General features: G+C 52.6%; 3 long non-coding RNA genes and 1 other non-coding gene across 6 annotated transcripts; 1 reads left to right on the forward strand and 3 right to left on the reverse strand.

Moving 5' to 3' along the window:
- Positions 1-19490: 19490 nt before the first annotated feature.
- On the reverse strand, positions 19491-23357 carry LOC144370853 (uncharacterized). The gene is made up of 2 exons (XR_013430874.1): positions 22814-23357; positions 19491-22102 (listed from the first exon to the last, which is right to left on the reverse strand). It is a non-coding gene; the product is annotated as an uncharacterized LOC144370853 (long non-coding RNA).
- A 7338-nt stretch (positions 23358-30695) lies between these two features.
- LOC144370854 (uncharacterized) lies at positions 30696-52477 on the reverse strand. 2 transcript variants are annotated; one of them, XR_013430877.1, is made up of 4 exons: positions 52208-52477; positions 47730-48409; positions 37300-37382; positions 30696-32947 (listed from the first exon to the last, which is right to left on the reverse strand). It is a non-coding gene; the product is annotated as an uncharacterized LOC144370854 (long non-coding RNA). The 2 variants fall into 2 exon arrangements; XR_013430876.1 differs by having other exon boundaries at positions 33980-37382.
- On the forward strand, positions 32859-36562 carry LOC120887991 (uncharacterized). 2 transcript variants are annotated; one of them, XR_013430875.1, is made up of 4 exons: positions 32859-33164; positions 33443-33557; positions 33787-33981; positions 35303-36562. It is a non-coding gene; the product is annotated as an uncharacterized LOC120887991 (long non-coding RNA). The 2 variants fall into 2 exon arrangements; XR_005731431.2 differs by having other exon boundaries at positions 32910-33164; positions 33443-33981.
- Positions 36895-36967, reverse strand: Trnav-cac (transfer RNA valine (anticodon CAC)). The gene has a single exon. It is a non-coding gene; the product is annotated as a tRNA-Val (tRNA).
- Positions 52478-70618: the final 18141 nt, after the last annotated feature.

Here is a 70618-nt window from a genome sequence, read left to right on the forward strand (position 1 = left end):
CCCCTTGCTTGGTCCTCAGACCCAGGGCTGGACTTCCTGCTGTCTGGCTCTTCTCAGCCGTAAAACAGGAGGAACCTCAGGAGCCACTCTTGGGGATGAAATGCGTGGGAAGCACTCAGCAGGCTGCATACCCTAGGCACTTAATCAATGCCAGCTGAGCTGCCATTACTGTCTTATGACTAACAAGGAAGGACTTGCCTCAAGGCTGGTCCAGGCCCTGTGACGGCAGAGCACATCCCCATGCCCCCTGCGGTCTGAGGAGTCGGGAGTCACTCCCTCCTTAGGTAGTGACTGCTGTTGCCGTGGGCGACAGTGGCAGCGGCCTTGCCCACCCAGCCCTGGGTTCTCTTACCGTCCAGCTGCCACAGGCTAGTGGAGTGTCTTTCCCCATCACAGCTCATCACCTAGTCACCCAGAGTTCTTATGCCATTGAGAAAGGCTGTGCCCTGCGGTTAGGCAGTGTGGCTTGCCCTGGATCAAAGTCTCTCTCTGGAGGACCTGGGCTGGGGGGTGCTGCTCCTCACCCCAGGAATGCTGCCAGCTAGCTTTCGTCTTCACGCTGGGACTGGCTTCCTTTTGTTGAGAGCCTGTTGAGAGGAAGGTGGCAGGACCTGCTAATGAAGGAGGAGGGGGAGGAGGAGAGAGGAGGGGGAGGAGGAGGGGGGAGGAGAGGAAGGAGGGGGGGAGGAGGAGGTAGGAAGGGAAAGGTGGGGGAGGAGGATGGGGAGGAGGGGGAAGATGGGGGAGGAGGAGGAAGGAAGGGGAGGAGGAGGAAGGTGGGGGAGGGGGAGGAGGGGGAAGGTGAGGGAGGAGGAGGAAGGTGGGGGAGGGGGAGGAGGAGGAGGAGGAGGGGGGAGGAAGAGGAAGGAGGGGGAGGAGGAGGGGGTAGGAAGGGAAAGGTGAGGGAGGAGCATGGGGAGGAGGGGAAGTGGGGGAGGAGGAGGGGGAGGAGGAGGAAGGAGGGGGAGGAGGAGGGGAAAGATGGGGAGGAGGAAGAAAGGGGGGGAGGAGGAGGAGGGGGGAGGAGGAGGGGGGAGGAGGAGGAAGGAGGGGGAGGAGGAGGGGGGGAGAATGGGGAGGAGGGGGAAGTGGGGGAGGAGGAAGGGGAGGAGGGGAAAGATGGGGAGGAGGAGGAAGGAGGGGGAGGAGGAGGAAGGTGGGGGAGGAGGAGGAGGGGGAGGAGGGGGAAGATGGGGGGAGGAGAGGAAGGTGGGGAGGAGGAGGAAGGGGGAGGAGGAGGAAGATGGAGAAGGAGGAGAGGGAGGAGGGGAAGAGGAGGAGAGGGAAGAGAAAGGAGAGGTCCTGAAAACAGCCACCGTCACTCCTGTCCCTTCTACCTTTCCTGAACACTCAGCAATGGCAGTCCGTGGCCCAGGCGCATTATCCCGCTCGTCCTGACCGCAGCCCTAGGAGGGGGTGCTGCCATCTGCGTCTTTTACTCGAGTAACGAGGTTCCTAGAGTAGAAGCTCCAGCTCAAGGCTGCAACCATCAGGGGGCAGGGCCAGAATAGAACAGAATAGGACAGGACCCCCTGGTGCTGGGCGTCCACGCCACTGCCCGGTACAGCTACCCCGACGGGCAGGGAGGGCGACCCCTTAGGGAAGAAGGACCAGCGTGGCCCATGCTGGGTGCCAACGGAGCTAGACCGGGTGTGGGGCGTGCAGGACCGAGGGGCGTGAAGGGCAGACTTCCTGGCCTCTGCACGCCGCGCCAGGCCCCGGCCACCCTCGGCATCTCAGGCCCTTGGGATTGCGAGGCCAGGCGGCGGTACCCTCTCCATTTCAGCGGGAACCACTCGTTTTTCCCCCTTCCCAACCGGGCTCTCCCCCGGGACCCAGGTGTTAATGAAATCAAACAAAATGAAAATGGGTAAATTATTGCAAAGCTGTGGGCGCCCCGCAGGGCCACGCCTCGCTAGTTTCCAATAGCGCCTCATCCGGGAGGCTGCGGGGAAAGCGCAGCCATCTCGTCCCAGGGGCGAGCTGGTGGAAGGAAGGGACAAAAGAGACAAGATATTGCAATCAGGAGGTCACTGACCCAGGCTTTTGTATAATTATAGAATTTCATTTCGGGCCAACTGGACGGACGGCTGAGCTTGTTGGCAAATTAGTGGTGAAAAATAAAGCAATTTTTAGCAACCTTGAAAGGGTGGCCACCCCGATGGGGTATCAGGGGTCCAGAGTGGGGGGTGGTGGTGGGAGGGATGGAGGAGGAAGAGGGGCCCGGGTCAGAAGCAGCCGATCATTTGGACCAACAAGGCACAGCTATTTTAATCTGGGGCTTGGGAGAAGGTGCTTGGCGGGGCCCTGAGGTGATAAGTCGGCTACCCTTGGGGTGTCCCTTCAGAGGAGAAGGTGCAGAGACAAGAATATGGTCCATCTGCCTTCTTCCTAGAATGATCTCCAAAAATCAGGGGTTGGGAGTCCGCCCCCCCCCCCCAAGCATAGGGTCCAGACCAGTCTGATTTATAACCATGACTTTGCCAGGACATGACCAAAAGGCCTGCCCCAATTCTCTCTGGGCCTCATCCCCCGACCCCATTATAAATAAGGACGAGAACATTCACCTCATAAGACTACCAATAGCCCAGTCCATCACCGATGACCAAGGAGCGCTGCATATTGCCATACTCTACGATGTTGCTTGCTATTATTCTTCTCTAGCTATTTTATGAAATGGCTTTTGGTTTTTAGCAAATCGATTTGTCTCCTCACCCTCATCCCATACGACCTTTATTCTTTCATGGTTTATTTTCTCTCTGTCTGCCCATGCACCAACTGTACGATGACTTTTTGTGGACATTTCTCTTCAGATTGTTTTACCTTGAAAAATTTCACTTAATACACCTCTTCTCACTTTACGCTAGGTCAAAACTTCCACCGACTGTAGATTTCATGGGCCCATTCAGTATTTTCTAAAACCGGTCAAAAAATCAATATCTATTTTCATTTAAAATGCTCGCTATTAAAATTTTCTAAAGTCTCACTTAAATCCATGGAGAGTGAGTCTCCCATTATCTGGGCTGGAGGAAGCTCCAGTTTTTCTGTCTATTCCCGGTCTATCCTGGGAGGATGCATGATCTAGGCGGGATTACTACACAGCTTCTAGAACATGGGACTTGCTACAGGAAGGGGGGATTCTATACCTGATCCTGCTCTCGGGTATTGTGGGAGTTCCATAGTGTGACAACATTTTCTAAACGTTTATCCTCAACTATTGAAGTTATTTTGACACAAGTCGATAAGAAGTGATCCATAGACCAGTACTATCGGCAGGCCTCACTGTAAGCAGCCTGGGTGTGAAAATACCAGTAAATACTGATGTGACAAGAAGCAGCAGGTCCTGGGGTCCTTACAATTCCTTAGGCTTGGTCCGTCTACCTGTAAAATGGACCAAAGCGATGCCCTCATGACACTTCCAGGCTGCTGACACTCCCTTCTCTTATCCCAAAGGAGCTCATCCATCCTCATATCATCCTGTTTCTGAGCCCACTTTTGGGGAAGAGTTGAAACTTTACATGAAGCCCCACATATTACAGAGATGGAGTGAGACTAAAGAGGAGCTCCTCCGGCTGCTCCAAGAAGCAGTGGTCAGCCCGGGGCCATCTCAGGGAGCCTCTGCCAAGTCTCCGGGCTCCTTGGAACAGCTGGGCAGGCAGAGACAAATTCCAAGGCCTGTCGCTCTCCGACATGTGACAAGACCGGATAGAAATGGAGAGTTCATCAGGATCCGCACTGTACTCGTTCATTTTGGAAATAGGGGGTCATTGCCCCCAAATCATTCCCTGTGGGTAGCTGAGTCTGGGGAGTTCTTGGAATGGGGTACTGCTCCCTCTTTTTAACCTGAGTCCCGGGTGACAGATCCCTGGACCTCTGACCGTAGCCCTTCAGGGGGTGGTGAGTGGAGGCAGGGCTGGCCTGACTCTTCGGGAGCTGGGTGGGCGGGCAAGGCTGGAGGAGGCTGTTAGACTCTAACCGTAACCTCTCTGCTGACCCCCCAAGGAGACTTGGTACTTCTGAAAAGGTGCCGATGTCAGCAGCACAGGCACGGACATCCTGGACTACAAAGCCCACCCCACGTAACACCGTGTGGGTTCCCAATCCTCCCATCGTGGAGCAGAAGTCCCTAAGGATTGGAGAGGGGATAAGATTTGCCTAAAGAGATAATACCCAGGTGATGTGAGAGCCGGGCCGTGAACCCAGAACCACGTGACTCCAAAGTGCCATGTCCCCGGCGACTAAAAAGTGGTACCTTTACTCTCCTCCCCTCCCCCTCCGTAACCTGCTTGAACATGGGGAGTGGAGGGTCGAAGCTGGTCTAGGCCCTGCACGGGTGTCTGCCAGCCACTGCACCGGCAGGCCTCTCCACCGGTATCAGAGACTGGTGGGCTGGTCACCCAGGGCAGGTGATCCCTGAGAAGGACTGTGGTTCTGGATGTTTCTGGGGAAGGCTAGAGAGGAGGAGTGATGTCTTTAAATTTTAGGATAGGGGAAAAGCTTGCAGCCGGTTCTGTAGGATCTCTGGAGGGGCTATGTGTGGACATCCGGGAAAGGGGTGGGAATGGGGATTCCACTTACATGATGCTCAAAAGCAGATAAAGCTCATCTGTGGTGTAGAAGTCAGGCTTGTGCAGGGGAATCTCTGGAAAGTGCCATGAGGGGGCTTCTGGGGAGTTGGCCATGCCCTATTTCCTGCTCTGGATGCAGATGGACAGGGCATGTCCAGTTTTTGGAATTCATCTGTCCATCAAATTATTTGGGGAATTATTATTTGGAATTCATTTGTGCACCTTTATGACATTACTGATATGGCTTCATTTCTGTAGAGGCACCTTCACACCATCCTGGTATCAACTTGCTGAGGATGTATGCGGTGGGCTAAGAGAGGAAACAGGTGACGCTCTGAGGCTGCTGCCTGACTGAGCAGGTGCGAGCAGGAGTCAGGAGAGCAGCCTGGGACGGGATTTCTGGAATGTTTGACGCCTTAATCATGAATGCATTGACTGGAGGGCACTTTCTTGGAACGCAGACAAAGGCCCCGGGAGATGGGACAAGGTCATCGTTAAGAAGACTTTTAGGAGATTGGAGAGAGCCATGGCCCATGCCAAGGAGAGACAGAAACACACCCACACGTGGCGGAGGCAGGGAAAGACGGAGGGAAGGAGACGTGCAGGATTATTTGGGGCCAGAAGAGGATGAGACCCAGGGGACACACCACTGAGAGTAGGACATCAGGGACGCCTCAGGGAGAGGGGCACCGGCTTCCTGGGGGTTCCAGTGCCGGTGGGACTCCGAGGATGGAGGGTGGCAGATGGCCGCAGAAGTGGGCTCCATCAGAGCCTGTCGGGATGGTACCTCTGAATGCACCAGAAGCCAGGGCTGCAATGATTGGAAGGAAGGGCAACCAGGACAGCAGCTATGGCCGCTGGACCTACAGAGACGAGAAGATGAATAGCAGCCGAGTCCCTGGAGCAGATCAGCCAGGCAACTAATAGGGTGGTGGCTTAACAGCTACCCACAGAAGGCAAGTGTGGGGGAAGCGACTGGAGCCTCTGCTGTCAGCCAAGGTGCAGCAGCAAGTTGTGCATGGTCTTTTGTGCCTGGAGCAGCTGGAAATGGACAAAATCTATGAAATGCTGGTGACGCCTGAGAAATAGGGATGGTGACGGCAGCCTCAGGCAGGCTCCAGCTTACTATGTTGAGAGCTTTTCCAGGTCATGACACAGGAAGGGGAAACTCACGTAGACCCCCGAGTTGGGAGGACCGAGTGAGAGTCTGGGGAGATAAAAGGCAGCGAGAGATGGTATGACAGCAGATTGGAGAGGAGACAGTGGGACAGAGGGAGGACTCTAGAGCCCTGTGGAAGAGCGCCCTTCAGCACCCAGCAGAGAGCTGTCCTCAGCAGAGTCCTGGATGGGAGGAACCTGCCCAGAGCTGGGGATGGAACCTTCTGGAAGGATTGTAGGGGAAGCACTGTCTACTCACATAGGCTGGGAACAGTGCTTGTTCCCACTTCCCCAGTGGAAAACCTCAAGATTCAGGGGGCATTAGAATATGTAGGAGGGTCTAGACTCAGTGATGAGGAATAACTAGTCTAGGCTGAGCGTTGAGCTGGTCCTGCTTAGCCACTCTTAAAAGCATGACCTTAGAGAATCATACTATAGACAGGTGGGGTGGCACACCACACACTGTGATCCAGCAGCTTGGGAGGCTGAGACAGGAGGATGGCGAGTTCAAAGCCAGCTTCAGCAAAAGTGAGGCCCTAAGCCACTCAGTGAGACCCTGTCTCTAAAGAAAATACAAAATAGGGCTGGGGGTGTGGCTCAGTGGTCGAGGGCTCCTGGGTTCAATCCCTGGTAACCACTCCTCCACCAAAAAAAGAATCGTATTGTATTCAGGAAACTTAACTGTATCTAAAACAAAACTCAGGAATATTTTTAGGAGTCAAATATATTAATGCTATAAAGTTGAACTAACACTGTTTGGCATTCAGTAAGAAATTACTAGGCATGGGGAAAAAGCATGAAAATAATCCTCATGATGAGACAAATCAATCAAATGAAACTGACTAGAACTGACACAGGAGTTATACTTAGTAGACAAGGACCTTAAAGTCATTACTCTATTTGAATTTTATTTATTTAAAAAGTTAAGCAGTGATAAAGGATATATTAAAAATGACCCAATTTCACTTCTAGATCTCAAGAAACAATGCTCGAGATAAAAAAAAAATTGCATGAGATGAATGGTAGGTTAGATATTGCAGAAGAAAATATTAAAGTTAGTCTACCCTCACCCATATTTCATTATTTTTGCAGTTTCAGTTACCTGTGGTCAACCCAGATCCAAAAATATTAAACAAAAAGTTCAAGAAATACGTAATTTACAAGTTTTAAATAACTTTCATTAAGGTGTATCATCATAATATTTTTATCTTATTATTAGTAGAATTGTTAACCTATTACTATGCCTACTCTATAAATCAACCTTTATCATAGGAATACATCATAGAAAAAACACAGGGCACCTAAGGTTTGGTACTATGCAGTGTGAGGCCTGCCCTGGGGTCTTGGAACGTGTTCTTCATGGATTTTGGAAGAATGTTGAGTGAACCTGGAGACACAGCAATAGAAACTCTAAGCTGAGACCCAGAAACGGCATCTACAACAACAAAAAAAAGAGCATCATTGAGCTGGGGGACTTCGTGCTACTTAATATACGTAGGCCCTTGAAGGAGAGAGCGCGTGGGAAGGGAAGGGTTTCTTTTGGAAGAAATAAGGGCTACAATGTCTCCCAAATCCATGACCCTACAGAGTCAAGCAACTCAACAAAATTGAAGCACAAGAAACAAGTAGAAATCTATACGGCAGCACGTCATAATCAAGCTCCTCAAAGCTCGTTGTAAAGATAAAACCTTTAAAAAATTTTATTTATTCATTTAATTTAAATATAAGATCTTAAGAGCAGAGGGGGTGGGTGGGGAGCAAAAGCTATGTCATTTGAAAGGATAAGAGTGACAAAAGGTTCCTTGTTCTTAGCAATACAAGTTGGAAGAGAGTGGAATGTCATTTTTAAAGGATCCAAATTGGAGAAAACCCTGTCAACGTAAAATTCTATACTTAGAAAAATGATCTCTGGAAGGGAGGAGGCGTGGCCTGGCTTGCTGGTCAGGGCCCGGGAAGGAAGGGACTAGCGGATCGGAGACAGGAGCTCTGGGGACGAGCCCGTAGGTGGCTGGGCCTCCATGTGGGAGGGGGCATGCGCTCTGAGGATTTCTGATTCACACCCATTTATAACTCCCACCAGTAACTGTCCCCCACAGAACAGGCGCCAGGCCACTAAGTCGACAAAATGACTCCACATTCTTCATCCTTGGCCAAAGCCGAGCTGGCAGGGTGAGGCATGAACGTCAAGGCCATTACTACAGAGACGGACGGGGGTTAGTACGGGCCCAGCACCGTGGAGACCCACTTAGTAAAGACTCTAGAGTTCCTGCCGCCTCTGACTGCCTCACGTGCCCGCGCTTTAGACCCACACTGAGCCCCTTGGTGTGGCGCTCTTGCTGGGTCATTCCGATGGGCGACGTGGTGGCAAGCTGACTGCACCGGGCCCCTTTCATTCTGGAAGGGCCACTGGTTCAACCTTGCAGGAGCAGACACCAGCTGTGCGTGTCCCCGGCTGCCTGTAGAGCACCAACTGGCACAAATCTCCAGGGACTTACGGGAGGCGGGATCCACAAGCATGGAATCCCGCGGGAGGTCACGTTGGTCCAGGGGACCCACTTTGGAGTGGTGCAGGGGTAAGAAAGAGCCTGTGACCTCGAGGAGCCCCGGGTTCGTCACTCCTCTGCCATCCTGAGACAGCTGGCCTCGCAGAGGGCTAGAGTGGCCTTCTGAAGGCGTGACTGAAATGTCAGTTTGGAGGCAAAGGTTGGGTGTCATCCTTCAGGATATAATACGTGAATTATCTCAGAGATTTCTATATGGCCCTGGATCTCTGATAGGAAAACTAGATGGCCCAGGGGCAGGGGTGGCGGCTCCCGTACCTCACTCCTGACCACCCAGCAGGGTATTCTGTGCTCCCGGGGATTAGAGGTTCCCGTTTCTAAAGGGGAAATACTGTCACTAAGGGGCACAGTGAGAGTTCCTTTGATTCTCAGGCCATGCTGCCACCAGGGTGCCTTAGACACCTAATGTCCAGGGACCAGCAGGTAAGAGGGGTAGCGCCAGGGTGGCGGGGATGGTTGACCGGCTCTTCAGGAAGGGCGAGGGCTGCCGTTACTGAGAGAGATGAAGAGGGCCATGCGTGGAACCCAGGTGACCCACTCAAGGGCTTCTTTGTACTCCCTTGTCCCGATGTCACTGAGCAGGGACACACCTAGAGACCCCCACTGCAGACGTGCCTGACTACCAGGGGTCCAGCCTCAGCCAGAGAGGGTGGATCCACACCACCACGTCAGCCACCGAGCACCGCCCGGGGCAGAGGACACGGATGAAGGGCCCTGGAGGAAGGAGAGGCTGAGCACTGTTTGGGGCCCTGAGACCCGTGCAGCGGGGAGAGCTGGTCACCCCAGCTCCCTTCCTCTGGGAACCCCGGAGGGAAGAGAGGCTCCCGGTAACCCCGGGGGAGCTGCGCTTGGGCACGCACAGGGGCTCCTGGTTGGGCTCTCCCTTCAGGAGCACCTGGTGTGGGCAGCGTGGTGGGAGGACCTTAGGACCTGCCAGGACAGAGTGGAGCCTCCGCTTCTGCGGGGTTGCTCCCGCCAGCCGCCAGCCGCCGAGCCCTCCTGTGGTGCTGGAGCTGCCCGTTCTGCACGATGCGCGTCTGCTTTGCGTGGGTCCCACCCAGGAGCCTGACTGAGACTTCCCCAGTCTCCAAGCCTCCCCTTCCCACCCACCGTCCTTTTCTTTCTCCTCTCAGGCATCAGACAGGCCGTGGGGGCTGTCAGTCCTTCCACCTCCTCCTGCTCTTTCCCCCTTTCTTCTTTATGAGCCTCTCTCCTCCCTCCCTCCCTCCCTTCCTCCCTCTCTCTGTGTCTCTCTTTCTTTTCTTTCTTTCAACCAAGGATTGAACTCCGGGGCACTCAAACACAGAGCCCCAGCCCCAGCCCTATTTTGTATTTTATTAGAGACAGGGTCTCACTGAGTGGCTTCGGGCCTCGCCTTTGCTGGGGCTGGCTTTGAACTCGCCATCCTCCTGCCTCAGCCTCCTGAGCCTCTGGGATGACAGGCGTGTGCTACCGCACCTGGCAATTAGCATTTTTTTCCTAATAAATGTCCTGCACGTCCCTCCCTGTCCTGCTGGTCCCTCCCTGTCCTGCTGTCTGTCTCCCGGAAGACGGACATGGGTGCACGTTTCCTGCCGGCCCCTCCTCAGCACCATGCCTTCTCCCCTTCTGTCCCTCAGGTTCTCCAGCTCCCTGTCATGACTGCTTCAGATTTGGGCTTTGTGGTGAGGGTCGGCCTCTTGCTTTGTGAAACGGGTCCAGGTGCGGGGCTATGGGGGATTGCTGGTGTCCACTGCTGTCCCCCACCACCCGGCCCACAACAGACATCCCCCAGATACCTGTTCAAGGAATGTTCAGTGGACGGTGGGAGAATCGGGGAAGGACGAAGCCTGCGGAGGTGCTTTGGAGACTCTCCGACCCTCCCTTTCTCAGAAGTGCCCGCTCAGGACCCGGGGTCATTTCCAGGGCAGCTTCATCACCGCGGCTCCCTGGGTGGCTGTTTGGGACCAGCGCGGGGAGGCTGAGCAGCTGGGGCGCGGACGCACGTGCCAGCCTGGGGCGTGGGCCACCCCTCCCTGCCGGGGGCACTTGAGGAACACTGCCCCTTGAAAAGCGTCTCCCTGGCATCGCCCGCCACCCGCGGGTGCTGCTCTGGGATGCGGAGCGTGCGGAGCGCTGTGATTCCACAGCAGGGTGGGGACGGAGCGCGGGCTCAAACGGTTTCTTTGAAGATGAAAGTCATTAGATTTCAATGAGAATCTAGGATGTCTCATCCCAACGACACGCGGATATTTAACCTGCATCTTAGAGTGGGGCAAGCAATTGATGGTATGATTGATAATAACTTGATTGCGGTAATTGCAAAGGGGAATTTGAAAAAAGTTAGATTAGCAGCAGCAGGAAGTGAGTCAATGGGTGTCTTTGTTGAGCAAAATTTCTTAAAATGTTGCAGGTTCTCTGTTCATTTTTCCCTTCCCTTCCCTCCCCTTCCTTTCCTCTTCTTTCCATAAAGTCTCATCCAAGAAAACTTTGCAGGGAAAACACATCCAGAGTGTCCTTTTGATAAGTCCCCATGCCGGTGTGTGTGGGGGGGCGGTCCCCAATCACCTAGGAAACAGCCTTGCCTGCTGAGCAAAGCACTGCTGATCTTCATGGTTGCAGCAGATCAACAGCACCTGCCTGGCCCCATAGTTAATTGCTCAGTGCACAACACTAGCCTCCTGCTCTGAGCACTCCTGCTCCTCTACCTGCTCAGCAGTCTTTCTCAGCTGAACCCAGGGCAGGCCAGAAACACCAAGGACAAATAGAAGATGGAGAATGAATTCTCAGCATTCTCCCTTCGAAGATGGAATAGCACTGAGATGTTCCCTAGTCTCTGGAATCCTCCGCAAGCCTGAACTCCTGTTGCCCCAGGGGTTACCTGTTCATGGACACCTGCGTCTCCTTCCTTCCCCTCCTGGACTGCTCCCTGAGGTCACGCCCAACGTAGACAACCTGTGCCCAGGTCCTTGTCTCAGAGCCTGCTCCTGGGGGACGAGACACCTGTTGAGTGTTTTCTGGGAGATGGAAACATATTGACAAATCACTCGGGTGGGGTCCTGCCTCTGAAGCAGGGCGACCCCAGTGCCAGGCCTGACCCCTGTCCTGCCGCATCCCGAAGGGAGGGTGCGGGGAGTGGCGGTCACCCGCGGCTGGCATCGCCCTGAGCACTGGAAGCCCCGGACAGGATGGCCGGCCCAGGGCAGTGGTCAGGCTGGGGTGGGGAAATGTCCAGTGCTTTGAGCATTGTATTTGAGGAGCTGCGCTGTTGACTACGGGCTGGGCGTCCCCTCTGAATATACCTGAAACTAATAAAATCCATCCCAAGGCCCTGGGAGTCCGGGAGTCACCGTGAGCGAGCCGAGCAGGCCAAACCCGTGCGGGCAGCGGGAGGTGGAGGGGCGTCCTTGTCCTCTCTCGGGGACACGGAGGAGCAAGCTGGAGGACACACGGCAGCCAGGCAGGGTGTTGGGGCTCATGCAGTGACTGACAGGCTCATCAAGGACCCCAGGAGGGTGGGGACAGGACTGCCAACACCGGTCACTCCAACCAGCCGCGACTCTGCAGGATGTGGGCCTGGTGGTGCCAGCTCTGAGTGGAGACTCGGAAGGTTCTGGATCCTTCTGCGGTGGTCTCCAGTTCCAATAGCTCCAAGCCACTGTGATGGTACCCATATGAGGGGTCCCCCCAAAGCCGGGTGGGAGACAGTGCAAGAAAGTCCAGAGGTGCCACGTGAGTGACGAGAACCCCGTCTCATCAGTGCATGCGTCCCCTGTGGTCACCGCAGGCGGGGAGGTGTGGCTGGAGGAGGGGGACCCTGCGGGCGTGCCTTTGGGGTTTGTACCTTGTCCCTGGTGAGCGAGGGCTCTCTCTGCTTCCGGATTGTTCTATCCTGAGCAACTCTCTTCCGCCGTCATGTTCTGCCTCCCCTCGGCCCAGAGCCACGGAATCAGCCGCAGGTGGACTGAGACCCCTGAAACCACGAGCAGCAGATGACCTTTCCTCCTCTAGAATTGCCCTGGTCAGGTCTGTTGGTGGGAGCAGGACAAGGCTGGCTGACAGCCACCGGATGGCCAACAGGACGCACGTGTGGGAGGGTCCCATGGGCTGGCAGCTCATTCATTTCCTGAAGATCAAGATTTTACTCAAAGTCACCTCCTATGGACCGGCCGCCCTGGGGTAGCGCTGCTAGACCTTAACGCAGCTTCCTCTTCTGTGTCCCTGCATCCGATCCCTTGCGCCTGTTTTATGTGGACCACATCGAATGCAAAGGGTGGACCTGCGGGGACCTGCCTTCCCTCGTTGTCTGCTTCTGTCCCGGCTGCTGCAGGAAGGCCCTGACCATTGAAGGAGTGTGTCCAGAAGGCCTGAGGCAGAAACTTCCAGAAAAAGACGTGGCCGAGAGCACCGAGGCTGGACCCCCGGCTGCAGGAACCTCAGAGGTTAACTTGGAGAAGGCGCCTGCGCACGCACGTGTTCATACGGTGTGGAGGTGGAGGGGTAGCAGGAAAAGGCGGGTGAGGGTCTGAGAGTTACCCTCAAACGCCCGAAAGGTGGAGGATGCTTTGTTCCTAGAACTCAAAGCTCAGGTCAGCACTGGAAGGGAGGATGCAGGACTTGCCATTTTGGTTTTTCAAATTTCCCCACTGAATTGTCAAGACTCAGTGGCAAGGGACAGATGGGCCACCCAAGCTGACGGCAGCAGTCAAGGGAGTTTATTTAAATTCTGGGGAAGACAGCCCTCAGGAAGGGCTGGATCTAGGTGCTCCATGACAGTAACATTTTTTTTTTCTCTCTTTCTCTCTCTTTTCAGAGTCCCTTCATCTTTCTGCTCTGTTTCCCCCTGGGTGTCTGGTAGCCCAGGATACGTATCCCCACAATTTTTATCTCTTCTCTAATGGCTGGGGCAGAAGTCTCACCCGTAAGTCCATTCCCGGAGTGGGATGGGAGACAGGGACAGGGGGTGGAGTGGGCTAATTGGGCAGACTTGGGGCCACCTCTGGAGCTAGTGGACGTGAGTTTAGTCCTCCCGTACTCTGGATTGAGAAGAGGGAGGGTGGAAAGGAAACCTGGGATGTCTTCCCGGGAAGAAGGAGGCCTGGCTCACACCTTGGAGGAAACCATAGGAATCCACTACACCCACCAGGCGCTCAGAGAGCCCAAACAGAGGACTCAGAAGAGATGTCGGCCTCTGTCTCTCTCTTCATCCCTGAATTCCTAGGGGTAAGACTTTAAATCAAATCTTTCTCCCGCACTGTCTACTCCTTACAATGCATTTTAGATCTCTCTATAAAGGCAGGGACATACATCTGATATCTTGCCTTTTAAAAAAATTAAAAATTTAACTTCATTTTTTTTTAAGATAGAGTGAGAGAGGAGAGAGAGAGAGAGAGAGAGAGAGAGAGAGAGAGAGAGAGAGAGAGAGAGAGAGAATTTTTAATATTTATTTGTTAGTTCTCGGCGGACACAACATCTTTGTTGGTATGTGGTGCTGAGGATCGAACCCGGGTCGCACACATGCCAGGCGAGCGCACTACCGCTTGAGCCACATCCCCAGCCCCAAAAAATTCAACTTCATATGGACAGTTTTTGAGGTTGCTGACGACTCCTCATTGATATTCTTTGTGTTTATTTGGGGGGTCCTGGGCATGAAGGGGGCCAGCACTCTACCACTGAGCTGCGTCTGTGCCCTGACATTATTCCTCATGACGGACGTTAGTGACCTTCCAGGCGTGGGAGGGACACAGCTGGACCTGCGTGGCCCCTGGTCAGGGATGCTGTGGGAGGGAATCCTGTCCTGGATGGAGGAGGAGCCCAGGCCTCTGAGGCCTTGGCCCTGACTGTGGCTTCCTGGGGTCGCTGTGGTGGGGGGCTTTGGAGGATGGCTTTGGGCAAACCAGGCCACTCCTGCTCTTGTCCTTGTCCTCTCTCTGGGTCTGCTTCCAGAGGCCTGGTAGCTGCCAGGTGTTTGCAGGACCTCAGACCACGGAGCACTTTAGGGATCGCCACCTCTGAGGACGTCACAGAGGAGAGACCCCCAGACCACCTCCCCACCCTTTTGACCAAACAGGGACTCAAGCTTGTGGGACGGTCTTGCTCATTGGGAAAACTGGACACCCAGCTCCATGAGGAGCTCCCACTAGAAAGTGGAATTTTAGCCGAAACCCAGGGGTAGCTGTTTGACAGCTTGATGACGTGAGAAGTGACATCTCAAGCTTTGTGGGCCAGGTATCTCACGAAACCTTGCAACGTTGGTGTGTGGGGGGGCACTGGGGGGGTGCTCGAATGACCCTCAAAGAAGATCCAACCCAGGTGGACAAATAGAGTTCGACTGGGTGCCTGGGATGTGGTGTTCAGAAGGATTCTGAGGCTACATTTTGCTTCAGGTGACATTAGAAGCATGACTGATTCATAGTAATGGCTATAAATAGCCCGGGGGTCCGTAAGTGACAGTGCGCCTGCCAAGAACTTGGGCATTTCTGGTCTAGTTCCAATTCTCTTACCGCTCGCCCCTGCCCCCAGCGCTGCTCTTGTCATCTCTCGATCCCCGCTCACCCGTTCCTCCAGTGAGGCTTCGCCTGCGTCTTCCCAGAGGGCGCCGGGGGCAGAGCCACCCAGGAGACACAGCACCAGCTCTCCAGCAGCTCCCGGGCCTGGGAATCTGCACTTCAGAGCTCCTCTCTCTGGATCGAGCTGCCCTGTCGCGTACCGTCGCCGCCTCTGGCCCACCCCAGCACCTTCCCTGCACCGAGGCTTCATGGTTTTCTTTGACTCCCATTTTCACTTGAGTGATTTATTTCGAAAAGGAACTTTCTATGATCGCTGTTTAAAAAAGAAAAAGACCTTGGTCTCTTGAATCACATGTAAGTCTCTAGAAAAGACCATGCGAGTTGAGAAGACCTGGGCCAGATGCAGAATTTAAAAATCAGACTTTCCCTGTAGAAGAACCGCAGCCCTGGCGGGAAGGAGCAGGCACTGAGCAGCTTCCTCACGTCAACCCCGGAAGCCTCCGGCCCTGGCAGTTGAGCAGAACAGTGCTCGAGGCCAGCAGCTTGGGGAAGGGGACCCGCAGCCCTTGAGTGGCAGAGACGAGGTCTCGCGAAGCTCAGCCTTGCAGACAGCTTGGGTCACTCTGCTGTTTGAGCAGGACAGGAAGCCAACTTCCAAAAAGTCTCTTGGGAGGGGGGTGCCGATGGCAGACATTGAGGGGTCCCAGGAGCACGCAAGGGTTCGACTGGAACTTTCTCTGAGTGCTGACGTGGGGCGGTGCCGAGTTAGGGAGGAGCGTGATTCCCTCTCTCCTCTGGGCATCCGCGTCCCCAGAGGAGCTGAGATGTCAATGGTATAGACCAGGAGCTAAACATGACCCCAGTCTACACAGAGGTCACTGAGCCTGGGCTAGATGGACTACCTGCCCGCCTTCTGCAAGGTCCCTGTCCTGCAAGACGTCACGGATCTCTCAGCCGCAGCTTTCTTCGTGCCACAAGGAGGTTGGGGGCCTCCCTCCGGAGGCAGGTGCGGGCCTGCAGGAAGACCCCTGCAAGTCCAGCCCGGCCCTCCCCTGGACCCTGGCTCTCCTCCCCAGAGTTTCTCGCCCTGGCCTGTGGTTTCCGTTCGGTGCATTACCAGAGGAGCCAGGTCTCAAAGTTAATTCTCTTAATGAATTGTAAATATCCAGGCCGGTATGGAACATGCTAAGGATCTCCTTTGAAATTCTATGCGTGTCTGGTTCCAGTTTATAGGCAGTGCTCCGACGGGGCTGGGGTGGAGCCGTCACTGTCTCATGCCAGGGTGTGTGTGTGTGTGTGTGTGTGTGTGTGTGTGTGTGTGTGTGGTACTCTCAACCGGCTGGCCGGCGGGGTCCCGGGGTGCCAGATGGTGCCCAGTTTTGGAGAGCTGTGCTCGGTGCCTGGCTGGAACCACCTGCATGGCCCAGCCCTCTCTGCCTCTCTCCCTTCCTCACATGCCCTCCCTAGATTTCAGAACCCCCGTCTTTCCCATAAGCCCACGAAGCCCGTCACAGGACTGACTTGCGTCTTGTGGCTTTCATGAATTGGCCTGTGGCTTTGGGCAGGTCCTTTTCTGTCTCTGGGACTTGGATCCCCCATTTGTACAATGAATTTGGACACAAGTCGCAAACCCAGGAGCTTAGGGCTGGGCGGGTGATGGAAAGGGATGAGCACAGGGTGGGGCTGGGCAGCCAGAAGCCACCAGCTCTGTCTGCAGGGCCAGCTGCCACCCCGCCAGCGCTGACTGCTGTCGTGTGGGAATGCCAACCCCTGTGTGTGTCTTCCGATGTGCTCAAGAGAAATGGTGACTTAGGCAAAATCTCCCCATTTAAAACACTGCCAGAGGACCTCCGGCTTGAGTCCCTGGCCCGGGGACTCCGCCTGTCCAAGGTCTCAGGAGTTATTTCCAGGACTAGGGCCTTCACGCAGTCCTCGACCCCAGCTCTCTGCTTCCTGTTCCTCCTGCCCTAGAGTGCCGTGCTTGTCATCGGTGATGGTCTGGGATATCTGGTCTTTCCTCTTGAACTTGTGATGTCACGTGACTTCCTTTGGCCAATAAAATGGAAGAGACGAAATGTGCTGCACACAGACAGGAACATCAAGAGATCACAGAAGTGTCCCGGGCTCCATTTTTCTCTGCCACAGGACTCGTACTGTCCCCGATGCCGGCTGCTCCATCCGCCTGGCTCCTGGGGTACCACAATGCAGATAGAGCCTCCTGCTGCCTGCCGTGGCCACCTGGAATAAGTGAGAGTTCAGGTGTGTTTGTTAAGGCAGCATCACCTAGCTGATCCTGACTGCTACGTCACCCTTTCATCCACAGTTATTGGGGTCACAGCTAGCCTTCCAGAGCCCAGAGAAATTGCTCAACAATAGGAGTGAGTGGGAAAGGCCACCCCTTGATTTGATTTGTTTTATTCTCTACTGTGTCTTTAGTGTGTAGTACAAGCTTGAGGCCTGGTAGGTGCTCAGTAAATACTTGTTAAATGAATGAATGTATTGGTACCTAGGAGGGGTTTGGCATATGGGTAGGTGGCCATAAGGTTCAAGGGAGGCTGCAATTAACTGTAGGGTTTGGGTGCAGCTTGGCTGAGTTCCTAGAGAGTCTTTCCTTGGTTAAAGATCTCTTCCAAAGTTCTGGGCAAAGAAGCCCCGACTCCAAAGTCCATGCTTTGAACCCACAGGCTGCAGTGAACCAGGGGAGAGCTCTGAATGTGATTCTGGTGCAAACTCTGCTCTTGGAATGCTGCAAGGCCCCGGGCGGGACCTTTGTGCCTCCCGGTCCAAGCTCTATCTCCAGGACTGTTGTTCCACGACACCTTCATGATAGGCACTCGGTGCTTTTTCTTTCTTTCTTCACATCCTTTCTCTTCATCCCAAGCAACATTTATAGTCCTTTGACAATGACTCTCGCTGGGAAGCACTGGGCGTCTTTCTCCAACCTTCTGCTTTCCCCTTATGCCATTTGATTTCAGTTCTGTCAACATAGCTTCAAAACCATGTCCCTATCCCAGCGGCTGGGGAGGCTGAGGCAGGAGGATGGCGAGTTCAAAGCCAGCCTCAGCAACTTAGTGAGGCCCTGAGCAACACAGTGAGACCCTGTCTCTAAATAAAATATGCTGGAAGGGCTGGGGATGTGGCTCAGTGGTTAAGTGCCCCTGGGGTCCAATCCCTGGTACCAAACCCAACAACAGCAAACCAACCAACCAAAACCCAAACCACGTCCCTGGGGTCCATCTGCCACCGTCCTCCACCCTGGCCGCTGCAGCTTCTCTCAGTTTCCCGCGCTCTCCAGCCCTTGCCTGCTGTGCAGGATTTGCACGAGCTCCAGCCTGTGCCCTTTCCTCAAGGTCTCGCCCTGCCGGGTCCTTGTCCTTACGTAGGTCTCAGGGGACACGTCACCTCACGTGAGGGGCCCTCCCTGACTTCGCTGTCTCAAGCTGCTCGTCCTGATCCGCTCGCGGCCTCATCGCCGCCTGCTGTTTTCTTGCCCATTTACAAGGTTAATCACCTCTTCCCACGAGAACACGGTTTCTCAGCATCAGCTCTACCGATATTGGGGGCCAGAGAATTCTGTGTTGTGGGGACTGCCCTGGGCCTGGAGGCAGCCTCCCGGGATGGACCTCTACTTTTTAGAGGCCAGTAGCCCCCCTTCTTAGTTGTGATGACCAGACTTGTCCCCCCGTGGGTGGTTTTGGGCAAAAATCGCCCCGGGTGGTTCAAGAGTCTCTGTTCTGGAATCTGAGGGTCCCAAAGCCAGGACAACAGTCTCCCTTGTTCAGCTCTGTCCTCCCGGTGCCAGGACACGGCTCCATAAGTAATAGTTGCATTGAATGCATCGGTGACAAAAGAAATCATTAAAACAGGGGGAAATCTTGCACAGCACCCGCAATCACCTCCACGTCCTCGGGGTCCCGAGGCCACCATTTTGGGAAATGCACACACACACACGTGTCATGTCCGAGGTCACGTCCAGGGATCGTCCCACAGTGAGCTTCTCCATGGGGACCGCGAGGAGACTGCAGAGGGAGCCCCCTAAGCATCCTGATGGGCTGTCAGCTTTTAATGCAAAACTGAAAGAAAAGTTTGCAGCCACAACTCGGCACAATCTGAAGAAGATAAATCACAGTTACTTGCAGCCGGCTGACAGCAGTTTAAGCCGCTGCAATCATCCGGCTCCAAGGGGAAGCTTCTTTTATCTTACTAAATGCAAAAAGTAGAGCTGAAATTGGCAATATCGCAGCCCTCTCAGCGGCCCGGCTTTTTACATAAATATCAGCAAGCAGTAAGTAAATTCTGTTGACGAAATGTAATAAAACAAAGACTGTTTCAAATATGACCATTCCCCAATGCATTCAGGAGCCTCGTCCCACTCACTTATTTCTCGCTGCTGAGATTATAAGGTTTGCTTTTATCTGTCAGAAATCAATATTTCAAACATCGGATAAAAGAGGAAATTGAACTGGGAATAGGCTGAAGTGCTGTAAAAACTACAAAGCACAATTATCAAAAAGCACTTAAAGTGCTTAATAGGACATACATATAAAAATGCTCAAATTAATGTCAGGGAGCCATAATGAGAACTTTTCCTATGCTTTTCATCCTCTCCCCGTGTAATTTGAAGGCTGGCCGGTCCATCAATATGGTTTTCAATTTCTACGATGCCCCGAGGACCCCGAGCTCGGCATTGGTTAGAAATGAACCATTACATATGATTGGTTAATATTTCAGTTTATTGAAGATACATTATTTTGTATGGAGTGTTTAAATTGTTGAGGTTTAACCATTACAAACAGTTATGACAAAAATAGATCTTGGGGTAAACAGCCTCCACAGTCGTGCTTTTAATAAGCGCAGCCATAACCGGGAAATTGGATTTCCAGGAGCTGGGAGATGGAGGGGAAAATGCTGTGGGGAGACGTAGGAAGGGGTCCCCCATTCTGCTCTGCACCCCTAACCCATATTGAAAGATGGACAAGGGTGTCTCCTTCCTCTTCCTCTTCCTCTTCTTCTCCCCACCTGCTCTGTTTTAGATGTGTCTTTACTATGTTGCCTAGGCTGGCCTCAACTCCTAGGCTCCAGCGATCCTCCTGCCTCAGCCTCCTGCGTACCCGGAGCCGCCAGGGCGCCCCACCACCTCTGGAACACGGAGGGTTTCTTTTTTTCTTTTAACCTACTCTTCTTTGGTTATTTTGCTGTTTTCCTCCTAGGTCAGGTGTTATTTCCCCCTGGCGATCGTGAACCTAGTAGCCCCTTTCTGGGCAGGAAAGGCTTATGTGACATCATCCTGGGCTGGTCACCAGCCAGCTTTTTCTGTGAAGAGTAAACACTACAGGACTCGCAGGTCAAGAGGCGAAAATCAAGGGTATTAAGTCAGGCGCGGACGTAAGAGCTGCTGAAAATGGAAGAGCCGTTCTCGGCAGGGGGGCTGCAGGGAGGGACGAGGCCACCCCGTTTGTTTGCCCACCACTGGGCGGGGCGGAAGCGTGTGCTCACATAACTTCATGTCAAGGCTGAGGCCCAGGATAAAACCCAGGACCCTGGACCCTGACCTGCGCCCCCTCCCCGGCCCACCGCCCTCCCCTCCACCGCGTGAGTCCTCACACCAGCCTCTGTCTGCGCCTTGAACTTGGCTCTTTTCCCTCCCTGCACACCCCTCGGGGCTCTGGCTCCTTGGGGAGTTCCAGGCCTGATTCACGGTCCCCTCCCTGGGGAGGTCGCCCTGGCCCCCCAGCGCAGGCTCCCCACATCCCATCTGGTCTGGGTTTTCGGGGTTCCCTGGCTACCCCTCCCCTCTTCCAGGGCAGGGACTGCGTTTGACACCCCTGTGTCCTCCCCAGGAGGAACAAACAGTTCTGAAGGTGGCTGGCTTTCCGTTTCCACCTCCATGGCGTCAAGGTCAATCTTGGGAGGGTCCAGGTAAGCTCAGGAGGAGCGAAGAAGGAGTCAAACTGAGGGACGGCTCCACGGCGCTTCTGGGCCCATTTTGTTGACAAGGAATACAGCAGTCAGGAGACTTCCTCTGCGTCTCCCTTTGAAAAATAATCTCCTTCATTTCGTCCACGCTGTTCCTTTGCCTGGTGTGTTGTTCCCCTCGCATCCCCAACCCGACCTCGTCCACGAAGATCCCAGTCCTCCGCTGAATCTCTGGCTAAATGACCCCTCCTCCAGGAAGCCCTCCCTGACCCTCGGGTCGTGCCAATGCTGGGCCTGCTTGGGGCCCTGATGTGTCTGTGCCCTTCAGATGGCAGATTCAGCTGGGGGCAGGGTCCTCTTCCACTTTCATCTTTTGAGGACCTTTGCGTGCATGGCACAGTCGGCATTAGTGGTGGCACGACCAGCGAGTGACGGCAATGACCTCCAAAGTCAGAACTTGAACGCTGACCAGGGACCCAGACCAACCGCGCTGGGTGGGATGCAGAGAGCAGAGCGGGTCCTGGGCGCAGACCACACTCAACAGTTAGCTGCCGGCGGACACTCTCCAGGTCCTGCGGTCACGCGTGAGACGGTGAGTAGATCTGCAGGAGGCAGGGGCTCATGGCACAGGGGACTCGTGCGGGACGTGTCTGGAGGGGACCCAGGAGGAGGGGTGTCTGTCTGTGGTGGGTTCCTGGCCTCCGGACCCCGGGACCTTCTCTCTGAAAACATGACTATTTCATTCTCTGTCCTGGGATTCCAAGGCAGTCCTCAAATACGTCTGCGCCTAAGGACTGAGGGATTGGGTTCTGTGTCCCATTGTGTCAACAAGGCAGCCAGCACGTGCTGGGCACCTCCTCCATGCAGGGCAGGCACCCTGCTGAGATCTGAACACATGTAAGTGAACAAAACCTGTGTGTGTGTGTGTGTGTGTGTGTGTGTGTGTGTGTATGAGCATTTTTCTGCACCTGGTGAAAACATGGCTGAGGCGTCTCACAGTTGCACGATTCCTTCTTGTGCAATGTCCACTCATCCAGGGGAAAGGCGCCACATGCCCATGGTTGGACCCATCCCCGTGGGGTGGAGCCTCAGGGTATGCCTCGCTCTGCAGGATGGGTCAAACCCCCTTTCCAGAGTTGGAGGTCTGGGGGTGAAGGGGATTGACTTGTCAAAGACTCTCCCAGGAGAGTGAAGATGGGACTCGGGTCTGTCGGACCCCACAGTGTTGCAGCGTCTCCTCAGTGACGTCAGCAGGCCTCTTGGATGCTGCGAGTCCACGGGGGGTGAGGGCTTTGGAGTTGGGCAGGAAGGTCAGATCCCAGGTGAGCGGGCACCGAGGGGGACCTGGGGGTTGCTGACAGGCAGCAGAAGCTGTCCTCCGGGTCTAGGTGCAGGGGGCCCGGTGGCAACTCTAGGGTAAGTCAGAACAAGGGCGAGAACGTTCCTGGCAGCCCGGCGGCCAGTGGCTGGCCCTCCAGATGGGCAGCCCCCCGCAACCAGGGAGCATCGCTCTCCCTGAACGGCTGCTGCGTCCCACGGCTGAGGGAGGAGAGGTGGCCCCGCAGAGACCGCTGAATTTCACAGTAGCAAAGTACCTCTCAAAAAAGGAGATAACGAGAGAAAAGAGATGTCTCCTTTCCATAAAGGAGGAGCATTACTCTAAGTAGAGGATTTTGTAATTATATTCATTTGAAATAATCAAGCATTTCCACCTATTAAGGGAGTCAGAAAGGAGGAGCTGGAGAAAGTGATCCAGCCATTTCCCAGGGCTGCTCCTCATTGTTCCGGGGAAGAAAAGGATCTGCAAATATAGATTAGTCTCATCCGTGAAAGGAGGCGGAAGGCGATGGAGCGGAGGAGGAGGGCCAGCCCCGGGGTCACTGTGCCCTGGAGCTCAGGAGCCCGCGTTAGGCCAGGTGGTTGCTGGAAAGGGACCCTTGGGCACCAGGGAGGGATCGGAGGTCCACGGGGACTTGGCACAGTGCTGAGAGAGAGAGTTCTGAAACTAGCCACTAGCCCCAAGTGGCCATTGAAGACTTGGAATTTGGGTGGTGTAATTAAAGGGATGGAATTTTAATAGTATTTAATTTTAGTGCATTTAAATTTAGATTCCGATAGTTACCTGTGGCTGGTGACTTCCATACTGGGCAATGAAGAGGCAGGCCCTGGTAGATCATTTTCTAAGAGCAGCTCCCGCAGGGGACATGGACGCACGTGTCCTCGGCATCTGGAAACATGGTGTCCAGTGAGCAAGGTTTACTAGGTAACTGAGCAAAAAAAAAAATAATTCATTTTTCTTGCCACATGTTGCCCTCTTGGCCCATCTTTGGTTTCCCCATTTTGGAGAGACATCAGATAAATAATAGCCTTGGTTCTCTGGTGAGTGGTGGCCTCGGGGCTGGGAGGCCATGGGAGAAGTGGAGGCTTGCGCCACGAGGACAAATGGAACTTCTCTGGGTCAAAACCTGGAGCCAAAAGCCACCCGTTGCAACCTCTGACATGGTTCGTGCCCAAGAGGAACATGAGGGTTGGGCGAAGTTAATGGTAGACCCAGGACTCACATTCCGATTTTATTCTCAGCCAAGGTCAAATATTAATAGCTGACAGTTGGCACAGCCCTGGAGAGACTCTTTTCTTCCTAAATGGTCTCAAAAAATGGGAAAGATTATTCCTTGCACTCCTACATTTGCTGGAGATTTTGCTAGATGCCAGGAAATGGGCTACTAATTAGCAGGATAAGGAGCATAACCAACCCTCTGCTTCCTGGATTCTGCAGCAAAAATCAAGATGAAGCATGAGACGGAAATCCACCTTCCCAGGTTTGTCCTTCTGCAGGTTTGTCTTTTGGAGTAATGGCGCTAGAATGAGAAGAACAGAAACAGAGTAAAGATCGACTTGAGTCCTTTTAGTCTGTGATCTGGAACATGTCCTTTCACTTTTCTGAATCTCAGGGTCACCCTATGGAAATGGGAATCCTAGTCCTATTTCACAAGGGCCGGCTCAGCCACTAAACGTGCATGAGAGCACCTGCCGCAGTAGGTGCTCAGTTAACGTCAGGGGGCAGGGAAATCAGGGCGTGCTTTAAATAGGTCTCAGTAGAGGCGCCCTCTCTTTATACAGGAGATCCCCAGTTTGTGCTTCCTCTTCCTATGCTGCAAGATTCCTCTCCAATTGAGGCTTGGGGGACACAGCCCACCACCCACCAGAGTGGCTAACAATTTCTTGCACCCTGTTGCAGGGGCAGATACACGTGACCTCGTCCTGACCAATGACCAGCCTCTGCCACGAATATTAATAGGAACCAGGATGAAGCAGGGGCCGACCTTTGTGATTGCATGGTAATGGCACGGACAGTCACACTGGACTGGATGCGGTGGAGATGTGCTTCTCCGCTCCTGCCCCCGCTCCACACCACATTCCCCAGCCCTCCAGGGGGGTCTGTGACTTGAACAGCATGTTGATAACAATCCCATTTCTGCTTCAATTAGCTACTCGGTTTCAGGTGATTGCAACTAGGGATACACTTAAGGGATACACTTTCCTCCAAAGTTTGATCCCAGCCACCTCGTCCAGTAGGAACCAGATCCACAGGAGTCCTCATCGTTAGACTCTCTGCCACCCAGGTCCCCACCATTATGAGGTTGCAGAGATGAGCAGGCACCGCTCAGAGAGATGTAGACACTCATCAATAAGCTGTCCCCCCTCTAAAATCAGGGCCCAGAAGGCCCCGTCTTCTCATCACTATTGACATCCATTTATTGTCGCTGAACATTGAACATTCAAACATAAACCACGTTGTTAACAGAAAGAGCTGATCGTCCTCAAGCTGTGGGATTTCATCATGTCTATGAAAGTAATATTGGAAGTCCACACCACGCCACTGGCAAATAATGACCTGCAGGAGGAAGGAAAGCATCGTCAGGGACGGCCACAGGCTAAGTGACTCAATATGTGATGTTCGATAATTGATCGTCAAATCCTTTAAGTGTCAAAGAGGAAGAAGCGACTTTGAAAAATTGACACAGCCTTGGAATAGTTTTATCCGAATCGCCCTCTGTACCCCCGTGTGCGAAGGCCTGTCACGAGACGGAGGATGGTACCCATTGCCATTAAAACAGTTTTGACAACAAAACGAAACAAAAAAAAAATCAATACTGGAGTCTTTATCCTGAGAACGAACCGTTCTAGTTATTGCCTATGTTTTATCTCCTAGGAAATAAAAAGAAGTCGTTTTCATAACTTTTAGTTTCAGTTTGCAGGAGAAGGCCCTGGTCCGGTGCTTTGTCCACTGACAATTCAGCAAGGCTGATTCCCATTTTATGTGGACTTTAACAGGAATCTGACCAGTGGACGGTGAAGCTACGAGGTAGCAGCATTTCTGCACCCAGGGCTCTGCCCAATGCCCTGGCCACCCTGCATCCCGGGTACCATGGTGCCCTGCAAACTAGACTCCTCTTGGGCTCTGCTGTACCCCTGACCCCAGGCCCATCCCAGCCGGGCCTGCACCCATGAGGACCTGGGCTGTTGAGACCAGAAAGCTTGGGGCCTCTGGCCCAGTCTGCCTCACACTCCTTCCCATCCCTCCTGTCCCCTCGGTGGCCGGCAGGAGCTGGGCAGGACGGCCACAGCTGCTCAGCAGCCCTGGGCCACCCAGGAATTCTGGTCACCGTGGCTGCTCTAATTGCTTTTTCCTCTTGCCTCCTTCTCGGGCTTTCTGCATGCTGATGGTGCAGACTCTGGTCTCCACTGGGTTGCGGTGGTATTTTTTTAGTGTCCCAACCAGTGTGTCCGGTTGCCTGAGACATTTCAGGGAAGAAGCAGGTGCATTTACTTTTCAAGTATTATTTTACTAATCAATTGAAAAATTACCTTCATGAATGACAGAAGTGCAGACCTTTGGAGTATTTCATTAAAGGGAGCAAACATTAATTACGAATCCGGCCCAACCTTGCACAGACATAAATTATGGGCCTGATCTATTTTCTCTGTGCTTAATTGCAAGCAGTGACTAGTTCTTTAAATTATTATCTGCTGGGCCTCCAATGAAAAGAGAATTTATGAAGTGGTACCCTGAGGCCTTGTGGGTGCCTATGCTACTGTGTGGGGAAAGAAGAAGGAAGGGGGAGGCCACATCAGAGGACTCAGGGTGGCACCGATGCCCCAGGGGGTGTGTCACAGCTTTTCAAATAACGAAGAAAGGAGCAGTTTCCAAAACCGTGTTCTTTGCAGTCTTTGGGGATCTCAGAAGTTGGCCTGGGTCCTGATGAGACAGATGAATGACAGACAGGTGCCCCTTCCTCAGTTCGCTTATTGCTACCGGTCAAAAGCGGTCACAATAGCTGGACTAACCTATGAAGATGACCATGTGGTCAACAATACCCCCCACAACTGGGCATCATGCATGGCTATACACGGAGGCTCTTTGGGGACATCTGGGGGTCATAAGTAGCTTTCTCTTTATTCAGGTGATTTCTGCCTTGGCTCTTGCCCCCACCCTTGCTGAACTGTCACACCTGGGGAGTGACAATCCTTGAGCAGAGGGAAATGCAGGCTTGACCCTTGTGCAGGTGGTCTACTTCCTAAGACCATCGCTCACAGCATGGAGCCCGAGGGGTTTCACACGAACAGTCCCTTGGAGGCAGGGCCTGGCCACGGGAACTCCTGGCTGGGGGTGTGTTTTGGAAGTCTCCAAATTGGGAATGCTGGATACCTGCTTGGAGGATCAGGAAATTCCTAGCAGAGAATCATGGCCAGGCTGGGCCACGTGACAGGAGTCATTCCTTGGCCTTTGCGAGGAGGGGAGATTCTGGGCACTCCCCTGTGGGCCTGACGTGGGTGTATTTGTTGTCCTGAAAACAGGTGGGACACATGTGAGCTCATCCACAGGGAATGTGTGCCCAGTCCCTTCTCCCTGGATGGGGTGGGAAGCGACATGCTGTCCTCTGTGTCCCCTCTGCCGTGTGCCTGGAGTCCCTGGACTACTCAGATGCCCAGAACTGCCTGCAGGTACCAGGGTGGGAGCAGACACCCCCCACCAGCTCAAGTGAGGATTGGAGGCCCACGGGTCCACCCTGGCCCTCTTCTTGTTCCTGTGTTTTAGGGATCTGGTGTCCTTCACTGTTTTGTGGCCCTGGGGTAGCTCTTTCCATGATGATTTTTTTTTTCCTTTTCATTTGTACAAACTCCCTGGTTTATGGCATTTTCCCCAGCCATGACAGATCTAAGGCCAACTGGACAGGGCCCAAAAGTCACAAGAATACGGCACCAAGATTAGCAGGTGTTGGGGGGTCTATAAAAATCCCACCAACATCCTGGTGCAGGCGTGTTTTCCAGGAGAAAATGAAAAGGAAAGACGCCAAATCGAATATGATCTTGCCTTTCGCCATCGCGAAGCAGATTGTCTCCTGGTGAGGCCCAAGTTTCCTTCCCATCCGTTGGATAAAAATAGACGGGACGCTCCCGCTAACCAAGACGGCTTGATCCTGGGTCTCTGTATCCAGGTGTGGGCAGGATGCAGGGGGGCCATGGGGGAGGTCAGCCCACAGGGCCAGGAAGAGTGGGTGAGCCACGACCTGCTCCCCCTCCCCCAGGACCTCCCTGTCCCTGTAAATCTCTTGCTCTCCAGGAAGAAGAGTCTCTTTGGAGGGTGCTCAGGGTCGTCCCCCACTGGGCATGACTGCTGCTCTGGGCGCCACCATTGTGCCTTAGAGCCCCTGACAAAGCGGAATAGCTGTCAGGATGGGGGAGGAGCCCCAGCCCAGGCTGCTCCTGCCGGGGGTGCCCTGAAGCAGCGATGTGGTGCCTCCAACCACGGAAGTGGTCCTTTCACGTTCCCCTTCGTCTCTCTTGCTCTCGGGACTCTCATGTTGGTCCCTTGTCACGTTTGGGATCTTAACTTCCCTCCTACTCTGTAACCCAGGTTTTCTCCCCTGGTGGAGCGGGTCATTGGACCCCTTCCTCAGGCTACGATCTCTCAGGCAGCCCTTGAGTCTCAAGTCCCAAACGACCTCTACAGCTGCCCGGGAACCCCCCATCCGTCTTCCAGATCCCTCTGGATCCCCGTGTCGTTTTCAGCTGCGCGCCCTGCCTTATTAGGAACTGTCACGGGACCCCGATCTTTGTGTTAGTAGATTCTGTCTCCCTGCTGTGAGGACTTGGGCGACTAACTTGCTTCTTCATCTGTAAAATGAGCACCATCGTTTCCGCCCCTTTGGGGTCATTACGATAAACACAGAAGATAATCTATGTCCAGGGCTTAGCACAATCTCTTGAAGGTGCCTACGTTTCATTCTGCACAAAATTTGAAGGATAACCATGCAAATGATCAGTCGGCTGCTTTCAGGGATAGAAATCCATCTCAAGCTGGCGGAAACACGCATTTTTCAAAGTCCTGTGTTTGAGCCCCTGGCCATGACTGGAGAATTCCCCATCTTTTGAAGTGCAGCCTATTTGCTACTATAGTCAGGGGCAAATGCCATCTGCTCGTGTTCCCAGCCTCCTTTGCAGCTGGAGTGTGATGGCCCGAACTCCACCAATAAGGCACACCTAAACTAGACTTTCCATTCCACGTGGAGCAGCAGGAGCTTTGCAGAATCCATTCCAGATCGCCTTTCACAATCGTGAAGCAGGTTGTCTCCTAGTGAGGCCCAAGTTTCCTTCTATCAGTAGGTCTTGGATGAAAGTTGAAGGAACATCCATACTAACCAAGGCAGCTTGACCCTGGGTCTCTTTATCAAGGTATGGGCAGGATGCAGGGAAGCCATGGGGTCGATCAGTTCCGTGGCTGATGGAAAGAAAGAAAGGAAGGAAGGAAGGAAGGAAGGAAGAAAGAAAGAAAGAAGGAAGGAAGGAAGGAAGGAAGGAAGGAAGGAAGGAAGGAAGGAAGGAAGGAAGGAAGGAAGGAAGGAAGATCGCAGCCAAGTGACAATTCTACCCAATTTTCTTAGGCTGAAGCTGCAGCAGTTCTAGGGGCAGCATCTGGACCCAGCATTGGGGTGCCAACAAGCAAGGTGAGAACAAGGTACTCGGTGACGTTTTCAGTGGTGACCTCCAGCTCCAGGTCTGGGGCGTGAATCTGGGATTGCTCTGAGAGATCTAACCCCCAGTCCTGGCTCTCCTGTTCTCATGGATGTCTGAACAGTTACCGTCTTTACAATCCATCTCCTCAACTTAAATGAGCCAGAGTTGGTTTCCAGGACTTGTAACTAAGACGCCGATTGAAGCACTGGGTGAACTAATGAAGACAGTGGTATTGGTTATTACGAAATGTCCCAGCATCTTAGTGGTTGAATATAGGGGGAATTTGCTTCTTATTTGGGGACCCAGCCTAATGCCATTTTGGTCTCGTGGTTCCCAATATCATCCTGGTCCTTGTGGGTGAAAAAATACAGTGTGAAAAGTCGCATGGGTGGGGGGCTTGGGTGGAAGTCTATGCTTCACTTTGCTTCCAATTTAACTGGGCAAAACTCAGTGGCATGGCACCCTCTAGTAGTAATGGAGGCTGGAAATATTGTCCTTGGCTGCGCAGTCGCTTTACAACATAGACTCCACAAGTCTCTGCCAGTTGCAAGGAGATTACTGCCACCCATAACTAAAGGGTAGAGGGCATTTAGCATCAGGAATAGCTGCATCCAGGTTTGTGTGTGTGTGTGTGTGTGTGTGTGTGTGTGTGTGTGTGTGTGTGTGTCTGTTTCTCCTCAGTTCTTTACCCACCTTCCCAAGTTGCATTGACTCATTAATGAAAAAAGATCCTCAAGAGTCATAGCGAGACAGATGTCAGGAGCATCGGGGTGACATCTTACCAGCTTACCAAAACCCGTGGAGATACCGTGCACGTTTCCCAAGGGCTTCAAGTAAAATCCCAGGGCTGACTCTCATTGGACCACCTTGAGTCTCCTGTCCTTCCCTGAACCCATCTCTGTGGCCAGGGAGTTGGAATAAGCTGATTGGCTGGGCCTCAGACAGAGGCCTAGCTTCTCTGGAAGCCAGTGGAGTCTCCCGTCCCTAAACCTCCCTCGTGGACTGAAGAATGGGCAGGGAGAGGGCCGTTCCCCAAGGGGAAACCGGGTGATTTTACCAGAATGGAAAATGGTGAAAGCGACACACACACACACACACACACACACACACACACACACACACACACTTACTGTTGGCTGTGACCTGTGGAAAAAATGCTCCTGGGAAATGGGGGACTGATCCTACAGTAGAACATTAATTGACACATGGAAGTTGTTTCCATCTTTAGGATTTTCCACACACAAAATAACAGCCTTCAGCATCTGGGTACCCAGGACAAACCCACTTTTCTCTTTCTCTGCCATCGACCCTTATTATGTCCTCTACTCAACGGCTCTGAGACACAGGAAGCCGGGGTCCTGCCCCTGTGGGTTGGAATAATTGTGTCCCTGGCCGGGGCCTCGCTTTCCCATTCGGTGCCGTTGACAGGGGGTAGGACCAGATGGTACCTGGGGTCCCTCCAGCTCTGACTGCGGAAGGCAGTCCTTCTGCTGGTCTTTGCTTAGGTCTGGCAGACCCAGCCTGTGTCTTATCAGCACAAACAGGAAAACTGAATGAACGCTGGGTTGGTGCTGGGGATTCCTGCTAATCCTTGCTTTATTTTTGTAGAATAATTCAATTCAGCAATTCGATTCAACAAACATTTATTGAATGCCTATCAGAGTCAGGATAAGCCCAGCATTTGCAGAATTACTTTTATGTTTACATAAGTCCGTTCCCTGCTATCGTCCTGTGTGGGCTGGGCAGGTGGGGAAGTTGGCAGGGCCAGCGAAGAGACTCCATTTGACAGATGAGGACACTGAGGCCGCCTCTGCACAGCACCTACGCAGTCCCCCCAGATCGCCTGCCCTGGGCCTTCCCTGGTCACGGTGGTAATGTTACATTTGTGGGCGTGATTATTTGATTAATGCTGATCTATTTGTATTTGTTCTAGCAGGAGCAGGCTCAGGGCTGTTTTTGTAGCTAACAGAGTATCTGGCACATAGTGGGTCCTCAACAAGCGTTTATTGAATGAATGCGTGAGTGGAAGAAGGAAGGAAGAGGGAGGAGAGAGGAAGGAAGGGAGAAGTCAAGAGGCTGTTTTCAACTCTCTGAGGGACCTTGGCCAAAGCCTTTTTTCCTCCCTGGATTCAATTTCCTCCTCTGTCAAATGAGGAAGCTGTCAAATAAACCGTGATTCCCAGCAGGCTTTGCACCAGGGTCACGCCTGGTGTGAAAAAAGTAATGTGATTGTCCTGCCGGCACCCCCGATGGTCTGATCCCGAGGTAAGGAGGGTAAGAGCCGGCTGTTTGCACTTTTGCCAGCTTCCAGGTGATTCTAACACAGCCTGCTGGTCCCCAGAACTCGGAACTCCTGTGCAAGACGATCTCTCTGGATCCGTCCTGTCCGACAGCCTGGGGTTTCCAGATGGTGCCCGAGGCAAGCTTGAGCTTCGCGCCAGCCCAGGCCCGCCTGCCAGGCCAGCCCCCCTGCTCTGGGGCAGGGGTACCAGCCAGACTCGCCCTGGCAGTTTCCACCGCCTCATTGTGCTCCAGCGAGCAGCAGGTAATCTGTGTCAGGTTTCCTTCTCATCCCTTTCTCTTTCCCTCCATCTCTGGGCTTTCTGGGGCGCAAACTCCTGAGACTCCCCATGAATCGCAGTGTTCCCACGCTGTGCAGATGGCGCGGGGTGGGGGGGCGTGCCCGTGCCAGTCGGGCCCTGTGCCCGCTCCTCGGGGAGCACCGTGGGGCTCCGCATCTCCTCAGAGAAGGGGGCTGGTGGAGAAGGGAGGAGACAGACGCTCAGGCGTCCCGGCCAGCACAGAGGGCGGTGTCGGGCAAACCCAGAGTCTTCCACTGTGACAAGTGGCCTTGGAGGAGAGATGTCCAGTCATGAAAGGGCAGCTGTCCTTGAGAAGCATGGTGCCTTCTGTCCACTGCTAACGGGCGTCGGTCAAGCCAAGAGGCTCAGGGTGGGCCTCACCCACACCTGGAGACTCAGCGTGTCTCTGGGGGATTGTACCCCTTGACCTGCCTGCATCCTAGGACACATGGCGGGAGGCCACCCAAGCAGCCCGAGTGTGAGGGAGGGGTGCGCCTGACATGCACGCCCCCAGCAGCCTCAGCCCAGCGCTGGCAACAGAGGGCGGGTTACGTGGCCACTCGTGAGCTTTATTTATTTATTTATTGAGGGCACCAGGGATTGAACTCAGGGCTACTCCACCACAGAGCCACATCCCAGCCCTATTTTGTATTTGATGGAGAGACAGGGTCTCCCTGAGTTGCTGAGCACCTTGCTTTGGCTGAGGCTGGCTTTGAACTCTCGATCTTCCTGCCTCAGCCTCCAGAGCCACTGGGATGACAGGCCTGCGCCACCGTGCCCGGCTGGGCACGGTGTTGTTATCCCAGTGAGGTGTGTACTCTCCAGGGACAGGCCCGGAGGGTGTGGGTCTGTGTTCCCCGAATGCATTAGGCAACACTGAAGCAGTGACTCAGGACAGAGTCCCCTCCATGCTGCATGGCTGGGCGTCCTCTCTGTGAGTCCCTGGTCTCCCTCGCAGCATCCGCAAAGCAGGCACCCGTGTACTCAAGGAAAATTAATTTTGGATCACATTCCTATAAAACCCGAGAGTGGGAAGCAATCCTTCTCAGAATTCAGAAGAAAAAACACATCACATAGTTAATATTAAATAAAGCGATTGGGCAACTCTTGACTGACTTTTCTTTTTTATGGTGTGTGCTGATGTGTCCTTGATCGGGACGGGACCTGTTTTGTTTATGATTAATGGATGACTCACCTTGGGCTGCTTTCTGTTTATTCCATACTTATTATGAATTTGGAGCCGTCCTGTTGGACTTGGCCCATTGGGGAATGCTCAGGAATTTGGGACAAAAATGTTGACGGTTCAGAAGCCTCCCAGGGGTAATGGATACCAGGTGGACACCTTGTGAGCCTCCAAGTTTCCAAAACAGGTTCTCTAAATCTGTAATCACCAGAAAACCCATTAATTTACTGAGCATCTACTAGGAGCCAGGTACAGTTCTGCCTTCACAGAATGCTCGAAAGAGGGGAACACAATCACCCCAACACTCATACACACACAGGTCACGTTTCAGCTGGATCCCTTGATCTATCTGACACTCTCCACTTTCCAAGTGAGCACGGTGTGTTTCTTCTCTCTGGTCTCGGTTTCCCCGCCTGTGCAGAGGGGCTTTCTGTAAGGTCTTCCTCGCTTTTTTCTGTTCAGATTTCCAGAGCTGAAAAAAATAAACCCAAGACGATGGTCTGGTGAGTCAGCAGAGCTGCTTCTCCTGACCCCTGTGGCCGTACCTCTATCCAGGAGCCAGAGTTTCCATCAGGATCACAAGGGAACTGGAGTAAATGGACACACCAGCTGAGGCTGGTCTCCAGAGGCTTGGAATTGGGTGCCACATCAAAGGTCATGAATGACAACGGCATGTGTCCTCTTTCCAGGTGCGTCCACAGGCCAGCCACCCCCTGGAGGCACCCACCTGTCTGGTCACACACTTTGTGACTTGCCTGGACCTGAGTGTGGGATTCGGGATTAGCCATCTCTTGGGGGTCCTCCCTATTCTGCCCTTCTGTGCTTCTTGAAGGGGTAGGCAGGAGGGCTGGACCTGGCGGGGTCCTCCCCATGAGAACCTAGCTCTGGGTTCCTGGGAGAGGGTCTCCTAACTGTTTGGGCATCTCTCCAGCCGTCGGGTCCTGTCTGTGCCCTCTGACCCACCCAGGCCCAGAGGTGCTCAGTGGTGCCCACCACCTCGCTCACGACCGGCCAGCCTGCTCTGAAGGAATGCGGAGCCAGGGGACATGGGAAAAACCCGAGTTCAGAAGAAGCAGTGGACAGTCAGTCATACCTGCCCTAGGGCAGAAGTTGGTACAGGGATCACCGGGGCCTGATGCAGATGTTCGGGGGGGGGGGGGCAGAAGAAGCCCCCAGAAGCAGCGTGGTAGCCTCATGCTTGTTTCCTGGCTGCGCACCCCGGGGTTGCTTGCTCTCGTACCATTGCTGCTCCTGTCCCCTCAGCTGTGATGGGAGGGGCTTCACCCTGACCGGCTCATTCATTCCTCTCAGACTGCCAGGGCCCAGATGGCCAGAAGGGGCCTTGACAGTTCCCTGTCCTTGAGGACCTGCCCCGCCTCACCACTTGGTGGATAACTCCAGATTATTCACTAAGCAGCTCCATGTGCCAGGAACCTGCCACCGACTTGGACCAGGATGTTTCTGCCCCAGAAGATAGGAATTGTGGATAGGAGCTCACACTCACCTGTAAGTCCACAGGTACAATCTATGGGACACCAGAGAGAAGCGTCCTCTACGCTGCTACTGAGGATGCAGTGAAGAGGAAATCTCCATCTCCTTGGCAGACCAAGGCTGGGGGGCGGGTGGGAGTCTGGTGGGAGAAGCAGCCCCAGCAGGGATGTGGGGACAGCCCTGTGCCCAGTGCTTGCTGTGAGGCTGCTACAACATGATTTGGGACCCTGGAGTCTCGGATAATAACCCGCTGAACTGATGATATCACGCATTCTGGTTCCACAGAGTCTTTGCAGACATTCCGACCTGGTGCAAGGCTGTAGGGTTGGCAGCTGCCTGGGTCCCCCAGTGGGAAGGGACTCCCTGGGACCTCACCACCTCTCGCTCCTGGAGTCAGGCTGGCACCTGTCTGTTCCAAAGCTGTGCTGATTTCCCAGGGTATTCTCTTGCCACTCTGGAGGCTGCAGATCTGGCATCCATGAGTGGCAGGGCCATGCTCCCTGAGCAGGCTCTCGGGAAGGGTCCTTCCTTGCTCCTCCAGGCCCTGGTGGGTGCTGGCAGGCCTTGGGGTCCTTGGCTTGCAGCTCAATCCTTTGGCCTCAGCGGCTGTTCGCACACGGCCTTCTTCCATCTCCTACTCTGCCTGTCTCCCTCTGTGTGTCCTCTCTGGGTTTAGGGCCCACCTGAATCTGGTATGACTTTATCTTAACTACAGTGAATCCTTATTATTTGTGGATTCTGTATTTGCTATTTAACTACTCATGAAAATTTATTCGTAACCCCAAAATCAATACACGTGGTCATTTGCAGATCCACACGGAGACGTGAAAAATGTGAGCTGCCCAGCGTGCAAAGTCCCAGCTGAGGCCAAAGAAGGCAATGCCCGGCCTTCTTGGTTCAGCCTCATTAACAAGTGTCCCTTTGGAAGCTTACTTAGTAGCATGTTTTTTTTTTCTTTTCTTTTTTCTTTTTTCTTTTTTTTTTTTTGCACTTTTTTTTTGCTTCAAGTTGGTGATTTTGCTGTTTAAAATGGCCCCAGTACTGAAGTGAGGTGTTCATGAGGGCAAGATGGCTGATACGGGTTATGGTTTGGATGTGAGGTGTCCCCCAAAATCTCATGTGACAATGCTGGAATGTTCAGGGGTGAAACAGTTCGCTCCTGAGAGCGGTGACCTGATCTCAGTGGATTCATCCGTTTGATGGGTTAATAATCTGAATGAATTACTGGTGGAAACTCTAGGCAGGTAGGACGTGGCTAGAGGAAGTAAGTCCCTAGGGCCATGTTCTTGGGGATGACGTGTCTTGTCCCTGACTCCCCGCTCTCTCTCTGCCCCAGCTCCCGTGACCTGAATAGTTCTCCTCCACCTGCCCTTCCACCATGACCTTCTCCCTCCCCTTGGGGCCCAGGGCAGCGGAACCATCTGACCATCGTCTGAACCTCTGAAATGGAGCAGCGCCCCAAATGAACTTCCCCTCATCTACGTTGCTCATGTCAGGTATTTTGATCACAGGAATGGAAAGCTGGCTCACCGATATGAATGTTGGATAAGCGTCACTCAGGCACAGTTGTAGTACTCGTTGGCCATGAGTTCTTAGTGAAGGAACCAGCAATATGTGTTAAATAAGGTGTCTTCAAAGAGACATACACGTAAAACACCCCCCACACACACATTGCACAGTGCTGTCTGATGAAACATATCGAGACCACGGTTTACGGCATCCTCACCCTCTACTCCCCCTTAGGAGCATGGACTCAGAGTTCTCTAGTTCAGGGTTTGGGTTACTCGGCAGAGCCTAACGATGGTCAACAAAAGAAACTGACTGAAATCACCCCCACAAAGACCCTGTTTCAGGATAAAGTCATGCTTTGAATTTCCAGGTGGTCATTGATTTCGAAATGATCTACGGCTATTCAACCTAGCCTAGACCCCAAACCTACGCTTTCTCTCTCTGATACCAGTAGTTTTCCAAACGGGCCAGTCATCCAATCCTCCTTGAGGCCCTCATTAAGAATGTGGAATTTTAGGTCCTTGGGCCTAAGGGTAGGCCCAGGAATCTGCACTTTACAACAAATGCCTGAACAAGCTTGGGGACTTGTGGAGACCACTTCCATCTGGATTTCACCGTCCTCTTCCCAGAAGAGAAGGATCCATATACAATCGGCTCCTCTGGGGACTCTTGGCTTTCAGCCTCAGCCCTTGCCATCAGGGTGAAGAGAAAGATTCAAATGGCCCTTTGGATCCAAACCCAGTCACAAATGGGCATAGACTTGAATTTAGTCACAAGACTTTGAAGCTGGCCCTCCCCTCTCTGGGTCACTTATGGCCTTGTTTCTGCTGCAGTGAGTTCCTCCAGGGGAATCTTGGGTTTTGACTCTGGGAAATGCAGCCATAAGTATTGCAATTCTGCCTCGGGGACCCAGAGCCCCAGTTTCAACGGGGCCAGCCCCTCACCCTCTCTGAACTGGCATTTATTTCTGTCATAAAGGCACATTGATACTCACTACCTTAGAGGGTTGGACGAGGATTAAATTTTAAAATGTGGTAAAATCACTCTGGCACCATATTGAACTTGCAATAAATGTTAAGTAGTAGTATATTAAGTATTTGGAACTTCAAATTTCCATGTTTTTCTCCACAGTACTTTGATTTTTGATCTCTTATACCTGTTTTTAAAGAACCCTACAAAATAAGCAAGATGGTCCCTGCTTATCTGGATACCACCTATCCCCCAAATTCCAACTCTCTGGATTAACTTCCTGGAATTAGAAAAGAATTTGTTAAAAACATGGTAGAGAAGATGGCTACTAGTTCACGAACATTCTTCCCTGCTAAGAAATTCTTGGCTCTGGCTTTATTTTTTTTTAAATTTTTTTTCCTTTACGGAAATTAGAAAGATTACTTTCTCTCTTTCTCTCTTTCTCCTTTCTGGTGGCGCTGGGGATTGAACCCAGGGCCTTGTGCAGGTGAGGCAAACACTCTACCAACTGAGCCACATCCCCAGCTCGACTCCACTTCACACCCAATTTTAACAGGAATCAGTTTCATATTAAAAGTGGTTCGTTAGAGGTGAATTGATGTTAGGTGAAGTTCCTCAATGACAGCAGCAAGAATGGACAACTGACCGTGAGAGAGAACAGATGCAGCTTCAGAAAGAAGACACAGTGGCTCAGGAATTGGCCATGGCCCCATGGGGTAAGGGTGTCTGGCTTCACACTGGTTGGTGACCATGAGGACTTCGCTATAGTTATTTTACTGATGATAAGTTTGGAGTAATTTTGAGGAGAGGAGAAGCCTTCAGGCAGATTTATCTGGGCTCGAGTCCCATCCTTACCAGCCCTGGGATCGTGGGCAGTCCATTGACCTCACTGCAGCTTCCGTTTCCCCATTTCTGCATAATTCATCCCTGAGGCAGACCTGGAGGACGGGAGACAACGATGTTTGTGAAGCATTTATCACAGTGGCTGGCACTAGTATTTTGCAGTGGCATGTTCACAAAATATGATCAAGTATGTTACATGCACATGCAAATAACAGTAAAAATGTTGCATTTTATAATTTCTGAAGCATTTTCATACTTGATCTCTCAATTGCTCCTCACAATGACCTTTCGTCCATCCATCCATCCACATTTCCAACTATAAATCCATCCATCCATCTATCCACCCATATATCCATCTATGCATCCATCTATCCACCCATATATCCATCTATCCATCCATCCATCCATCCATCCACATTTCCAACTATAAATCCATCCATCCATATATCTACCTATATATCCATCTATCCATCCATCCATCCATCCATCCATCCATCCATCCATCCATCCATCCATCCATATATACCCATATATCATCTATCCATCTGTCCATCCATCCATCCATCTATCCATCCATCCACATTTCCATCTATAAATCCATCCATCCATATATCCACCCATATATCCATCCATCCATCCATCCATCCATCCATCCATCCATCCATCCACATTTCCATCTATAAATCCATCCATCCATCTATCCACCCATATAGCCATCTATCCATCCATCCATCCATCCATCCACATATCCACCCATATATCCATCTATCCATCCATCCATCCTTCCACCCACCCTGTGATTGGCACTGGCTAGTTACATGGTAGTGGGCAAAACATAACAAAAATTCTTCCCCCTTAAGAGCTTAGAGTCTGGTGGGAATACTGGATCACAGACAGGTAAGGAGACAATCAAGTAGCTGTGTAAAAACTTCAGATTTTGTAAATAAACACGATGCTGAGAGAGAGAGAGATTCACGGGGAAGTCCTTGTTAGACAGTGGCCAGAGATTGCTTTGGTGGGAGGACCACATCTAAGCTGAAATCAGGGAGGGCAGCCATGGGCAGACTCGGGCAAGGGGGAGATACCTGGGATCCGCTGCAGAGGAGCTTGGTTGTACACATGGCTTCCGTTCATTCACCAGCCCCCTGTGTGGAGTCGCTGGAGGCCAGCCACACCATGAGCTTCTGCTTTCTCTTGGTGTCTGAGGAGCTCGAGGGGTTAAATGTGAGCTTAGATACGAGCTTAAAGTGAGCCCAAGGTCACAGGAAGGAAGTGGCCCACTCAGTATTGGAGCCCTGGCCACAATAGATGAGCCACTGCCAAGAGGTTAGGAGTGTCCTCTGACGTCTCCAAAATGACTTACATAAAACTATAAAAGATTTCCATGACTTTGGCTAGAAAAGGGTGAATTTTGGCACCTAACAAGGGTAAACGATTTCACTGTCTAGAATGTTACCTGAGGGGAATAAATACCTCCCTGTGTCTAGCCATGTCCAATATGGATGATGCATTGCTTCACAACTAGTCCCTTGTGGTGTGGGAGAAACGGAGGCCAAGAGGGACAGACAGAGTTTTCTCAATCCTGCGGAGGACTCAGGGTGGGGCCTGCCATGGTCTGGATGTGGTTGGTCTCCCAAAGATTCATGTGCTGAAGCTGGGTCCCCAGTGTGGCAATGTGGACAGGGGGTGCCCTTAAGAGGCAGGACCTACTGCAAGGTCACTGGGTCACTGGGGGTGCTGCCTTTGGAAGGGATTGGCATGATTCTTGGGGAAGCCCAGTGAGTTCCCTCAAGTGACGGTTGTGACAAATGAGCCAGTCTGGCTCCTATGTGCGGACTTCCTCTCTCCCCACTGATCTCTCCCTCTCCTGTGCTTCCACCATGAAGCCTCCAACCATGAGGCCCTCACCAGAGGCTGAACTAATAGGGCTGCCCAATCTGAGACTTTCAGTCTCCAAAATTGTGAGCTAAAGAAACCTCTTCATTTTATAACCTACCCAGCCTCAGACGTTTTGTTGTATTAACGGAAAACAGACCAATCCATGGTCTGATCTTGACCTTGGCCTCTTCCAATCATCAAGCCACAGCTCATCTATCCTGTTCCTGGAAATCCCAGAAGGTCAGCCTAACTCATGGCCCCTCCAAGGCAGCTTCTATGGCAGGATCCTTTGTGGGTTTTCCAACCCTGATGAGCCAGGTCATTTTGGTGTTAGTGTTACAAAGTCCAGTAACCCTCATTCACGTCTTTTCTTCCAAGAACACTGCAATCTTGGATTATTGATAAGCCAGCTGCCCATTGACCTTTGGTGCTGCTGGTTACAATGTGGTTTCTGACTTTGCAACCAAAAATTTTCCAGAACAACTTGTGCTTTGGCCATTAATCTATAACCAGGCATTTCCCTGTTGATGTGGGGAGAACAACCACACGGACTCTCTGTGCAAAGGGCTAACGGTAAAGCAACATGACACGTACGTGTCTCTCTTGAGCGGCCTGTGGATGTCGGCTGCTCCAGGTGGTTCCTAGCATCTCCCGAGGTGCCCTGCTCTTTCCCTGGACAGGACCCAGGGACAAAGACGTGGGAAAGGAGCTGTGGCCATGACCCCATCTGTCTCAGTCAATGCAGACCTGGGAGCAGGGCGGCCAAACTAGCGCGCTTCTGACATGCCCGGCTGAGTTCCAAGGCCAGAGAGCAAAGATGTCCTGACTTGGGGCTTGTTACGCGTCCACAGTTGGCATGCTTTGGTCTGACCGTGGCCTTCGGTCAGAGCAGCTGCCTGAGGCCCATCTCTGCAGGCCTCAGGCCTTCCCTCCCTCCTCTCGGACCAGGGACTCACATTCTGGAGGGCTGGGGAGCGTGACTGGCGTGAACCCTCTGCAGGGCTCGAGTGGATGGGCACCGGGTCAGTAGCGAGTGCGGCCCTTGGATAACGGAGGTGTTCGGGATGACATTTGGGTCTGTGGTGCAAATGCACGGTGGCTTAGGAGTCTGTCCTGCGGGGGAGAGCGTCCTCACAGATCCTCAGAGCTTGTGAACACGGATGTGACCTTTCTCTCCTGGGACAGTGGGCAGGCCACTTAAAGTGGACAATTGTGGCGCTTGCTGCTTAGCGCTCCCGTGAGGATGAAACGCAGTAGCACACCCTTGTGCAGGTGGAGGAGATTGTAAGCAAATACGAATAAAGATTTTTATTTAAGGATCGATGCCCCCAGTATCCAGGTCCTAAGCCCTGCCTTGAAGGCCAGCGGGCGAGGCCAGGCGGGGACGGCTGGGAGCGCTCCTTGGATTTGCGCCTGTCTGGCTGCCTGGGGACTTTGCAATGCAGAACCACCTGGAGGTCACACTGGGGTACTGACCTGCAGAGTGAGGGCCCATGGTGGCCCTGGTCTACGTCCATGGTGACTCTATAGCAGGTTCTGCCCACACCCAACCTGTGTCCTCTCGGCCTTTCACCTGCAGTTGCTGGGGGTTCCTTGCAGGCGGGTGGAACAGGTGCCTCCTTCTCTTTCCCTCAGACATCAAAAGGAGGAAATGACAGCATCTAACCAGGTAGCATGTGTGCTGGTGTGTGCATGTGTGTGCACACGCGTGTGCCCGTGTGTGGGTGGCAAGCAGGACACAGGGGCCCACCTCAGTCCCTGGGGATGGCAGCTGGTGGGGAAGCGGCCCCACCTCCTGGTCCTCCTGGGAGTTGAACCAGGTGTCTTCTGCAGGCCTCCTCAGGGGTCCCCGGTGGCACTGGGCCCAGTCACGCGTGGCCTCCCAGCACCCCGACACGCTCCATGCTGTCCCCCCTCCCTCCGTGTCTTGGTTTCTCTCTGCCTCCCTCCTGGGATCACCATCTGTCTCCAACTAGGATCCCCTTTTGTAGAGTGACCCCAAAGCCTGCCGGAGTTTCTGGGACCCGGGCCCCCCTAGCTGAAGCCCCTGCACGGACCCTGCTGTGAGCCGCGCTGTCAGCGCCTCACTGTCCTGTCAGCTGCCCTCTGAGGAGACCTGGGGCCTCACCCCACACCAGCATGTCCTGAGGGGGCCCCTGGCCCAGCCCAGGCGCTGTCCCCATGGAGCGAGGCCAAGGTGTGGCTGGCCGGGTTCTCCAGGGTTGGCACCGGCTCCACACAGATGGGTGGAGGCCATGTCCTCTGTGCCCTCAGCGGGCAGCAGGGCAAGCCCTGAGGAAGCCAGCCTTGTGCCGTCTTCATGGCGGAGACCAACAGGGAGCCGAGGTGGAGCACTGAGGGGACCCAGGCGGGGAGGAGGGAAGGCGCGGGCCAAGGAGGGAAAGGGTTGACTCGAGAGGCTGTCTGTCGGTAGAGGCAGCAGGAGTTCCCGAGGGGTGGGCTGGGCTGGGGGAAAGCACGAGAAGAAGAGACGGATACTAGGTTTGGGCTTCCCAAGTGGGCTGGCCTGCGACGGTTGGTGGGACTGGAAATTAGAACAGCCACCGTGGAGAACGGTGTGGAGGCTCCCCCAAAGCAAGGGAAACAGAGCTACCAGGTGATCTGTCAATCCCATTCCTGGGTCTGTGTCCAAAGGAAAAGAAATCAGCGTGCAAAGAGGTATCTGCTCTCCCAGGCTAATGGCTCACAATCGCCAAGACATGGAATCAATCTAAGTGTCCACCAGGGGACGAGTGGATGAAGTGTGGTACATACACACAGTGGAATAGTACTCAGCATTAAAAAGGAAAAAAGGAGCCGGGCATGGGGGCACATACCTGTAGTCCCAGAAACTTGGGAGGCTAAGGCAGGAGGATCCCAAGTTAGAGACCAGCCATAGCATCTTAGCGAGGCCCTAAGCAACTCAGTGAGACCCCGTGTCAAAATAAAAAATACAAAAAGGGCTGGGATATGGCTCAGTGGTAAAGCCCCTGGGTTCAATCCCTAGTACCCAATCAATCAATGGATCAATGGAGAAAAGAAATACTATACAGCAAGACGGATGAGCCTGGAGGTTATCACGTTAAGTAAAATGATTCAGGTTATTGGAAAGACAGATATGACAAGATCTCACTTAGGTGTGGAATCCAAATTTGTCAAACTCAGAAACAGAGCAGAGGGGCACTTCCAGAGGCTGGGTGGAGGGGCGCTGGGAAATGTTGGTCAAAGGACACACAATTTCAGTTAGGCGAGAGGAATAAGTTTAGGAGATCCATGTAGGACGTGCTGACCACGGTTAATAACAAGGTGCTGTATGTTTTTAAACTGCCGAGAGCAGGTTTTGGGTGTTCTCACCGGGCACACACAAACAGGCACCAATTATGTGAAGAGATTCATGCTAAAGAGTTAGCCCTGTATGCCATCAATAGGTACAAGTTGTCCTTGTCAACGAAAGACGGATGATAAGCCAGGCGCGGTGGCACACGCCTATAATCCCAGTGTCTCGGGTGACTGAGGCAGGAGGATCCAGAGTTCCTAGCCAGCCTCAGCCACAGTGAGGCGCTCAGCCCCTCAGTGAGACCCTGTCTCCAAATAACATACAAAACAGGGCTGGGGTGAGGCTCAGTGGTCGAGTGCCCCAAGTTCCATCCCTAGGCATCCCCCCGCACACACACACACACACACAAAGGTGCATAAACTCTGGAAAATAGTTTGTGGGTTCCTACAAAACGAGACCGAGGTGGAATGGGGGGCGAAGGCAGATGGGGCTAGGCACGTGTCAGAGGCGGAGTGGCAGAGCCGTGGTTGACTCAGGGAGGCACGTGACACCCTGGGCCTCCCCGACTCCAGAGAGCAGCCCCCGGAGATGAGCCGGAGGATGGGGATCTCCGACAGCCCATGTCCCTGACAGGCTCCAGGACAAAAGAACACAGCCCCTGACTTTGGGTGGATGCAGCCTCCCTGTTGGCTGTGTCCCTGGGAAACCTGGGTCACTGGAAGGAGAAGTGACGAGTGGGAGGTGACGTTACTGCTCACCCAGGAGCCATCTGCTCACTAATGCAAACAGCCTCGTCTGTCAGGACGGGCGAGGAAAAATGACCGGGCCACCCTGCGGCGTAGCCCGGGGAGAGGGGTCCCTGGCCCCGTGAGGTAATCCCTCTGATGATGTATGGCCGGGAGGAGGGTGGGGTTAATGATCTCCGGCGGGACCCAGGAGTAAAACCCAGTAATTTCATAATACAGGGTGTGATGGATTAAGGCGTGTTAATATCAGGAGTATACATTAAGGGGAATGATCTCGCTGGCATACTAAATGGCAAAATAAAAGCACTTTTAGAAACTTCCATGATTAATTGGTCTGCCCTTTTAGTTCTGTACCATGATAAAGTAAAGCTCACTTCTCCTCGTCACCTCCCAGGCAATCCCTCTACGGCTCCCCAGCCCTCTGAGGACCCCCGGGAGGCCGGCCAGGGGCCAGAGCCCAGACCTGCCTGCAGCCTGGGATAGGCTTGTGCATCACTTTCCAGGGGTTCAGAAACCACCATTTCACAAAGTTCAAAAATATCGTGGGCGAAGCCCTTGGAAATCGGGAGGGGGGCAGACAGAGTTTGGGAATGTGTGCTGTGACCTTGCAGCCTCGTTTGGATCTCAGCTCCTCTACTTACTAGCTGCCTGGTCTTGGGCAAGGTATAGAACCTCTTTATGTCTAGGTTCCTCATCTAACAAATGGGGATGTAAGGACCCCACTTCATGGGGTTAGAGGAATATGGCAATCACTCACAGGTATTTACTAGGTGTGGTGCACTGTGCATGCACGTCCAGGGCTTAGAATACCCTCTGTCACGTAGCAAGTGTTCAGTGGATTATAATTTCTGATGTGATGACTGTGTCAATATCACTCAGCACCCCGAGAGGCCGCCGCCATTAAGCTTCCCATTTCACAGGTAGGAAAAGTTGAGGCACGGAGAGTTAAGTAAACGGTGGAAGCTCCTATTAAAAGGAAAGTTTGGAATTCAAGGTAGACAGGCTGAGCTCCGAGCCTTGATCCAATGGGCTCCCCACTCCAGCCCCTGGCTCTGTCTCCTTGGGAGAAAATGGCTGCTTAGGTCCTTTTCAGAGGTGATAACTCTGGAACCAGAGAAGAGCGAGCCTCTGAGTCTGCGCTCAGACACCCCCCCACACACACTGGACTCTGTTTTTGTTCTTGGGAAACCTCGAGGAAGCGGGCTCCCCACCGTCACAGATCCCCAGTGTGGAGGAGCCCACTTGTGAGTGACGTTGTGACCGGGAGTCCCAGGACAAAGCGCAGCAGGCGAGCCACCTGCCCGAGTCCCTCCACCTCCCAGGGACGTGATGAGACCTGAAACAACCAGGGATGGCTGCCAGGGAGGATGAAGGATCCCGCCTTCCAGCCACCCTCCCCCTGCCGCAGGAGGACAGAGCAGGTCCGTCCGTCCGTCCGTCCGTCCTGAGCAGAGAAGGCTGCAGGGAGGCGCAGGCTTGTGACCGGCTCTACCTTCCCAGGCCCTCGCCTCCCTGACCAGCACCATGGGACCTTCGTGCAGGGGGCTCCACCTGCTGGGATGCCATGCCTCCTTCTTCAATCATCCTGTGCCACACTCCTTCTGCAAGGGCCACCTGGTACGCAGCAATGACACAGCAGGGCTGATCCTGGTCCCTGTGGAGTTATACTCGAGTGGGAGTCAACAGGCTGACTCCTACATTCTGGGACATTCAGGGTGTCGGGGGGACTCACAGTCCCACCAAGGCTGGGCCAATGAACGAGGCAGGTCAGATGGGATGCCAAAGCGTGCAGTGTGGACACCTGGGCCCTGGAGAACACGTTCCTGTTTATATCAGGTGTCCACTGCTCACACCCAGCCATGGCCACCGTATTGGAATGGGGGGGCTGCTGGGCCTACCTTCTACTTTTCCCAGAGAATGTGAGAATATGGAATTTTTTTTCTTTGAAATTTTTCCTGATTTTTAAAATACTAGCAACTAACTGGAAAAAAAAAAAAGGTTTAACAACATCCAGGTCACAGGGAACCCACTGGCCAGGCAATCTGGACCACAGCGCCCCCCCAGGAGCACTCTCTGGTGCAGTGGATTCGCTCCCACCATTGCTAGTGGGTTGACGGGACCTTTGCTTGTGTCACGCGCTCACAAGTATTTACTGATCGCCTTCATCTGATTTAAACACTTTCCCCAAGAAGACGTCATTTGTTGCTCACAGTAGCCCAGGGAAGGCTGTCCCCTGGTGTTCCCTCAGTGATCCAGGACACAGGTCCAGGCAGAGAGCTACAGCACAGCTTGACTGTTCATTTCCCACTTTTACAAATCTCCCAGGAGTGCTAAACCAAGGAAAGGAGACGAGAAGAGCAACCTGGTGTCTTTCGTGGTTAGCGTGCACCCACGAACGGATGAACGAGTGAACGAAGGAATAAACGAACGCATACAAGCTGCTGTGCAGTCTCTGCCTTGGCTGAGAAGCCAGGAGCCCTTGAAAGCAAATCCATCACCTCTAAATTCCAGGCCTGTGGAGCAGAGAAAGGAAAAATAAGGAGCCCGTCGTCTGAATGAGCTTCCCTGAAGAATATGGAAGACGGGCGGATTGTACAAGCGGACAAATATAGCATGGGGAGACTATGAACTTGTGGTCTCAAACTGCATTTAATTATTGTGACATTTTAGACTTTGTAGGAAATAACAGCACCAAAGTGTGACTTTCAAATTAGCATTTGGAAGTGTCTGTGAGGTAGGTGAGGGTTTTAAGAAACTGTGGGGGTTTTGAGCCTAAAATTATATGACGTTTATTCGCAACCACAAAAATTAGGTTGATCGGTTATTGTTGACATTTGTCAGTTGGGGAGAAGAATGGCAATTAGGTTCATCCCCACTACATGCAGATTCGAGATATATATATATATATTTTAAAGGACAGGCACATCTTGAGCGCTCTCTCCTCTGTGCCTTGACCTATGGCTGTTGATGAGGCCGAACCCGAAATGCAAAATCTGAAGGAAGAGCCATTTCGCCTTGTTATAGGACAACGTCCGTGACGCTTCCTCAGCCCCTTAATTCATTTCTTATAGTTTTTCTTGTCACATCCAGTTGCTTTATAGCTTACTAACTTGCAAGTTATAGTTGTAATTTATGGTCAGAATTGAGTGGTAGCAAATCAAGGAATATTTCCATTGATTACCCTAAATTGTCTAATCTCCTGTATGTTTTTAGAACTTGATTGGGTGGTATTTACTGATTGCCTTCATCTAATTTAAAAATCAATCAATAGCAACAATGAGGGCTGGGGGATAAATTGAGTCTAATGCAGCAAATATCCATCAGCGGTCTCTGCACCATTGCATCTGTGGGCGGTTTTAATACATAAACCCCGCAAACGGCTTGGAGCTGGGCGCCCGGGAGAGAGGCTCTGGAAATTCCCGCTGGCATCTCGGGGCCTCTCGTATTGTCTATTTAGGGTGATTGCCCTCTGCTAAAGCAAACATATTTCACTACAATAAAGCTGTAGCCAAGGAGATAAAAACGGGATCTGATTGCATTTCAAGGCTGGCTAGTCCATCTTCTCCCCCCACACCCTGTGAGGATATTAATGGGAATTAACATAACTCCAGGCTTTCCTTGTTAACTGTCTGCACTATCCCAGAGAGAAACAGTCACACACTTGCGCGTTAATTCATGCCTTTGACACCCAAAGTGAATCTGTTTTTATATCCATCCAAGGCTTTCTGGGCGTTTGCTGAGCGCCACGCATGGACCAGGGGCGTTTGGATCCCTTATATCTCTAGGGTGACTCTGGGAGACTGTTGGTTCCATTGCACAGATGAGCCACTGAGGCACGGCTTGGTGAGTGCCCTGGTGGCCCAGGTGGCGTGGAAAGCTGAACCTGCAGGCTGCCCACCACAGCCCTGTTCTGAATGCAGGACACCCCCCCCCAGAGAAAACAAAGGGAACCAAGCCCATGTCCCCCGAGGAATGACATCCTGTGGGTCACCAAACCTGTGCTTAATTCATCATAAGACGAAGCAGGAGGAAATAGTGTTGCGATTGTCATGTGAATACCAGTTATGGGCCATGAGGAGGTAAAGAGAATAAATTTTCACTTAGGAACGGAAGAGTCGGAAATATCAGATCAGGTGCTTCTTTTTTTTTTTTTCACTTTCTAGAGATAATTGGACCCCACTTACAAAAAAATTATTTTTTCAGGCTGCCCAGCAAGCGCAGTATTTATTTGTGTGAATTGATTTGTATTGATAGGCTCCCCAGCTGAGCCCCACCCCCTTTTGGACCTGGGTCTAGCGATTGGATCTGGCTTCCCCCGCCACACCCCTCATCCTGGAGAAAGGCTCTGGCGGTCTGCACGCTCAACCTGTGGTTTATGTGGGTCAGCCCTCCGATGCGACAGTCAACCCTGAGGAGTGTCGGAGGCGGGAGTTTGGGAAGACTCTAACTTGCCCCTTCCTTGCGGGATAAGTTCCCCACTAAATACAAGCAAAATCTGGAATGTGGTCAGGTCCCGTCACTGGGCCGTGGACCCTTCTTACCTTGGTCCCTGAGGGGCTCAAGCCGTCTTGGTGACTGTGTGAGTGACTGAGGTTTTCTCTGCCACAGGACTCTGTTCTGTAGACTCGGGGACAGCGGGCCATGCTTTCCTGGAACCCTCTGTGACAGGGGCAGAGTCCTTGAAGTTCGCTCTTTTCCTTTATGCCCAAGAGGTCCCCTTGGCTGAGACCACTGGCCATTGCAATACCTCTTCTCCTCCTCCTTCTTCCACGGTAAGGAAGACTTTATATCTGAGCAGGGCCCAGGGTGGTGCCCACCACCGCCAGCCTCCCCGGAAGCCAAGTGTGGCCAGCTGAATCTCGTTTCTGAAATGGTCTTTGTGAACGTTCTTTCGGGAAGAGTTGGTAGGCCACCGAAGAGCACGTGTGCAAGTGTTAGCGGCAGCTTTCTTCATGATCATCGAACAACTGGACACCGCCAAGAGGTTTCCATGATAGAATGACCTTGATCTCTGTGGCCTTCCTCCCCCAAACTCAGTCTAATGGTGGGGAAGACATCAGACAGGTTCCCACGGAGGGGCATTCTGTGAAACACCTGACTCAGTACGCCTCCAAACTGGGGAGGCTATCCAAAATATATTAGGACAGTCTGAGAAACTGTCACAGTCAAGAAGAGCCAAAGGAGAGGGGGACGAAGAAATGGGACGTGGTAGGGTGAGATCCTGGACGAGAGAAGAGAGAAACGTAGAGTTAAAACCTAAGCAAACCTCATAAGGGATGGACTTTAATTAAAAATTTATCAATACCGGTTCGTGAATTTTGAGCAATGAACCCCACTGATGTGAGATGTCAATAACAGGGGAACTGAATCGCAGGTACCGGGTCTCTCTGTACGAGCATCACATTTATTTTGTACAACTGTACCGTCTGAAAAAATATTAAAAAGGAAAAAGATTGGGCATGCATCCTTCATCCCTGTCTCCTGTGCCGTTTCCTCCACGTTTCTTCCTGGATCATGGCTCTGCCGGCCACCATCTTGGAACATGGGGACAAGTGGCCTGCATGACCCTAAAGATTGGGGAGCAGTGAGCTGGAAGGAAACTGGGTCCCTGAGGACTCGGTGCAGCTGAGCAGCCGCACCAGGCCCCGTTGGCCGACTTTCCGGCTTTTATGTAGAAGCGAGATAAAGCCTGATCTTGTGGAGCTCTTGTTATTTTAGGTCTGTGTTTCTCACAGTCAAATCCCGGCTTCACCGACACTGCCCTTCGCTTGTTTTTCTTCAGGACACAGGGCCCCAGGGTGGACATCCAGGCTACTCTGGGGACAGGGGGGTGCAGGGCGCCTCCCCCTACCTCTTCCTGCCCGAGCAGCCCTTCCTTCTGTGTGACATGCAGTGGGGACACCGTGGCCCTGTGGTATTGGCCTCAAGGTTCTCCAGTTCTGGGGGACTCCATGGACCACAGGGGCTTCTCCCTTTCACAGATGCACAAAATCCGAGCTGCGGTCACTCACTCGGCCGGGGTAGCCAACACCTGAAGAGAGGAAGAGACCTGGCATCTTGGAGCTGGGGAGGAGCCTTTGCCTCTGATATCGTCCCCTGTCCACGTACCAGCCACTTCTGGACTGGTTTCTGAAAGTCCTAGGGGCTGCACACAAGTGAGCGTGGTTGAAAGGGGCCTTGATCAGAGAGGTGTGGCGAGGTGGGCAAAGCCCGGTGTCTCCAGCGTCCTGGTGAGGCAGGGCAGCGGCGCTGGTCGATGTCACCATTACTTTGCTTTTCTGTTCTTTTAATGCTGGGTTTGGAAGCTGGGCCTGGTGCGTGCTAGGGAAGCACTCTACCATTGAGCTACCCACTAGCCCCACTGAGAATTTATGTTTTTAAAGTTTTATCTGATGATAAAAATAATGAAAATGTGTAAGTGACGATGTGCACGATTCATCGCACTCATTATTCAATGTCAATGCTCCAAGTAGTTTTATTGAGCACCTACTATGCCACCAGCCCTGTGCTAGGCTCCCTCCCTATGTTATTTCATGGAATGCCCACCACCAACAGGCAAGGTAGGCATTGCCTCATGTGACACGGAGAAACTGAAGTTCAAAGAGGTGAAGTGACTCACCAGGAGTAACAGCTGGATGTCCTAACCACTGAACCGCACGGCCCTCCCTACTGTGGGAGCTGGGAGGCCCAGAGTCCCTGACTAAAGGTTTCCAGTGGACCCCTAGGATTCCTGCAGCTCTCGAGACCAGAGGCCCAAGGAGCTGGGAAGCTTGGAGCCTTCCTGAAGTAGCCACAGTCCCAGCCACCCCCACTCCTGGGAGGCCGCCCGCCACCCTCCCGTTTCCCCCACAGGCACAGGGTCACCTTCCTGCTCTTGCCCAGCATCACCATCAGGTGTGGACACTGTGGGGCTGAGGAGCTTGTCCATTACCTGGACAGCTGTCATGGAGAGGCGTGCCCATCACTTACACAGACTCACCCCCAAGACGTCGGGGTGGGCATCCTTTTTAAAAAATTGAAAGGAGGCCATTACCCTCATTAGGCCCACCTGAGAGAGCCCCTCTGGATGATGGAAGAGGTCTCTCTGTCTGGCCTCCTCCTTGGCGGGTCATTAGTTAAAAGGGGAGTGGGGGTGGGGCGGGGGTGCTGGGGCGGCAGGCCGGGGCTGGACCACGGGGCTCCCTTTGGAGAAAGGAGCCAGAGACAAATGATTCGAGTCTCAATTCCATATACACCGGAGATTGCTTATCGATCCACATCAGAATATGCGGGCTGGCCCCGGGGACCGGCCGAGTATTTTCCCAGGGAGTTAATAACGTGGCAGCTGAGCTGTCTTGTCCAATTCACTGAAGCCAGGTCTCTAATCAGGGCCGAGTTTCTTATTTTGAGGATTCTTGCCACTTGTGTGAGCCGCCTCCCTTCCACTCTGCTGGCTCCTGCTGGTGATTGAAATGACAGCCCACGGATGGGGAGGCTAATCAAATTGTTTATTATCGACCTAAATCAATATGTATAGATTGTCGAAACATCACTGTCACGCCGCCAAAAAGTCATACTAATAATTCCCTGCCTGCAGATGTCATCCAGCCGCCATTTCTCCAGCTTGAATTACATCTGAATTTAGGGGAGTAAAACAATTAGAACGGAGGCGGCCTCCAGGAGAGGGGGTGACGGGGCTCTGCCCGGGAAGCGTGTTTGCACAATCCAGCGGCTCTGCATTGGGTATTAATGATGAAATGTCACTCTGGTCTGTTTCAATAGAGTCCTCAGCTGGGGAGGGAGTTAGAAATCCACTTGGAGAAGCGAGTGGGAAGGATCTAGGGGAGGGTCCTCTGGGGGGGTGACAGGCTGTGCTCTGCAGGGGTGGGTGGGAGCATGGACGGTCAGGACATGGGGGGCTGGGCCATACCAGGAGACTGAGAGCAAAGGAGCCCAGGCCCAAGTTCTGGGCCTTCTAAGGAATTCTCTTGTGGAGACAGCATGGAGGTGACGTTGGCCATGTGCCACATTTTCCCTCCCTATTGAGTGACTGAGTATGGCTTCACTTCTTTCCAGAGGACAGTTGAGCAGGGGGAAGGGGCTGAAAACCACAGTATCTAGTACTAATCGGGCACCATGCATGTGTTGTCTACAGAACCGCCGCTGCTGGCCAATGTGAATCTTGTTAAGAACTGGCTAAAGGGACTTGTGTCCGTTTTTCATTACTGTAACAAATAATGACGTTAATAGGCTTATGTATGTAAAAAGGTTTATTCTGTTCCAGTCCATGACAGTGTGGCTTCGTGGCCTTGGGCTTGTGGTGAGACAGCACATCATGGTGGGAGCATGTGAGGGAACAAAACCGCTCACCTCATGGCCAGGGAGCGCAACAGAAGGGGAAGGCATGGGCCCCGCTATCCCTTTTATGGACACGCCCCCAAAGACCTAAAGACCTCCCATTAGGCCTCACCTCCAAAGGTTCTGCCCCTCCTCACAGCACCACCTGGAGACTAACCCATAACACGTGGGATTCAGGGGACATTCCAGATCTGAACTGTCACAGCCCTCTTCCAGATGGATGCGTTAGAGAAGGTACCCAATCTGGATGGGTACAAGCTCCTGGGTACAAGGCCCAGCCCATCAGGATTCTGGGTTGCAGCCTCCTCACTTGGGAACCGGCACCTGTGTGCACCACATGGTGGAGCAGGAGCCTGTCCACACCCATCTGCGGGCTCCCTAGGGAGCTTATTCAACCCTCATTGAAACCCCATGAAGCTGGTGGGGTCATTTCACTGCCATTTCCACGGGGAGAGACCGAGGCACCATGATGGTAGATGATTTGCCCAAGGTCATGGCCGACATGTGACAGCACCAGGTTTTGAACTCTGGCAATTTGCCGCCAAATCCTGGTGTCTAGCCAGGCTGTGCCCCATCAGGGCTGGCTGACGGGGATTTGCTAAGGGGGCAATGGTGAGGGCCGCCTGGGGTCCCCTCCTTCCTTCCTCAGTCAGCTCCCTGCCCAGGAGGTGCCAGCACTCACCCGATGTCCAGCTACAGCTTCAGGCCACCGAGTGAGCACCCAGCTTTCTCTCTCCCTCACCAGGCTGTGGCAAGAGGGCCAGCCCCTGGGGTGGCCTTTTCTGCAGGCACAACAGGGCCCCGCAGGCTCAGGTGGCTCCCCACTCCCTGGAGCTTGGGGTGCTCCCAGAGCTGCTGGGGACACCCACAGGGGAGGAGGACTGTCCCAGCCTCTCCGGGCTCCTTCGGGAGCATACCACTTGTTTCCTGCAGGGGCCCACAGGAAATAGGACACCCTGGGGCCTGTCCCTTTGTGCTCCCGTGTTGTACTAACCAGAGTACAAAGGCCAAGGGCCACCAGGGGGAAAGGCGGGGGAGGAGTCTACCTGGGGTTTCATTGGCGGCACATGCTCCGTGACACCTTCTGGTCTGCAGAGCTGTGAGGGAGTACCTTTCTGTGGTTTTAAGCCACCTGGTTAGGGGTATTTTGTTACAGCAGCCCTAAGATGTCACAGCACAGAGAAACCCCCAATGGAGCCTCGTCTGTGTCTGTCTGCCCCCACCCCTTCACTGAACCTGGACACCATGTCCGAATTCCCTCTTCGCCCCTCGGGGGGACCTCTGCTGGAACATGCTGCCTTTGCAAGGGGCCTGTGGGAGGAAGAACCCAGCCATGGGAGACAACCTTGCTGTGTCTTTTGGGGACACTGCTCTTCCTCTTCCTCGCCATGACTGCCACATTCAGAGGGGAGGTGGCAGCAGACAGGCCACATGCCCTGAAGCTCACTAGGACCTTGTGAGTAGGCCAGGCTGCTGCTGATGCCACTAGAGATGGAACCCAGGGCTTCTGACATGCCAAGCTGCGTCCACTGCCCCTCTCCACGTCTCAAGAAGCAGCCCCGAGGGGCCGGTTTCCCCTGCCCGGCTCAAGAAGATTCCAGAACACACCGTTCGTTCAGAGTCCTGTGTGTATGTTTTTAATAAAACCTAGAAAACTACCCCTCCGCAGCCTCTTTACCCAGTGTAGCCCAAAGAGGCAGGAGGGGAGTTTCAAACTCCAGAGTCTCCTGAGAACACTTTGCAATTCCACAGACTTTCAGGTTCAAGTGGATTCCAAACTTGGCAAGCACATTTCTCCTTGTCCCTAGAGAGAGAGAAAGAAGAAAAAAAAAAAGCCAACAGCAAAAATACATTACACTGGGCATTATATTTCTGTGACGGAAATAACTCATTTTCATGACACACTATAATAATAGCAAATTATGGTACACAATGAATCCATTCTCATTAAAGTCTGTATGGAGAAAAGCAAAGAATACAAAATGTATACAATTGTTTAAAGGAAAAATGCCATGTAATATAAAAGATACTCTAATCGCTATTTCTAATTACAAAGAAGAGAAAATCACTAAAAAATTTTTACAGCATCTAATTACCAAAAAAAAAAAAAAAAGAAGGAAAAAAAATTCAGAGCCACAAAATAACTCTCCAAAAAATTAATAATGATGAAGGAGAACTTAAAATGACTGTATTTTTTCCAAAATTGCTCTTCTGCCTATTGAATGTACAGGGAGCAGTTGGCAGAGCTGTATGTGACATTGGCTTTCAAAGGGTTCCTTGGCTTAGGTGTGGCGAGACCCTCTTTATGTCAGGTTTCCCGCTGGGCACACAGGTGGCCTCATTCCATCCTCAGGCAACCCCGTACGTTAGGCATGGCTGTCCTCCTGTATCCTAGAGGAAACGGAGGCTCAGAGAGATTCTGTGGCTTACTCAACATCAAGGGTAAGTTCACACTGTGGTCAACCCACAACGGTTCAATGTGTGCCTACTGTTCTGGGATCATCGTAAACCACCCCACTGCCATCCTTAATGAACCAGTCTATAGACCCAACCACGGTGGCTCAGTCAAGGGTGCTAGGAGTCAGGACTGGCACATGGGACCACGGCTTTCAAGGTCTAGAACTTTTGTGCTGTGGAGGTGGTCACCAAAGAAGGCCCTCCCAACTGCATGACAAGGCTGGGGACATAGCTCAGTTGGTTGAGTGCTTGCCTCACGTGCACAAGGCCCTGGGTTCAATCCCCAGCATCACACACACACACACACACACACACACACACACACACACACACACACAACCCAACTGCATGTCAAGGCAAAATACTGCCCAGTCTTTCTTAAGCAAGCTTATTTGACACCACCAGCTGAAATGTCCCAGGTGAGGACAGTAGGGTGGGCCTGGGCCATGCTTTACACAGAAGAATCCCCACGACTTGGAGGTTGGGGGCTGCAGAATTCCGAGCTCAGGCAATTGGGTGGGACCCGTAAGGGAGCTGTGGGAATGGCAGGGGGAGCTGGGGGGGAGCTGGCTTGGGAAGGGCGGGCCCTGGAGAGATGTGGATGTGTAGAGTTTGAGGGTTCAGCCCTTTATGCAGCTTCTCCATTTGGATGTCTTAAAAGGCAGCTTGAACTTGTGTCAAACAGGACTCCAGAGTCACCGTTCCACACGTCACCATGACCCTGCCCTTGCCCTTTGGCCCTGATGTCAGTAAATGGCCACATAATTCTGCCAGGTACCTAGGTCAAAAGACCAGCGTCTGCCAACAGTGACCTCCTGCCTTCACTCCTGTTAGTCCATTGGAATGGAATCAGCTCTTCCTTCCGGTGCATCCTGAAGGCAGCCCTCTCCCCTGCTGGACTCTCCCCTCCTGGACTCTCCCCTCCCGGTCCACGCTGTGGCTTCTGCGTCCTGGGTGGTCTTCTGGTGGCTTCCATCTCAACCCTCTGGGGTCTTTTGTGCCAATAGAAAGATATTTTAATCAGATGAGGTCGTGACCCTGTTCAAAGCTGCTCCCCAGCTTCCTGTACCAACTTGTGTCTCTCCAAAAGACAGGTGGAAGTCATAACCCCAGCACCTCCAAATATCACCTGATTTGCAACTCGGCCATCGTAGTTAACGCCGAGTGGAGATGAGGTCACAGTGGAGTAGCCGGGGCTCCTCCTCCACATGACTGTGTCCTTGGAAGACACAATCACGCACGGGAGGGCACCACGCGGGGGCAAGGCAGAGACTGGGGGATGCGGCTGCAAGCCAAGGCCGACGGCCACCATGGGAAAGGCAGGGGAGGAGTCCACCTGGGGTTTCATTGCTGGCACATCCTCTGTGACACCTTCTGGTCTGCAGAGCTGTGAGGGAGTACCTTTCGGTGGTTTTAAGCCACCTGGTTAGTGGCATTTTGTTATAGCAACCCCAAGAAACTAACATGCCCAGAATAAAACCTGAAGTCCTGCCCGGGTGGATAAGTCCTGCCCAAGCGCAGCCCCTGCCACGCCCTCCTCCCTCGGTCAAGCACAGGCCTCCTAGACCAGCTGTCCCTGCCTGGGCTCCTGGGCTCCTGCTGAGACAGCTCCCCCTCCCGGGCCCCTTGTCCCCACGGCTGGCACTCTCACCCCTCTACTCTGTGCTCTCGCCCAGCTACTCTGTCTAAACCAACTCACGGTCCTGACGAAGTTTCACTGGGCTTTCCCCCATTGCCATAGCGAGGATCATTGTCCCATTGTCCAGGATTTGAATGGATATTTTTAAAGTTCTGCAAAACATGAAACGTAAGCCCCTGAACACAGTGGCTTTGCCTGCCTGGACGTGGCATGGGCAAGGATAACCCTGCAAATGCTGGGACTATGTGCATCATCCCGTTACCCCTCACCACCACAGGGATGATTGTATTCAATCCCCACACAACGCTACTCATGCTCCCATTTCAAAGATGGGAAAACTGAAGCACAGAGAAGTCAAGGGACTTGTTCAAGATCACACAGCTAGTAATAGATGGTAGAGATGGAGTAAAAGCCAGCTAAGCTAGGATGCCCTGCCCTTCCCTACACCTGCGGCTTACTCTAGGACCATGAAGGACGTGGCTTATGGTGTCATGGCAGCACCTGCCATGATACTCCTCTTACCAAGCAGGAAACGGGAGGCCAGAGGATGACATGTCTTTTAACCGCTATGTGCCTTTAACGTGGTTGAGTTTCTCTGTGGATCTTGTTTTTGCCACAGAACTATTAGGCAGCCAGTGAGCATCTCACAATGAGAGAGGAGACCTGGCAGCTCACCTGGGCCCACCCAGGGTCTGCCTGGCTTCCACAGGCTTCTCGGGTCTTTCCCTTTTGGACTGTGAATCCCCGAGAGCAGGGCTGGGGTCCTCCCTAGAGATGCTCCCCACCATCTCCTGTCAAGGGCAGCGTGCCTTCCCCCGGACTTGGCATTCACTGTTTGCAGCCTGAAAGCCACCCCCTCTGGCGAAGCCCCCCCACAATCTCGCAGACCTCTGAATCCCCACCAACCCCGCCATCTCATCCCATCGCGCCTTCCTCTCCACCTCCCGCCCTGGGCGATGACCTGACCCTCCCTCACCAACCTGCGTGTTTCTGCAAGATGATACTGTAGCTTGCTCACCGCTTGGTGACAAAATATTGTTTTACAGTGATAAGCATCTAGTAAGACAATATTTGGAAAGTTATTATCTCAAAGTCTCTGGTTGAGGACATGGAATGATATCACCCCAAACCAGATCGGCTCTGTTTGCAGCCAGCAAATGGGGGTGTCTGGGGACAAGACATAGGAGATATCGGGGCAGGGGGGTTTGATCTCCCAGTGATTTGCCGTGGATTGGTCCCCACATGGCTGAGCAGGGCCTATTCGGAACCCAAAGTGGAAGCCATGCCACTGAGTGGCAGGGGTGTCAGGACTCAGGGACGGGGGAGAATTCGAGCGGGGAGGCTTGGGTAACGAGAGCCCAGTGATTAATGAATTTCTTCTGAGGGCGGATGCTGTTGCTACCACCTGCTACCGGCTGGGGAGGTCGCTGCTCTTAATGACAAAGGCCGCGTCTCTTTTATCCATGGTCAACAGTGCTCTGGGCTCCAGAGAAGGTCCAGCCCTGGGGATCGGAGACCTTGTCCCTGTCACCTCATCCCCAGGCAAGAACAGAGTGCCACTATTAGTCACCTGCCTCAGAGGGTCCAGTGATGGCTGTCTCAATGCAGGGTCTCCCCAACTCAGCACGATGGACGCTTGGGTTGGTGACTGTGGTGGGGGGCTGTCCTGTGTCCTGTAGGACATCTAAGTAGCATCACCAGCCTCTACTCAGCAGATGCCAGTAGCTCTTTCCTCCTTTCCAGGTTGTGACAAGCAAAAGTGCTTTTAGACATTTGAAATGTCCCCTGGGGGTGAGTGGAGTGGGCAAAATACCCCGCAGTTGAGGACCCCGGGTGTTACGGCTGGGATAGGAGGGTCCCCCAGAGCTCCTGTGAACGGAGTCAAAGGTAAAGTGATGAGATTGTGAGAGCTGATTATGGTGATGACCTAATCCGTCCATCCTCCTTCAAACGGATTGACCGGGAGATGACCGTAGGCAGGTGGGACATGGCTGGAGGAGGGGGTGCCTGGGAGCGCCTGCTGGAAGGGTGCATCTTCCTGGTGGCCCTGCCCACCTTGCTTCCTGACCCCACCCTGAGCTGGGCAGCTTTGCTCCGCTGGGCCCTTCCCCCATGAGGTGCTGCCTCTCCCTGAGTCCAGAGCCGCGGAGCTGGCTGCCCACGGAACTGAGACCTCTGGGACCATGAGCCCCACATAAACCTTTCCTCCTCAGAGTTGTTCTTGTTGGGATCTTGGTCACAGCAAGCAAAATGCAACTAGAAGAATTTCTAGAGAAAGCACACTTATTCCCACGACCCCATCTGAACAGTACGGAATTCTGACCGTGCATCTGAACACACACCGCCTTCCCTTCCACATGGTGTGTCTGCAGAGGCTGAGTGAAATTCACGAGGCCGAACAGGAGCCAAGCCGCAGGCCTAGACTGGTCGGCATGGCCATGGCTCCCCCTGAGGAGTGTGCCTCTCCCCTCTGCCCAGATCACTCCACTTCTCTCAGGTGCCTATGGCTCCCCCTGAAAAGGTCAGCCCTGTCACACAGGCCATCAGGAAGCCACACACAGGAAACAGGGAAGACCCCCACCCAGAGCACCTTCTAGAAGCTTCCTCCTGGCCTGCAGGTGATGAGTCTTCCCAAGCTGCATGCTCCGTAGCCCTGCCCCTTGCCCTCAGCTCTCCTCTCCAGTAGGGGTCTAAATCCTAGAGGGGGGAAATGACCACAAAGTAAGTGCCTGGCGTCCTAAGGGCAGGGCTTGGTCAGCAAAATGGAACAGAACAGAAAATAGGTGCCTTCTGCTCTTAGAAATATCCACTAGAACCAAGAAGGTTCCTGGGACTTGAGTTGGCCTGGTCCCTCCAGTGAGGACGTGGATGAGGTCACCTCCTTGGCCACCACCCGGGTACTGCTCACTCTTGCTTCCCCCAGATGGCGCAGGGCCTCAGCACCCGGCACAGCCCCACCCCTCTGGATGTGGTTGGTGCCCACCTGCTGCCACTAACCTGCCTGTCACTACCACTGCAGACCCCTGGCTTGGCTCTGATGGTCATCGCAGGGACCCTGGAGAAGACCCGCCGTCTGTGTGAATTAGAGTTGCACTGTTTGTTTTCCTCGGGGGAATTCATGAGTGTTCCAAGGAGCGCTTTCCAAACTGGGCTCAGAAAAGACATCACGGTTTCCAGGAAGCCTCACGGGTGGCCGCTGAGGAGCAGAGTGGAGCAAGGGTGGAGAGTGGACGAGCTTCGAGTCTCTGCCTCCAGGGCAGCCAGAGCTGCTCTTCATCCATAGAACGTACTGGAACGTCAGCATGTTTCACCTGAAGACAGGGTTCTAGTGTTTCAAGAAAGCGTCTGAGCCACTTTTCTGAATGATAGTGTCACCATCATCTCTCCTATAGGTAGATATCAGGACTAAAAGAGGAACGGTGGCCCATACACAATTAAGACTGTATAAAAAATATCTGGGGACCCTCTGAAGTAGACAGAGTCTAGTGGACGAGAGGGGGCGCTGCGGGCTCCTGACTGAGCTGGCTGGTGCCCGTGCAGCCGTGTTCATGTTGTGATAAGGCATCGGCCGGAGCCTTGGTCAGCTGGGTTTCTATGACCACATCACACCGACTAGGAGGCTTCAGTGACCACCATCTTTTCTCATCGTTCTGGAGGCTGGAAGTCCAAGTTCAAGGCATCTGCAGAGCTGGTGTCTGGTGAGGGCCTTCTTCCCGGCTGACGGACAGCTGCTATGGTCTCCGATGTCTGTGTCCCCTGAGATTTCATGACGTACACCTTCCTGCCTGGGTGATGGCATTGAGAGATGGAGCCGTGGGGACGTCATTAGGTCATGCAGGCTCTAGCTTCATAAGTGGGATCACTGCCTATGAAGGAGGCGGGGGGAGCCGATTTGTCCCTTCCGACATGAGCGAACACAGAGAAGGCACCATCTATGGGAAACAGGCCCTCACCAGACAGCGGCCCAGCCGTCCCTTGATCTTAGATGTTTTAGCTCCATCCATGTTGTGAGCCATCCATTTCTGCTGTTCACAAGTTGTCCAGTCTAAGGTGTTTTGTTAGAGCAGCCCAGACCCAGGCAGCCATCACTGTATCCTCTGAGAGTGGCCTCTTGCTTCCTCCTGTTTTTATAAGGACATTAATCTCATCATGAATGTCCAACCCTCTTCACCTAAATGTAACCCAAGTTGTTTCCTAAAGCCCCCACCTACTTCCACACACCATCATGTCGAGGACTAGGGAGTCAACTTGGGAATTTCCGGGAACACAAACTTTCAGTCCCTAGCACTTGGTTGTAGCTGGCCAGTCAAATATTGTCTGCTGCAGGGCGCCGTGGTGCACACCTGTCATCCCAGCGGCTAGGGAGGCTGAGGCAGGAGGATCACAAATCCAAAGCCAGCTTCAGCAAAAGCGAGGTGCTAAGCCACTCAGCGAGACCCTGTCTCTAAATAAAATACACACTAGGACTGTGGATGTGGCTCAGTGGTGGAGTGCCCCAGCATCACCCCTCAAATATCATCTGTGGCTTATTCTTACAAATAAAGTTTTATTGGCACACAGCCATGCTTACCCACTTATACCTGGTCTGTGACTGCCTTCACGCTAGAAAGACTGAGGGGAGTAGCTGCCACAGAGGTGGTACATCCTCTCTGGCTCCTTCCAGAATAGTAGCCCAACCCATTTCTCTGTGTGTAATACTTAAAGATTTGATTACACAGTGAAATTTGAAAGGCAATATTTCAAACAAAAGATAGAAATAAAATCTCATTTTATAGGTAAAATACTTAAAAATATCCAGAAAATTGGCAAATTCATTTGCATCAGGTCTATGGCGGAGACATCACTAGAATCAGTGCTTTCGACACCCCACCCCATTAAACGCTTTCCCCAGAGCTGCGTTTTAACGTTTCACAGCTACTGGGCCTGCCTCTTGGAGACTGTGGGGATGCCCCAGGCTGCATGGGCTGGCGGATAGGGAGACCAGCCTCACCCACTTCTGCTTCTGGCAGGATGGGCTGGAGGGGGTGAGGGTTGCTGCAGATCCACGTCTGCTCACATGGTCAGGGGACATAGCCAATGAGCGGACAGCCCAGAAGCCCTGGGCCCTATGGAAGCTGCCAAGGTCAGGCTGACCTGGGTCAGGCCTTGGGAAGAGCATCGACTCTGCTCACAAACATAAGGCCCGTGGGAAGGGGTTCACATGGGGTGAACCATCAAAGTTGCTCTCTATCCAAGTAGGAGACTGGTAAATCCTGCCGGCAGCTGGTGAGAGATGGCCCAGGGGGGTGTGGGGGTGGGTGGAGTGGGCCGAGCTGTGGAGCCGTCCTGGAGCAGGGAGTCCACACCATGTCCCAGGAGCAGGCTGGGAGCCTAAGGTGCACTCCCTCTTAATCCTCGAAAGAAACCCTTGCCCACGGCATGAAGCCACCACACCATCATCTTTCCCATTGCACAGTGAGGAAATTGAAGTGAAGGGGTTGAATAATTTCCTAAAAGTGGAGCTGGAATCTGAGCCCTGCCTTGGGACTGGGAGACGGGAGTGTGCTGAGGCACTTTAACTCCTGGATGACATAAGCACAGGTGCAACATGGCATTCTCTAAGAATCTGGGCCCCACACCTTCCACTTTGCTGCACAGATTAGAGGAAGATGGCAGGCAGCTCCTCAGGTCTCAGCTCCCAAGCCGTAAGGGACTCTGCTGCCAGTTTCTCACCCAACAGAAACCAAACAAGGTCTTCTTCAGGGATTATGTGAAGGAGCGTACTTCTAATCCCGTGTGGCTACTTCCCTAGCGATTTTTCTAGACTAAGACAAAGTGAAAACAAACTATGGGAACAATAAGTGGGGGAGAGGCACCCTCTACATCTACGAGTAGTGGGTGACACACGTGCGCACACAGACACACACACACACATACACACACACACACACATGGGCCAGGGATGTGGATCAGTGGTTAAGCACCCCTGGGTTCAATCCCTGGCACTAAAACAACAATAACAACAAAAACACAAACATATTAATGAACAGAAGTTCAGGGCACCCGCAGATACTCCCATCTGCTCATGGGTGGTGTCAGTTCTCATTGTTGCCTAGCCCATCCGTCTCTCCCTCCCACCAAGTAACCCCGGAGCCTGCTGGGATTTCATGGAAGGTGTGTGGGGTCGGGGAGAGTGTCACCTGAAGATACCTTGGACAAGGAGGCAGGGACAGAGGCCTGTCTGCAGCAGTCAGCAGGAGGCCAGGGCAGAAGAAGTGGCATATATTTTTAGCTGGGGAGGGGTAATGTTCTCAAGTTGCCCATCCCCCCCCCCAAAAAAAGTGAATTCAAACTTTTATTTGGAACAAGTCTCTTTAAAAAGAGATGACAGTTCATTAACCTAGTACAGGAAGTACGCGGACATGAAGAAAACTGTGAAGCTCACACACACACACACACACACACACACACTAGCACGAGAGCACAAGTTTGGGGTACACTGTTGTCCATCAGGGTATACAGAACAGTTCAGCGAGAGGAAGCAGGTCTAGGAGTTCCTCAAACAGAGTGTGATAGAACAGGATTCTGGCTCTTTCAAGTGGTTTCGTGGGTAATGAAGTTTGATCGGGGCCCAACAAATTGCCTTTGTGCACAAAAGACTGTGGAGAAGAACGTATTAGGCCCTCGGTGAAGAACTATAACTCAATGGGGCTGTGGTTTTCTACTCCCAGCCCCACGACCCTTTCCTTTCCTGTATGAGGCAGCTTCGCCCAGCCAAAAAGAAAAAAAAAAAAAAGAGGGAACATTTGCGTTTTGCCTATTTCGCTGGAAACCTGCTCCTGCACTGTATCATAACTCCCAGTAACAGCCCCTTCCTGTGGTTCAGAGATCTTTGAGAAGCCTATTTTAGGCATTTGATTATTGCCTGACTAATAATAGGGACTCTCTTTGTCACGGAGCAGACAGGAGGACAGAGTGTAAATCGCAGCGTGTAATTGCTCAGTGACTGCCACTGGAAATTCCTAGTTACTGGGGTAGGAGAGAGTCTCTCGGAGGTGCGAGAAGCTATTTTCTCATGTAGTAATAATTAGGCTGCAAGGAAGCAAGCAGAGAAACCCACCCAGAGGGCAAACAGGGAAAAGGAACAAGTAAAAATGGAATAAAGACAAAAAGGGGAAAGCGGGGAGGGTCCTGAAATACCTGTTGGGGTCCTTTGTACTGCCCTGGGGAAGAAGTTCAGTGAGAATCCGGGAGGATCTCAGAGTCTGGAGATAGTGGCTTGGGTGGCCCATCACCAGCAGCTGCAGAATAATGCACAAGAGCTGAGCAATGAGCCTGGGGTCCCCATGAGAACTCAGAGAAGACACCCCCAGCGAGCGTGCGCGCACACACACACACACACACACACACACACACAACTAGAAGGCTCTGGAATGGACCCATTGGGATCAAAATCATTCAACATCCAGGACAACTTTCTGGGGACCAAGCCAGGAGGAAACCCCAATAGTCCCGTCACTGCTCCAGATCTTATTATTGTCTGACTAATAACAGGGTCTCTTTTGGCCAAAGGACAGGAAGATATAGTGTAAATCACAGCCTATAATTGCTCAGTCACTGCCATTGAAAATTCCTAGTTCCTACTCTAAGATTTCATCTCACGCCAGTCAGAGTGGCAGTTATCAAGTATATAGACAACAATAAGTGCTGGCGAGGATGTGGGGGAAAAGGCACTCATTCATTGCTGGTGGGACTGCAAATTGGTGCAATCACTCTGGAAAGCAGGATGGAGATTCCTTAGGAAATTTGGAATGGAACCACCATTTGACCAAGTTATACCACTCCTTGGTCTATACCCAAAGGACTTAAAATCATCATACTATATAGTAACTCAGCCACACCAATGTTTATAGCAGCTCAATTACAATAAATAAACTATGGAACCAACCTAGATGACCTTCAGTAGATTGCTAGATAAAGAAACTGCGGTATACATATACAATGGAATATTACTCAGCATTAAAAGAGCTTAGAATTATGGCATTTGCAGGTAAATGGATGGAGTTGGAGAATATCATGCTAAGTGAAGTAAGCCAATCCCCAAAAACCAAAGGCCGATTGTTCTGATAAGTGGATCCTGATCCAAAATGGGGGGGACATGGGAAAAATGGAGGAACTTTGATGGGGCAAAGGGGAGGGATGGCTGGAGATGGGGTGTGGGGTAGGAAAGATGGTGGAATCATTACCCTAGGTATGTGAATGACTGCACATATGGTACAATGCTACGTTGTGTACAACCAGAGAGATGTAAAGTTGTGTTGCAATTGTGTACAATGAATCAAAATGCATTCTGCTGTCCTATATACCTAATTAAAAGAAATTTAAAAAATAAAGAAAAAGAAAAGTCCTAGTTCCTGGAGTAAGAGAGTGTCTCTCTGAGGTGCGCGAAGCTATTGTTTCATGTCATAGTGAGGAGGCTGTGAGGGAGCCTAACTCCAGCCCAGTCACAGCCCTGGGTCTCATCTGTAGGACTCATCATTTCCAAAGATCCACATGACAACAGGGTGCTGGGCCACCGTGTCAACTCATTGTCAAGGTCAACACCCATGTGGCGAGACGTTGGGATGGCTTGGAATTACCAGGAACGCCGTTCTCTCCCTGCCATGCCTGGTTCTGGATCCTGAACTTCTGAACGTCGCGAACTCTGTGATTTTTCTGGATCACCTTTAGATTCTCCTGTGACTGGGAACAGGGCTCCTTGGGTGCTTTATTCTGAGAGATGAGAAACCCCTACTTACTTTTGTTTTTGCTTCAACCACAAACAAACAAACAACAAACAGAGGCTAGTCCTTAAATCGTGCCTCACTTATAGCTGCAATGGTCCAAGTTTTGCTGGGTGTGAATTCATCAATCCACTCAACAACCCTGTGCTAGGAACTGTCATGACACTGACGTTGGGTCTCCCGGTTCTTCCTTCTTTCTTTCTTTCTTCCTTCCTTCCTTCCTTCCTTCCTTCCTTCCTTCCTTCCTTCCTTCCTTCCTTCCTTCCTTCCTCTCTCTTTTATTTTCGATTCTCAACATATCTATGTTTTACATCATATTGGTGCACTCTAATTACACATGATGGGGGGATTCATTGTGATGGATTCGTACTTGCCCAGCGTCTGTTGGTCTGTTTTATTCCCGGGCACCTCCCCTCTCCTCTCCTCCCTCCCCCAACCCCCTTTCCCTCATCTCTATTTTCATGAGATCCCTTTTCTTCCCTTTTCCCCCTTGCCTGATTCTGTCTATGAGAGAGAACTCATGACCTTGACTTTCTGAGTCTGGCTCATTCCGCCCACTTGGCACGATGTTCTCCAGTTCCATCCATGTTTTGTGAGTGCCATGACCTCTTCTTGGCCGAGCAAAACTCCGTGGATATGTCTGTGTCCCTCTCTTAAGTGCTCCTTGGTTATTCCCGGGATGTGTGGACTTTCCCTTTCTAACAGGTTCTGCTCCTCTGCTGTGGGGACCCCACCTCTGCTCGGGGCTCAATGTCTGCAAACCCTCTGTGCAGCTTGGGCCCAGGGTAGACTCCAGACCCACCTTGACACCAACAAACCCGCTCACCAGCTACCAGGTGTTGCTGGACTTGGGTCCCTATGGAAACCACTTTGGTGCAAGGAATACTTTGGTGCAAGGAATCTGGGGTCGTGGTTGTAGGGGTCTCCTGCCTTACCTCACAGAGAAGTGGCTTTATTTCAGAAAAGACTGCAAAGGAAAGGAAGGGACAGGTAAATGCTTCTCTTCTTGTTTAGTAATTTTCTGTAATCTTGAATTTTCTGGCTCCTTGAAGAAGTGCAAGCTGAGGCACGTGGGCTGGTCCCCCAGTAGAGCCAGGCTTGAGATGGCACTTTGCCTTACTCCCTACCACTCTGCATTACCCTGACAAGCTCTGGTGCTTGACATATCAATCCAGTCAAACCTCCTCATCACTTACTAGATGTTTCCATGGACTAAACTGCATCTTAACAAAATGTGTATGTTGGAGCCCAATGTATGCTGGAGTCCCCAATGTGACTGTCGTTGGATGTCAAAACCTATAAGGAGGTAATTAAGATTCATTGAATTCAGGTGGATGTGTCTCTAATCAGATGGATTGGGGCCTTTCTAAGAAGAGGAAGTCAGAGAGTCACACAAAGCAAAGCTCATGTGAGCGCCCAGGTGAGAGGGTGAACGCCTACAAGCTAAGAGAAGAGTCTTCAGAATGACACAGACCTTGCCGGCCCCTTGAACCTGGAAGCTCCAGAATTAGGAGAAAATGAATTTCTGCTATTTAAACCACTCAGTCTTGGCTGTTTTGTTACATCAGCCTGCATTGACTAATACAGATGGATAACCTTACAGGCAGGAAAACTGAAGTAAAGAAGCCAAGAAACTGGCAAAGGTGGAAGCCGCAGAGCTGGGGGTTAGAATCCAACCAAACCAAGATACCCTCTGAAGGCCAGTGCATGAACTTCAGGGCCCCTCTGTAGCTCACAGCCTCCCCCAGCTGACCTGTCCTCTGCCCTTCCCATCCCACCTGCATCCTCATGGATATTATCCTGAAAAGTCCCACCATTGCCAGAGTCCCCTGGCTGCTCCCCGTCTCCAGACATTGTCCTTGCAACTGTCACTGGGTGCCTGGCTTAGATGCTGCCTCCTTCAAGGGATTCGCCTTGCCCTCTGTATGAATGCTTGCTGCACAGACCCCTGATCACAACTTTGCAGCTCTGCAAAGCGTGGACTCTTTGGTCCTGACGGCACCTCCCATTGGTCACCCGACATCAAAGGCAGAACCAGCTGTGGTTCCGGTAGCCAAATGCAAAGTCCATCAATGGGAGAAAGTGGCCCCGTCCAGGGATAGATGAAGCATGGGTATGTAGGGGTGGGGGACTTAAGTGGACTGGAGAGTTAAGCCCTGTCCACAGACAGCAGCTGGAACCCGGGTCTGAATGCCTACTGCCCCGAGGGTGCGTGCCTTGGTGGCCAAGCCTCCTTGTCGTTTCAACAGCCGTCCGATAGCTGTGTCTGCGCGGACTTGGTGGCCAAATCTGCGTGGTGAGCCCTTCTGCAGAGCACGGCAAGTCTAGTGGGGTCAGTGACCCTGGCCACCGGCAGAAGGCCCCCTTGGTCTGATGGAACTCTCCAAGTTCAGAACCGGGACTTGGCTTGAAAAAGCCCCCAGAGAGTGAAGCGCCAGGTGGTTCCCCAAGTGTGAAAGGACTTGTCCTCAGGGCTGTGCCACGTCCCTCCTGAGAGTTGTCACCTGGGTTTCCCGGGAGCCATGTGAAGCTGGAGTGCCCCAGGGTGGGAGAGCCCAGACCGTCTCCCCCTCCTGAGCCGTCACAGCCTCCTTCCTGGCCATAACCGAAGGGAGCGGTGGAGAGCACTCTTCCCAGCTGGGGTGCCCAGGACGGGTGCCCAGGGGAAAGTGGTGGGCCACAGACCTGTGGAGTCCAGTGGACTCTAACTGGGGCCTCCAGTGGTCCCATGGACAGCCTCCGTGACCTTGGGCAAGTCAGGGACTTCGACTTCTCCTTCTGTAAAAGGGGAATAATGAAGGACCTAGCTCCTGGGGGTCGCTCAGTCCACGTCAATACTCAGCACAGTGCCAGGCACACAGTAGGCACTTCATAAATGGTGGATGCTGCTCTTAACACCCACCCGGCAAGGCGTTTGGGAGGACTGGTCTGGTTGTGTTGGCAAAGTTACCAACGGTCAGACCTGTGACCTGGAGGGTGACTTCAGCTGGGACCAAGAGTCGTTTCTAAGAAGACACAGCCAACCGTGAGAAGCGCTGCACCTGCAAACCTACTCTCCGCCGCGTCCACCACAGTGGAGAGAAGCTGAAGTAACTGACGTGTCCTACAACAAGGGGAGAGTTGTCACTAGGAGAGTCATGCGCCTGTCTCACTGAGCCCCTTCTTTACAGGGACACGGCACACGTCATCTCATCTAAGCCTCGTGACAGGTTACTCCTCATTTAAAAGAGGAAAGGAAGGATGGGGTGGGGGAGGCCCCAGCTGGGGGGTCGCGGGGTACGTTCATCACCATCCCGTCACCAGGCCCAGTTGAGACGTGGGAGGTGCTGGTTGAGGTGAGGAAGCTGCCAAGTAGAAGCACTTTCTCCCCAAGGGGTGACTTTCTGTGGTTGTTGAGACCAAGGTGGCGGACAGTGCCCAGAGTACCATCAACACCCCCTCATTGCAGCTGAGCCTTGGGGAGGAAAAAGCCAAATGCTGACACCGGTTTCGTGTGCTCTTCGGGATGTGGTTTGGCTCCCAAGGTTACTTGGGTGGGAAGGTTGGTCTTCAGTTGCTGTGAGGGACCTTTAAGAAGTGGGGTCTAGTGAAAGGAAAACTGGGGTAGAGTTTTCCTGGGATCTCTGTGGGTCTGTAATTTCCAGCCTCATCGTGGTGTGATCTTTCTCTCTTGCATATTTTCCCACTGTGATGCCACTTGCCATGATATGACCCAGCCCAGGGCTGTCCTCATCAGAAAACAAACCAAGGGAACAGTTCAATCTTGTACTTTCAAGTTTTTTAGCTCCAAACTATGAGCTAAATAAACGTTTTTTCTTTGCAAAGTACCTATCCTTCAGCATTTTGTTATAGCAAAGAAAGACCAATATACCCTCCACCAACTGATACATGGGGTTAGAGGAGTTAGGAAGGGATGGGAAAAGTTGTCTCCTCACCCATGCATTCATACGTTTCCCCCTCTTATCCACTTAGAGCTAAAGGGTTAAGGAGAAGAAGTAGCAGTTCTGGAACTTGGTGAGATCTAGAATTGTAGGAAGGATCACTTGTCAGGAGTTGATATTGTGAAGAGATAAAACTCCTAGCAGAGACCCAGCAAAAAAGCATAGAGGGACCAGGGAAGAGACGCCCCAATTTCCCTGTTTGCACCTTTTCATTTCCCTCTGGTCCTCCTATTGGTCAATCCTAACCAGAAACCAGGGAGCAGGGGAGTTGGATAATGCAGTCCCCAAGAGTTCACCTCCTAGGGTGGAGAGCAGAGCTGGTGGTAGGTATGGGAAGAGGGAAAACAGAAGAACCACCATCGGATGACACTTGAGCTGTCCTAGGTCATGACATAGCCAGATCCCTTTGAAAGGCCAAACAAACAAACAAACAACAACAACAACTGAAGGCTTCGAGTTGAGCTGGAATAGAATGATATCGTCTTTCAGTTTTCTCTATTCAACCAAATATGGAGCCCGTGCTGGCCTGACGCTGCTGACAGGCCCTTAATGTATGTTGTCCCTGACGTCGGACGGTCATGGTATCATTGGGGAGAGAGAGGGAAGAAGGCAGAACAATTGTGAATTGCCATGTCAGTGGAGAGACGGACACTAGCCACAGAGTGTGCACGTGACCAATAAGAACTGGGAAAGGGCGGCCATATTTGCTGTCTCACTGTGTGCTGCTCTCCGCCATGTTTTATTGAAGCAAGGAGGCCCTCGCCGATGCCCAGCAGATGCTGGACTTCCCAGCCTCTAGAACTACAAGCCAAATAAACCTCTATAGTTTTAAAACAAATTAACAACAAGGACTGGGAAAGGGAAAGAGAGGCCAGGTGCCTGCTCAGAGGTGGGTGGGCCAGAGATTGTGGCCAGGGACCCGGGGTCTAGCCCTGAAGTGTGGACTCCTGAGCAGAGCCCTCCTTCCCTCTGAACATCAGCTTCCTTCCCTGTGGACTGAAGCTCCCTCCAAGATGACGGGAAGGAATGGAGGTGAGTTAGATGGCTAAGACTCGGCTCATGATTCCAAGGGTGGTGAGACCCTGCTTCATCTAGGACTTCATGATGTCCCCACAAGCCTGTGCTCCTCTAGAGACATGTGTCCTCTGCTCTGAGCTTCGTCCTGAGCTCTCCCGAGAGCTTGCTCTCTACTTCAGATTGAGGATGAGTGGGGTTCACTGTTGGTGGGGGTGCCCAAAAGACCTTGGCTGACTTTCCCTTATTCCAGATATGTGACTAGTCACAATGGCAATCCTTGAATATTTTTATTTAATTTTAAAAATTGGCCAAGGAAAAAGAAGGGTGCATTGCATGGCTTCGAATCCCTTCTAACCCTGAAACTCCTAGTGCCCCATTTTGGAATCCCTGGCTTCTTATAAACAACACCACCAACAATCACCCATCCTTGTAGCCGACCTTCTAAACACTATTGGTGTGTCCACTCATCTATCCATTCCCCATTCATTTATTCATCTGTTCATCCTCCAATTCATTAATCTATTCTCCATCCATTCATCGTTCATCCATCCAACCGCTCATCATCCAGCTATGCATCTCTCCATCTTTTTCATCCATCTATCATCCACCCATCCGTTATCCACCTATCCATCCATCTATCCTTCTATGCAGGTTTAGGTACCTATATAAGCTGCATCCTGCTCCAGGTTCTGTGAGTGGAGCAACAATAGGAGTTCTGTCCTCTGGAAACTTTACCTATAGCAGAGGGGCTATGAAAAGTTCAACCAGAGTCAAAAACTACTTGAAAGAAGGGTGGATGTAGCTGAGTGGTGAGTGGTCCAGATAGAAAGCATTCAACCAGGAGTCAGACCCCTGGAGGCTTCCAGGGAGAGGTGGCCTTCCCGGAAAACTGGGATCTGGCCAGAACCTAAGGACTCTTGAAGTCAAGAGCACGTCATGCCCTTTGATTCCCCATCCCAGGCTGAGCTAGAGGGCAATCCAAAGTCTTGTCTGCTGAGAGCAGGTTTCTGAGTCAGACCTGCATTCCTTTTCAGCCAGCACCCCGACCCCTTTCCTGGGCTGAACTTGTCACATCTGCTCCCCGGCTCAGCCCTAGCATGGGAGACCTTGTGCCCTAAGCCAGGCGTGGAGGTTGGGGCTAGAAGGTGCAGAATGAAGATCCAGCTCGTGCCACTTGGTCATCCGTGCTTACAAAATGACGGTCGTTCCTTTGAAAAGGGCCAACCTGAGGGCACTCCCCTGGGGGTAGCCCTCTGTGCTGAGCCCTGGCCCCCCAC

This window comes from Ictidomys tridecemlineatus, chromosome 15 (assembly GCF_052094955.1).
Source record: "Ictidomys tridecemlineatus isolate mIctTri1 chromosome 15, mIctTri1.hap1, whole genome shotgun sequence".
Classification (NCBI taxonomy): Eukaryota; Metazoa; Chordata; class Mammalia; order Rodentia; family Sciuridae; genus Ictidomys; species Ictidomys tridecemlineatus.